The 72089-nt window shown below is 42.3% G+C and overlaps 1 protein-coding gene, 1 non-coding gene and 1 pseudogene across 2 annotated transcripts; 1 reads left to right on the top strand and 2 right to left on the bottom strand.

The window, feature by feature from the left end:
- Nucleotides 1-31279: 31279 nt before the first annotated feature.
- On the bottom strand, nt 31280-65630 carry LOC135965564 (POTE ankyrin domain family member G-like). The gene is made up of 12 exons (XM_074004576.1): nt 64787-65630; nt 64400-64525; nt 59887-60001; nt 59554-59727; nt 56611-56717; nt 55143-55280; nt 52632-52702; nt 45314-45358; nt 44123-44289; nt 37113-37233; nt 36281-36457; nt 31280-36181 (listed from the first exon to the last, which is right to left on the bottom strand). Exons 1-8 carry the CDS (start codon nt 65221-65223, stop codon nt 45321-45323), a joined length of 1206 nt encoding a protein of 401 aa, XP_073860677.1. The 5' UTR covers nt 65224-65630; the 3' UTR covers nt 31280-36181; nt 36281-36457; nt 37113-37233; nt 44123-44289; nt 45314-45320.
- Nucleotides 53811-53917, bottom strand: LOC135965791 (U6 spliceosomal RNA). Its single transcript, XR_010578904.1, has one exon. It is a non-coding gene; the product is annotated as a U6 spliceosomal RNA (small nuclear RNA).
- A 3519-nt stretch (nt 65631-69149) lies between the features above and the next one.
- Nucleotides 69150-69513, top strand: LOC135965354 (cyclin-dependent kinase 2-associated protein 2 pseudogene; annotated as a pseudogene).
- The last annotated feature ends 2576 nt before the right edge of the window (nt 69514-72089 follow it).

Genomic DNA, 72089 nt, shown 5'->3' with positions numbered 1-72089 from the left:
TAATTTTTATATGTTGGTGTTACAGGCTGTATGTGACAGGCTATCTATTTGTCGGCTGAATTTTAGAAACAAAGTGAAATATTTATTTCGTATTTCATTAGATATAGGGATGATGATTACTTCAAGGGATTGTCGCTAGACTGAAAGCATCACATCATCAATCACTTGGAAACAATATTTTGCCTATGTGTTCTGTTATGTTGACAAAAACTTTTATTGTGCAATATACCTCACAACTGAAATATGTGAAAAATATACAGAAAAAAAGACAATATTTGTTATTAAGGGATATTTAGGCCTGAGCTGCAAGATGCAAATATTTAAAACATACACTTTTTAAAAATTATATTTAAAATGTAAATTGAAGCAAGGCATTTAGAAAAAGACATAATATCTACTATAAAATCCTAGGTTAGAGAAGTTAAAATACTAAATGAGAAAATAATGCTTCTTGGGTAGCTTAAAATCAAATATGAGGCAAAAAATTACTCAGAACTTTTTGTAAAATTAAGAACATCTATACAGTTTCTTTGATATAAAATGAAATAAATGTCTGAATATAACTTTAATAGAATAGGCAAACAAGGGCAAAGGAGAGGGTGTATGCAGAATAAAGTGAACGTATTATTCTAACAATGAGAGGGACAGAATTGAATGATTGCCTTTGGAGACAAGGGATTTTAATGTCTGAGTCAATGACAAAACTTTTGTTTGCAAGTTAAAAAATGTACCTTAAACCTGGTGAAGGAAGAAAGGGTGGTGGAGGGGATGATTCTTTGTACTAAACTGGTTTTAATGACTATTGAATTAATCATAAGTTCAAATGATTTTATGGAGGCCGTTTCTTTTTTGTTTGATACTTCTGGACTGCTTTTCTCTTTGTATTTGCTCCATTTTTACCTGCTTGAACAATTTTTCCCCGCAAAGTTTAGGAAACACTGTAACCACATGCTCCAGCATGATGTGATCCCTGAAAGCATTTGCAGCTGGGAGAGGAGGCAAAGGGGCTTCTCTTTCAACAAATGCATATTAATCTCGGTGAAAACTCAGAAGTTTAAACATGGTCCTCCTTGGGTCATGTGGCTACCCCGGGACCAGTCATTGCACCAGACATAGGAGATAGTCTCAAAAGCCAGGCTGTAGTCAAGCTTCTCTGGTGGAGTTTCCACTTTAGAAATGGGTTTTGTCAGGCTTTGTGTTTTCGTGTTACAGACATGATAGCCATATATCTATCTATTCCACTTCCAGTGGAGATGAAAACCTAATGCATATGCCCATTCAATGGATTTTACATGAATCTTCATAGCAGCTTTACTTGCAACAGCCAAAACCTGAAAACAGTCCAAATGTCCATGGGCAGGTGAATATGTGACTGAAAAATTTACTGTGGTATATGTATATAATGAAATAATACTCCCTAGTAAGAATAGAACAATTGATAGATGTAGCAACATGAATAAATCTCCAAAATAGTGATGCTGAGTGATGAAAAAGTATACCCACCCTATGATTTCATGTATTTGGAAATAAAAACCCACAGGGACTGCAGGTGGATCAGTGGTTGCCTGTGGATGGGATGGGGATAGGCAAGAGAAAGTAAGTAGAAAAAACACAAGAAAACTTTGGTGGTAAAGGTAATGGATATGCTTTTTATTTGAATATGTTGTTGGTTTTATAGAGCTACAAATACCAAGAATAATCAAAATGTACAATTGAAGTATGTGCAGTTTATTGCATGTAAATAAACCTTTTAAAAATTAACTGATACAAATTGACTTACATGACCAGAAATCTGTTGAAAACTCTCATGTTTTCTTCCCCATTTTTATTCTTGTGTGCTCTTACAGACCGTGTGAACACATTTCTCATCTTACTGTTCTTTTATGTCTACATTTCTCCAGGTCAATATAACTATCACCATAATTTCTTGCTTTCTCTTTAGTTCATTAGTAATTATGAGTTATGTATTGAAATGTTAAAGATATGTTTATGCATTCAGAATCCTCTGCTCTCTGATCCACATAATAGTGAATTAAGCTGTCAACAATTACACAGAATATTGCTCCTTTGTTTGTTTGTTTTTTGATGAAGTCTCACCTGGTTACCCAGGCTGGAATGCAGTGGCACATTCTGGGCTCACTGCAACCTCCACCTCCCGGGTTCCAGCAATTTTCCTGCCACAGCCTCCTGAGCAGCTGGGATTACAGGCATCTGCCATCATCCTTAACTAATTTTTGTGTTTTTATTAGAGACAGTGTTTCACCACATTGGCCAGGCCGGTCTTGAACCCGTGACCTCAGGTGATCTGCCCACCTTGGCCTCCCAAACAGCTGGGATTACAGGCATAAGCCACCATGCCCAGCCAGAATATTGCTACTTTTTCAAATAGCTACAATTAACCCTGATCTGGACACCTTGAGTTGATCATAGCTTTGTAAAAGAGGATAGCATTGTAAAACTATAAAAGTAGACTAATAATAAATAACAGAATGCTTTCAGTATAAGAAATAACACTATCCTAAGCAAAAATAAATAAATAAATAAATAAATAAATAAATAAATAAATAAAGCTGTAGGAATTCTATTATCTGACTTCATATTATACTACAGAATTATAGTAACCAAAAGAATATGGTACTGGCATAAAAACAGACCCATAGATCAATGGAACAGAATAAAGAACCCAGTAGCAAATCTAATAGCTACAGTGGACTCATTTTTGACAAAGGTGCCAAGAACATACACTGGTGGCAAATGGTGTTGAAAAAACTGGATATTCATATGCAGAGGAGTAAAAACAGACTAGTATCTCTCATAATATATGAAAGTAAAATCAAAGTTGATTAAAACTCCAACAATAAAACTAGTACAAAAAAAATTTGAGGAAAATCTCCAGAGCATTGGTCTGGGCAAAAATATTTTGAGCAATACCCACAAGCACAGGCAACCAAAACACAAATGGACAAATGGATCACACTAAGTTAAAAAGCTTCTGCCCAGAAAATGATACAATCAACAAAATTAAGAGACAATCCACAGAATGGGAGAAAATATTTGCAAACTACTCTTCTGACAAGGGATTAATAATCAGAATATATAAAAAGTTCAAACAACTCTTTAAGAAACAATCTAATAACCTGGTTTATAACAGGGGGTTAAAGATTTGAATAGATATTTCTCAAAAAGAGACCTACAAATGGCAAACAGGTATAAGAAACGGTGCTCAGTATCACTGATCATCAGAGAAATGCAAATTAAAACTACAATGAGATATCATCTCACCACAGTTTAAATGACTTGTAAGCAAGCCACGGAAAGTCTACTTTGATTGACTTATGGCCCTAGTCACCTGGCAGTTCCTTCAGATGTGGCTTCCCAGGTTTGTGTATCCGTGTGACAATGTGCCTGTGTGTCCTTGTGTCCACGTGGCAGTGTCTGTGTGGTGGTATCTGACAGTGTGGAGGTGTGTCCATGTCACAGTGTGGCAGTGTGTCTGTGTGTGTGGCAGTGTCCATGTGGCAGTGTGTCTGTGTGTTCGTGTGAGAGTGATGGTGTGTCCCTGTGACAGTGTGGTGATGTGTCTGTGTGTCTGTGTGTCCCTGTGGTATGTGGTCGTGTGTCCTTATGGTGATGTCTCCATGTGTCTGTGTCCGTGTGACAGTCTGGTGCTGTGCCTGTGTGGTGACGTCTCCGTATGTCTGTCTGTCCGTCCATGTGACAGTGTGGCAGTGTGTCCGTGTCGTACTGTCTCCATGTGTCTGTACATGTGACAGTGTGGTGCTGTGTCTGTGTGTCCGTATGGTGACATCTCCATGTGTGTGTCTGTCCATGTGGCCATGTGGTGGTGTGCCCATGTGGTGGTGTCTTCGTGTGGCGGTGTGTCAGTGTGACAGTGTAGCGGTGTTCCTTCTCCAGCGTGCAGAGCTGGCACCCTGCCCTCTCAGCCCAGGACGCCCCAGAAGGCCCCAGCTTGGCGGGCAGGAGGTGGCTCCTGTGGAGGGAGGTGCAGGGAGCCCCGAGAGCCGAGCTTGTGGGGTCCCCTGTATTGGGTGGGAGTGAGGAGAAAGGCACCCAGGCAGCCAGGAGAAGGCTGGGCCTGCCCTAAGGAGGTGACCCGCTCTGGGCCTGCATTTCCTGGGCTGAGTACCCCAGCTCAGTCATCTTGTCCTGAGTCCTTTGTGGGCCTTGGAGATTGCTGAGTTTTGAAGAAGGGAAGGTCATCTTTGTTGCGGAAAGCCTGATGTGTTTCTCTATTGCTGTCACTTTTCATGCTCACTGCTGGTGAAACATCAAACATGGGACACCTTCTGCCAAGAAAACTCCTGGAAGTAAATGTGGGGACTGGCAGTATCCAACCAGAGGAGTCACACGCGGATTTCTGTTTGTTTGGAGATCTGAGTTTTTCCCTGTGGGTGGTGGAAGCGGAGCAGCTCTGCGGCGGGAAGGAAGGTGGGTTCTGTGCTACAGGAAGGTCCTGGCCTGGGGCGGAGGCGCCAGAGGGGATGGGCGGTCAGGGTCTGTGCAGGCCACCAGGCAGAGTGCATTCCCCCGGCTGCTCGCCCAGGAGGAGGACAGGTGCCGGCCTGGCGGGATCAGAGGGAGCCAGGCTGCGGTCCGCAAACCAGGCGTGATGGCTGGCAGAGCGGTAGGCCATGGCGGAGGGGGACTCCCGGGCACCTGCTGTGCATCCTCATGACCAGGACACACGCCGGCCTCTGGAGGCCAGGCAGAGCAAGCAAGGGGCGCCAGGCAAGGTTTGGGGTTCCCGCGGCGGGAGGTGGGTCCCTGGATCCTGGTGTCCTGCTGCTGTCCGGAACATGGGCCGCCTTCCCTCAGGTGCACCGCTCCAGGGTCGCCTATCTGCGACCTCAGCACAGCTCCTGGCTGGTGGGAGGATGCGGCGGAGGCCTCAGGGCCCAGCTGGGTCTGCAGTTTCTGCCACTGGCGGTGGCGCAGGGGCCAGCTCAAGCTGTGCCCAGGCAGGAAACTCTCCGACCTTGCCAGCTTCCGCGCCAGCTTTGGTGACTCTCTCCAGCTCAGCTTCAACACCGTTCAACAGTTCTGTGTTCTCTATTATCACAAGAATTCTTTCTGTATTTGCTATCCTTTATCAAATAAGAATTTAAAGATGCATGTGGAGTGAGATCACAGTTGAAACATTAAAAATATATAATTTCAAGTGTTGTTTAATTTTAATTTTCTAACAAGTAAAATTATGACTCTAGTGCTAATATAAGATAAACACGTATCAACAATGTTATTCAACTCAGTAAGCAATGAAGTTTCCAGTAAAAGGTTCAAATCTTTGCAAGGAACATTAAAGTAGCTTTACAGCCAATGTTAAGGTCAGATCGTTGGTTAGTTACAATACTAGATAGTATCCAACATAGTCAGAAGCTGTCATCTTTGTGAGTTATCTCTTCCGTGGCACAGAAATTATGCGTTTCTCTACTGTACAAAATATTTATCTTTTCTACTACTTCTGCACATAAAAATATTGCTAGTCACAAAAGACCAGGATTGCACTGAAAAAAAAAAAAATCTGAGTACTATCTCTCACCTGTCTTCATACTTCTTTTCTTCCTTTATGAAATATCTTTGAACTGCATTTTCTATCTGAAGGTCTCTGGAGAGAGAGAGTAAAATGAATAGAAGCATAGTAAGTGAATATTTTGATAACATTTACAGCTTTATTCATGTCGAATGAACATAAAATACACTACCAATATTTAAAGCATAATGAGATGAATTTGATGTATACATGTGCCCATTAAACAATCACCATGAAGGGGTCAGTGAGCATATCCAATACTCTTAAAGTTTCTCAGTTCCCCTTGGTAATGCACGCTCATACCTCTCAGGTGTGAAGTACTGAGCTACACACACACACACACATGCACACACACACACACACACTGGGATATCTAATTGTTTCAGAAGCATTTGTTGAAAATGTTATGTCTATGAATGCTCTAAGAACTTTATTAAAAACTAGCTGAAAGCTGATACACATGTGTATATCTATATTTGTACCACATTGTCTTAAGTACTGTAACTTGATAAGTCTTGAAACCAGGTGCTGTTAATTCTCCAACAGCACCTGGTTTCAAAGTAATTGTTTCCTTTCAAAGTAATTTGCCTTTATAGGTCCTCTACCCATCGACATACATTTCAGAATTTTAGTTTCTCAATTTCTAAAATAAGGAATACAGCTGTGATTTGATTGGAATTCTTATAGATCAATGTGGGAAGAATAAACATTTTAACAGTATTGAGATTTATGACTCATACATTCCATTGATTGAGGTATCTTATTTATTTTAACAATATTTTGTAGTTTCATAGTTTTCAAACGTTTCTTTTTTTTGCAGCTTTATCCCTAAGTACTACACGCTTTGATATTTGCAATAATATCAAAATTATGGTAATATGAATGTAAATGTTTCATTTTTTCCTCCAGTAATTGTCAGGTAGCTTTAAATCATAATTTAATTGTATGATACAACGGGGTTTTGAGAAACGTGTACACATTGTATATATACATTTCTTTCAGTTTGGCAGATTGACTCCACTATCATATCATAATTTAAAATTGCACTAATTACCACCAGCCTGCTCTCAAGGACAATACATCAAAATATGTATCATGTTTCAGTTTATTTAGCATCATGAAACTCTCACATTGCACTTACTTTTGGAAACCTGGAATAAAACAATAATGTAAATATCAGCTCACAGGCAACATATGGGTACATGTGACAATTTTCTAAATATCGACCTTTCACTATTTAATTCTCTGTTTATATTGTCGATTTTTTCCCTCCTCTTGAAACTCTCTTACACTGCTTATTAAATTTTGGTTCAATTCTCTCCCTACTTTTTCCAATAATCTACTTTCTAATATTTTACTGATGCTGTGCTCCTTTTCATTTGGACACTTCAAAAAAGCTGCATAATTTCTCCTTTGTATTAAAATGCAAATCCATATCCAAAATAAATGAGTGCAGGGACCAAACAGATGTTTGTGCACTGTGTCCATGAGCAATATTATCCACAATAATCAAAGGGAAGGAGCAGCCCATGTGAATATTGATGGATGAGTAGTTAAAAAAATGTGGTATATACAGCAACGTCATAATATTCGGCCTTAAAATATATTCTGAACATGCTATGAAATAGATGAAACTTGAAGATATGCCAAGTGAAATAAGCCGGTTCGAGAAATTCAAACATTCTATATCATGCCATTTCTGTGAGATACTTTGTGAAATTTGTAGAGACAGAAAGTAGAATGGTGATTGCTACGGGGAGGGGTAGGGAGAGGAATAGGAAGTTGGTGTTCAATGAGTACAGAGTTTTAGTTGGAGAAGACAAGTTTTGGAAGTCTATGGTGGTGACTGTTGCACAACAGTGCAAATATACTTAATGCCACAAAACCGTGCACTTAAAGTGATTAAAAACGTAAATCTTTTGTTCTGTATATCTTTCCAGAATTATAAACCTGCAATCACAGTATAGAAATAGAACATGTTATATAGCTTTAGATGATGATATTTTACACATTTGCACATATAAAATGCTAAATTTTATTAACTATAAACTGTTTTTATAAACTAAGTTTATAAACTTTATTAAATATAAATTAAACATGGAATGAAGATTTGTCCTTAAATATAATTTACAAGAAGACTTTGATATTTGTTTTTCACAAGTGAAGCATTCTTATAAACTGTCATGACCTTTTGGGGGAACCTCTGGAAAAAATGGAGAAACTCTGAAGCTACATTCTCCCTAACCTCTCTTTACAGGGAGCTCCTGCAGCTCCTACAGAAATGAGTGGCTGAGATTCTTGATTGCATAGCAGAACTTCTCATCCAAACCCTTTCCCTTTTTAGTGTCTGTGTATCAGTATAAAAGTTCTGTAAACTGTAGTTCCTTATTTTAATCCCAAAGCACAGTAACAATATATTTCATCCTAGCATTGGCAGTTTCTGTGAGCGTTTTGTTTAATTCTTAAAACTCTATCTTTGGGATTCCAAAGAGCCTAAAAAGTAAAATATTTTAAAAAGGGGAAAGAGACAAAGAGAAATAAAATAAAATCAATAGCCCATTCTGTCACTGTTATTAAACACCAGAATACCTTTCTGTTAATCTAATTAAAATTAGTGACATCATTTAGCATTTATGTCTTGAACAAAAGTTTGGAATCCTGAAAAAGAAATTTAATTTGCTAATAAATATATTTGAGTGGAATTGAAATCCTTATATATTACTTCAAATAAGAACACAAGATGAATTATGATATAGAAAATTCTATCTCTCATTGTCCAAAATCTAATAGTTAAATTGAACTTATCGAATAATATTATTTGCCAGGCATGTGGCTTACATCTGGAATCCCAATACTTTAGGAGGCAAAGGCAGGTGGATTGTTTGAGCTGAGGAGTTGCAGACCAGGTTTGGCAGTACAGTGAAACCCAATCTTGAAAAAAAAAAAAAGCCAGGTGTGGTGGCTTGCCTGTAGTCCCAGATACTCAGGAGGATGAGGTGGGAGGATCACGTGAGCCTGGGGAAGCTGGGACTGCAGTGCACCATGATTGTGTCACTGCACTCCAGCTTGGGCAACAGACTGAGACCCTATCTCAAAGAAAGAAAGAGAAAGAGAACAAAAGAACAAGAGAAAGAAAGCAAGAAAGCAGGAAGGAAGGAGGGAAGGAAAGAAGGAAGGAAGGAAGGAAGGAAGGAAGGAAGGAAGGAAGGAAGGAAGGAGAAAGAAAGGAAGGAAGGAAGGAAGGAAAAATAATGTTTTTGGTGCCAATAATTTTTGTGAAATTATACATGGAATTTTGCTTTAATAAAATAGATTTAACTAAGTTGTGACATGATTTAAGTGTACTGACCCTAGCAATCAGAGACCTCCGAATCTGCACAATGACTTGACAGTTACATTTGACAAGAATTGATTCTCCTATCATACATACAGCATAGTCAGAATTTCAGAACTCCAACTTTCCCTATGCTATTTGTGCACATTGCTTAACATCTCTAAGACTCGATATTTTTACTCTTAAAATACTGCTAATAATAGTACCTAGTTTTTATAACGTGTATCAAAAGCATTATACTTTAAGGCAGATAGTAATTTCTCAGTAAATATTTGCTAATGTGTGTTTTAGTACAAACAGGAAAATTGGATTATGATATTTATGACACTGTTGATTCTCCTTCTAGAAACATTTAATTGTTTCTAAAACTTGTTTTCAAGTAGAGCAGTATTTTGTGTTCAAATTGAAAATACTATGTGTTCATACTTTTTTTTAAAAGTATTCCTTGAATATTTTCATTAAAAAAATTCCTAAATGAGCTTGAGCAAGGAGGACAGGAGAGATCAGTAAAATAAGGCTTTGTGGCATAGGAGACATTTGGTGGAGAGCTTTCAGCTCAAATAAGATTTGGAAAAAAAAAAAAAAGAGAGAGAATTTTTATAACAAACGTAAAGGCAGGCTTTACCCTGATGAGCTTGTGAAGAAAATACAGAGTATAACGAAATCCAAAAGAGACTAATCAGTCAAAGTAGTTTTGAAGGAAATATCTCAAAGAGAGAGAACATAAAATGAGGATCAGGTATGTAATTATTTTAATAATCTACCCATGAGATAGAAAGCACTGGGTTTTTTGAATTGATCACAAAGGGAAAATAGTTTCAAGAACCATTCTTTGTTCAGCCTAAAGCAGATTTTACATTTTGAAACAATGACATATTGTGCTAAGTAGATAATATCCACATTTGTGTGTACAGGAACAATTCTGTTCTCAATGAAAACACTTTATTCACACAAGTGATGATTATCTGCATTTGATTTAGTGCTGAAAGGCCAAAGGGGGACTAATAAAATTTTAGAAATGCAAGCGGCTTAACTGGAAAATCATGATCATATTCAACTCATCATGACTGAAATAAGAAAACAAAGCAAAAAATAAATAAGAAAAAAATTGACTACATGAACATTTGCTTCTCTCCTAAGAATCAAAACGCTTAATTTGCTGTGGCTTAAAAGCATCTAGGTCCACAAGCCATGCAAAAGTCTACTGTTTCTGGGAGATAAGAAGAAGCAAAACACATCAGCTTTCAGAGAAGTTTAAGAAACCTCTCACACCCTACTCCACCCCACCTGAGACCAGGCAAAGGATCACTGCTTCTAGGGCACGGATGGAGGAAAAATACTTCTCCATCAGGAGAGGAACAAGGATTGTTTTGGGGCCCAGGATTTTGCACTAATGCAGAGTCGTGCTACTGTGGTAAAGGGTTGGAAAATCTCCATCCAGTGACCACAGACAAAGGTGCATTGTTCCTATGGAAGGAGAAAGAAAAGAGCCCTTACTGTGGGTTTGAAAACTTTCAATGATATAAATCAAAGGTTTTCTACCACTGAGGTGGGAGGAGGCAAGATATTATTTCTTCCTCAAAAACCAACACAGATAAGGGACAGTTTGACTCCCACTGGAATAAGAGTCACGAAGTGCTAAAAATATCCCTTCTCTGAGACTCCGATGATGAAACTGGCTCCAAAATAACATGAATCATCCCTCTGCTCCCAACCTCAATTTTCTGCATAGTCACACACACAAGAAATGATGTTCTACAGTTAGAGAGGAACAAGAAAGTGGAGAGAGACCCTCTCTGTGACATAGGTGGTAAGGACTACCAGAAGGTAACTGTGGAACAGGAGCATTGGCATATGCCCTGCAGAGCCTAAGGCCCCACACAAGGCACAAGGTATTGCAGCCTACTGCTGGAGAAATTGAAGTTACATGGTTCACTGAATGTTTCAGACACCACAGCAAAAACCAGCCTTTGTTCCTGCTCACACTAATAGCAGGACACAAACCAAAATGAAACAGAAACATAAAACAATCTTGACATAAGTAATTATCTCACGAGCTACTGTTTTTGTACATCTGATGATTTGCATTTTTTTTAGAAACTGGGAGACACATAAAAGCAAGTTAGAAATTTGAGTTATGAGTTATAATATTTTCAAAAGATAAAAAGTCAACAGAATCAAATTCAGAGATAATTCAGATGTTGGAACTAAATGCAAGTAATTTAAAATAATAATGATCAAAATGTTAAAGGATCTAGTTAAAAAAAAGACATGCATGGAAAAATGAGGAATTTCAGCAGAGATGGGAACAGTAAAAGGCAAAAGCTAGAAATAAGTGAAAGCTTGAGAACAGAGATGAAGAATTACATCAGCAAGCTGATTAGCAGACTGGTCATCAGAGTTAAGAAAGAAGCAGCAAATTTTATACTAGGCCAACACAAATTATTTGAATGGCAGCACAAAGGGAAGAAAGAGGAAAACAAAATAAACCAATGAACCAAGCAAATAAAATACTCCGGTGAGTCCAAGAATTCTCTGCCAATACGAAATTAACTAAAATACAATTAATTGGAATTCCAGAAGGAGATTACAAACAGAGTGTGAGAGAAGAAAAATTGGAAAAAGATGACTGAGGACCCCAAGCAACCTCAAAAAGCTCCAAGAAAGATTAATAAAAAATTTAAAGAATGCTAGAATAATCACACTAGTCTAACTGATGAAAACCAACGATTAGCATAAATCTTGAATTCAGTTACAGAAAAATAGGAACATTGTGTACAGAGATAAACAAAAACAAACATTACAGTGAACTGCTTGTCAGCAACTCTACAAGTCACAAACCAATGATACAAAATTTTTAAATAACTAAAAAAAAATCAGTCCCCAATCTTATATCCATTAACTATATAACTAAAATAACAATTAAATGAAGACATTTTCAGATTAACACTGGAAGAGTCCCTTGCTAACAGGTCTGCACTAAAATAAACGTCAAAATGATTTCTTGAGGCAAAAGGAATATGGAAGCAGATGAATGTTGAAACTACTCAAAGAAATAAAGAGTGCCAGGGAAGATATAAAGATATGTAGCCCAATTATTTTACGTTGCTCTAAAGATCATGGATTGTCTAAATTTTTTTTTTTAAAAAGAGTAACTTCACATCATGGAATTCATAATATTTGAGACTATAGTGCATGACATAAATAGTGTAAAGGAGGGAGGAAACAGAAATATACAATTTAAAGTTTTTATGCCATAGTTGATATAATATAAACTGTAGGTTACTGTAATAAGCTAGAATAGGTATTGAACTCTCTAGAGAAACAATGAACATTTTTAAAAGATTATATGCGCATTAATGTTTTCATAGAACTTCTAGCTTTTATTTGTTTTTATTTTATTTATTTATTTATTTATTTTTGAGACGCAGTCTCGACCTGGAGTGCAATGGCGTGATCTCAGCTCACTACAACCTCCGCCTCCCGGATTCCAATGATTCTCCTGCCTCAGCCCCCCGAGTAGCTGGGATTACAGGTGCATAGTGTGTGGATATTTTCTTCCATTCTGTAGGCTGTCTGTTCAATCCCATGATAGTTTCTCATGCTGTGCAGAAGAAGCTATTGAGTTTAAATAAATCCCACTTGTCAGTTTTCATTTTTCTGGCAATTGCTTTTGAGTACTTACCCACAAATTCATTGCGAAGTGCAATGTCCAGAAGAATATTTCCTAGTTTTTCTTCCAGGATTTTTGTAGTCAGAGGATGTAATCTTATGCCAATGGGTCTTATTAATCAAATGACTCCACAGTGAGAATCATTACTCTGAAAAATCAATTTTGTTATAATGATGGAAATTTAAATACTTGAAAGTAAAAACAGATGCCACCTTATTGCTAGAATTCTACAAGGCAAATTGCTATTAGAGAGGCAGAGGAAATATATATATATCTCCAAAATATAATTTGCAGTGAAATAAATAGAAGCACATTATAAATAAACTTACCTGATTTTACAAACTAACCTGTAAAGGGATTTCTACTCATTTTTCTATTGCCTGCATTGCGCTTTCTTCTAGATCCAATTTATAATTTTGTACATCACCAATTTGTCTTCACCAGTGTGTTCTTTCCATAAGCATCTTAAGATTTAATATTTCTTCTTCCAACATATTTTTATCCTCCTCAAATTTTTTACATTCCTGTTGTACTTTTTTCATAGATAGTAACTCCCATTGAATAACTTGATTTTATTTAGTCAAATAGACATATTTTGAAGATACAGCTCCCAGCTGTGTTGTAAGATCATCAAACTACATTAATAAAATAATACAGCTTGATAATGAAGGAGGCTGAGAATAATCTCATACAAAACCAGTAACAAAATTTGAAATATATTTACTTGCAATAAAATGTTATCTATAACATACATTTTTTAAATGTTAACCCTTAAATTACTCAGAAATTCAAGAACAAAGTAAAAGCCACCATGAGTAACAATCATATATTCTTTACTATCATCTTTGCCACAGAACTTCTGCACTTGATCTTTCTTTTATTTTTCTGATAATTTGTGTTTGTTCCTCCTTAAATGGCTCCAAGTTAACTCTTATTAGAAAGTTTTGAACCCCCTTCTCTCATCATCATGCCCCAAAATTTGTCAAAAAAAAGTTTCTGAGATATTATATTGAGTTATTTAGGCCAAAGTCAATAAATGGATCTTAGAATAAGACTTTGAAAATAATGTACTACTCTATGCTAGGCATGGTGGCTCATGCCTGTAATTCCAGCACTTTAGGAGGCTGTGGCAGAAAGATCACATTAGGCTGGGAATTTGAGACCAGCCAGAGCAACATAATGATACTATACTCTCAACAACAACAAAACCACATTTAAAAAACTAGCCAGGCATGGTGCCTTATGCTTGCAGCTCCAACTAATTGGGAGACCAAGGCAAAAGGATGGATTGGACTCAGAGTTCATGGCGGTGGTGAATTATGACAAAATTACTTCACTTCTGCCTGGATGAGAGACAAAGACCATATCTCAAAAAAACACAAAATACTCATATAAATAAGGATTCTAATGCCATAAGCCTTTTCCTAGGCTGTAAATGTTTTATGCTCATTTGAATTGCATTTTAAAACATAAAGTCCTCCTCAAGATGGCTTGTGGAGGTAACCAAGAAGCCCGCAGTGCCATACAAGCCCTGAGGCATGGACTGGAGCCCTAAAGCAAGTACACACCCTGCCACTGAGCCTGCTGCTCATTTCCTCTGTCTGGCTCCATTTGCAGCACAATTGTTGCACTGAGGCTTGTGCCTACCTGGCAAGGCCAAGCTGGATCAAAGAGCAATGAGCCAAATCTGCAAGGGTGTGCCAGGAGCCGGTGGACCAGCACACCAACCTCACTCACTGCCGTTCAGCATACATCATTTCTTCTATCCTAGAGGTAGGGCTTCAGTGCCATCTGCTTTCCTCAGGCCTCTGCTCCAGCAGCCATCAGGTGGCAGGCACTCAGGCTTTGGGAACCTGACCATCCCTGCTTCCTTCAGTGTGTGAGGTTGGTGACTGGTCCAACTGCTACACGCACACCCTTGCCAAGGTGGCAGGCTGTTCTTTGAACCAGCTTGGCCTTGCCTGTCATACACAGGCCCCAGCTACCCACGTACCGCTCTGAGTGAGTTGTCCCGCCTGAGGCCAAATTCTAAGTCTGGAAAGGGTCACAGAAAGCCTAGACCCCTGGATTGCAATCCTGGCTGCTTTCTTCACTTGAATATAAAGTTCTCCTTCAGACGGCCTGTGGTCTGCTTCTTGACAACAAAGAAGCCCGCAGTGCCATCTGAGCCCTGGGGAATTGACTGGAGCCCTAAAGGCAGCGCACACCCTGCTCCTGAGCCTGCTGCTCCTTTCCTCTATATGGCCCCATTTGTAACACAATTGTTGCACTGAGGTATGTGCATGCCAGGCAAGACCGAGCTGGCTCAAAGAGCAACCAGCCAACTCTGCAAGGGTGTGCCAGGAGCCCGTGGACCAGCCACCAACCTCACTCGCTGCCGGTCAAGGTACATAATTTCTTCTACCCTAGTGGCAAGGCCTCAGTGTCATCTGCTTTTCCTCGGGCCTCTGCTCCATCAGCCATCGGGTGGCAGCCACTCAGGCTGTTGGAATCTGGCCATCCCTGCTTCCTTCAGTAGGTGAGGTTGCTGGCTGGTCCACCGGTTCCAGGTGCACCATTGCAGTGGTGGCTGGTTGTTCTTTGAGCCAGCTTGGCCTCACCTGGCATGCAGAGGCCCCAGCTACTGAAATGCTCCTCTGAGTGAGCTTGTCCTGCCTTGGGCCAAATTCTAAGTCTGGTCAAGGCCACTGAAGGCCGAGTCCCCTGGGTGGTAATCCTGGCTGCTTTCTGTTTTGGAACACGAAGTCCTCAAGAAGGCCTGTGGTCTGCCTCTTTAAAACCAGAAGCCCGCAGTGCCATATGAGCCCTGAGGCATGGACTGGAGCCCCAAAGGCACTGCACACCCTGCTCCTAAGCCTGCTGCTCATTTCCTCTATATGGCTCCATTTGTAGCACAGTTATTGCACTGAGGCTTGTGCATGCGGGGCAAGGCCAAGCTGACTCTAAGAGAAACCAGCCACTTCTCCAAGGGTGTGCCAGGAGCTGGTGAACCAGCCACCAACCCCACTGACTGCCGGTCGGGTACATCAGTTCCTCTACCCTAGAGGTAGGGCCCCAGTGTATTCCGATTTTCCTCAGGCCTCAGCTCCATCAGCCATCAGGTGGCAGACAGTCCGGCTGTTGGAACCTGGCCATCCTTACTTCCTTGAGTGGGTGAGGTAGGTGGCTACTGCAACTGATCCAGGTGCACCCTTGCAGAAGTGACTGGTTGCTCTTTGAGCCAGCTTGGTTTTCCCTGGAATGCACAGACCCCAGGCACCAACATGCTGCTCTGAGTGAGCTGGTCCTGCCTGGGGCCAAATTCTAAGTCTTGCCAGGGCCACAGAAGACCTAGGCCCCTGGGTGGAAATCCTGGCTGCTCTCTGCACTTGAACATAAAGTCTTCCTCAAGATGGCCTGTCGTCTGAGCCTTGGCAGGAAAGAAGCCCAGAATGCCATCTGAGCCCTGAGGAATTGAGTGGAGCCCTAAAGGCAGGGTACACCGTGCTCCTGAGCCTGCTGCTCATTTCCTCTATATGGCTCCATTTATAAGACAATTGTCACAATGAGGCTTGTGCATGCAGGACAAGGCCAAGCTGGCTCATGGAACAACCAACCACCTCTGCAAGGGTGTGCCAGGAGCCCATGGACCAGCCACCAATCTCACTGGCAGTCAGGGTACATCATTTGTTCTACCCCAGGGGTAAGGCCTCAGTGCCATCTGCTTTTCCTCAGGTCTCTGCTCCATCAGCTGTCAGGTGGCAGTCACTCAGGCTGTTGGAATCCGGCCATCCCTGCTTCCTTGAGTGGGTGAGGTTGATGGCTGCTCCACCTGTTCCGGGTGCACCCTTGCAGAGATGGCTGGTGGCCCTTTGAGCCAGCTTGGCCTTGCCTGGCATGCACAGACTGCAGGTACCAAAGTGCTGCTCTGAGAGAGCTTGTCCTGCCTGGGGCCAAATTCTAAGTCTGGCCAGGGCCACAGAAGGCCGAGTCCCTTGGGTGGAAATCCTGGCTGCTTTCTGCACTTGAACATAAAGTCCTCCTCAAGACGTCATGTGGTCTCCCTATTTGCAACCAAGAAGCCCGCAGTGCCATCTGAGCCCTGAGGAATTGACTGGAGCCCTAAAAGCAGTGCACACCCTGCTCCTGAGCCTGCTACTCCTCTCCACTATACGGCTCCATTTGTAAGACAATTGTTGCACTGAGGCTTGTGCATGCCACACAAGGCCAAGCTGGCTCAAAGAGCAACCAGCCACCTCTGCAAGGGTGTGCCAGGAGCCAGTGGACCAGCCACAAACCTTACTCGATGCCGCTCATGGTACATCAGTTCTACCATAGAGGTAGGGCCCCAGTGCCATCTGCTTTTCCTCAGGCTTCTGCTCCATCAGCCATCAGGTGGCAGCCACTCAGGCTGTTGGAAACTGGTCTTCCCTGCTTCCTTGAGTGGGTGAGGTTGGCAGCTGCTCCACCTGCTCCAGGTGAGCTTGTCCTGCCTGAGGCCAAACTCTAAGTCTGGTCAGGGCCACAGAAGACCTAGGCCCCTGGGTGGAAATTCTTTCTGCTTTCTGCACTTGAATATAATAAAGTCCTCCTCAAGATGGCCTGTGGTCTGCCTCTTGGCAAAGAAGAAGCCCGCCGTGCCATCTGAGCACTGAGGCGTTGACTGGAGCCCTAAAGGCAGCTCATACCCTGCTCCTGAGCCTGCTGCTCTTTTCCTCAATATGGCTCCATTTGTAAGACAATTGTTGCACTGAGGCTTCTGCATGCCAGGCAAGGCCAAGCTGGCTCAAAGAGCAACCAGCTACCTCTGCAAGGGTGTGCCAGGAGCAGGTGGACCAGCCACCAACCTCACCCACTGCTGCTCGTGTACCTCATTTCTTCTACCCTAGAGGTAAGGCCTCAGTGCCATCTGCTTTTCCTCAGGCCTTTACTCCGACAGCCATCAAGTGGTAGCCAGTCCGGCTTTTGGGACCTGGCCATCCCTACTTCCTTGAGTGGGTGGGGTTGGCGGCTGGTGCAACTGCTCCTGGCACACCCTTGCAGAGGTGGCTGGTTGCTCTTTGAGCCAGGATGGCCTTGCCTTTCATGCACATGCCCCAGCTGCTCCGAGTGATCTTGTGCTGCCTGGGGCCAACTTTTAAATCTGCCCAGGGCCACAGAAGGCAGAGACCTCAGGCCTCTACTCCATCAGCACCTGCTCCAGGCGCACCCTTGCAGAGTTGGCTGGTTGCTTTTTGAGCCAGCTTGGCCTTGCCTGGCATGCACAGACCACAGACACCGATGTGCTGCTCTGAGTCAGCTTGTCTTGCCTGGGGTCAAATTCTAAGTCTGGCCAGGGCCACGGAATGCCTAGTCCCCTGGATTGCAATCCTGGCTGCTTTCTGCACTTGAACATAAAGTCCTCCTGAAGATGCCCTGTGGTCTGACTCTTGGCAACGAAGAAGCCCGCAGTGCCATCTGAGCCCTGAGGAATTGACTGGAGTCTTAAATGCAGCGCACACCCTGCTCCAGAGCTTGCTGCTCCTTTCCTCTATATGGCTCCCTTTGTAAGACAATTGTTGCACTGAGGCTTGTGCATGCCAGGCAAGGCCAAGCTGACTCAAAGAGCAACCAACCACCTCTGCAAGAGTGTGCCAGGAGAAGGTGGACCAGCCACCATCCTCACTCGCTGCCAGACATGGTAAATCCTTTCTTCTATCCTAAACGTAGGGCGACAGTGCCAACTGCTTTTCCTGAGCGCTCTGCTCCATCAGCCATCAGGCGGCAGTCACTCAGGCTCTCGGAACCTGGCCATCCCTGCTTTCTTGAGAGGGTGAAGTTGGTGGCTGAACCACCTGCTCCAGGCGCACCCTTGCAGAAGTGACTGGTTGCTCTTTGCGCCAGCCTGGACTTGCCTGGCATGCACAGGCCCCAGAAACTGACACTGCTCTGTGTAAGCTTGTCCTGCCTGGGGCTAAATTCTAAGTCTGGCCAGGGCCACAGAAGGCCTAGGCCCCTGGGTGGAAATCCTGGCTGCTTTCTGCACTTGAATTATAGTCCTCCTCAAGATGGCCTGTGGTCTACCTCTTCACAATGAAGAAGCCCGCAGTGCCATCTGAGCCCTGAGGAACTGACTGGAGCCCTAAAGGCAGCACACACCCTGCTCCTGAGCCTGCTGCTCATTTCCTCTATAGGACTCCAGTTGTAAGACAGTTGTTGCACTGAGGCTTGTGCATGCGGGGCAAGGCCAAGCTGGCTTGCAACCAGCCAACTCTGCAAGGGTGTGCCAGGAGCCGGTGGACCAGCCACCAACCTCACTCACTGATGGTCAGTGTACCTCATTTCTTCTACCCTAGAGGTAAGGCCTCAGTGCCACCTACTTTTCCTCAAGCCTCTGCTCTGTCAGCCATCAGGTGGCAGCCAGTCCGACTGTTGGGACCTGGCTATCCCTACTTCCTTGAGTGGGTGAGGTTGGTGGCTGGTGCAACTGCTCCAGGTGCAACCTTGCAGAGGTGGCTGGTTGGTCTTTGAGCCAGGATGGCCTTGCCTTGCATGCACGGGTCCCAGCTGCTCCAAGTGATCTTGTCCTTCCTAGGCCCAAATTCTAACTCTGACCAGGGCCACAGAAGGCTGAGTCCCTTGGGTTTAAATCCAAGCGCTTTCTGCGCTTGAACATAAAGTCCTCCTCAAGATGGCCTGTGGTCTCCTCATTTGCAACAAGAAGCCCGCAGTGCCATCTGAGCCCTGAGGAATTGACTGGAGCCCTAAAGGGAGTACACACCCTGCTCCTGAGCCTGCTACTCCTTTCCTCTATATGGCTCCATGTGTAAGACAATTGTTGCACTGAGGCTTGTGTATGCCAGGCAAGGCCAAGCTGACTCAAAGAGCAACCAGCCACCTGTACAAGGGTGTGCCAGGAGCCGGTGGAGCAGCCACCAACTTCACTCGCTGCCCCTCATGGTACATCAGTTCTACCCTAGAGGTAGAGCCCCAGTGCCATCTGCTTTTCCTCAGGCCTCTGCTCCTTCAGCCATCAGGTGGCAGTCACTCAGTCTGTTGGAATCTGGCCATCCCTGCTTCCTTGAGTGGGTGAGGTTGGTGGCTGTTCCTGCTGCTCTGGGCGCACCCTTGCAGAGGTGGCTGGCTGCTCTTTGAGCCAGCTTGGCCTTGCCTGGTATGCACAGAACGCAGGTACCAAAGTGCTGCTCTCAGTGAGCTTGTCCTGCCTGAGGCCAAATCCTAAGTCTGCCCAGGGCCACAGAAGGCCTAGGCCCCTGGGTGGAAATCCTTTCTGCTTTCTGCACTTGAACATAAAGTCCTCCTCAGGATGGCCTCTGGTCTGCCTCTTGGCAATGAAGAAGCCCGCAGTGCAATCTGAGCCCTGAGGAATTGACTGGAGCCCAAAAGCAGCCCACACGCGGCTCCTGAGCCTGCTGCTCTTTTCCTCAATATGCCTCCATTTGTAAGACAATTGTTGCACTGAGGCTTGTTCATGCCAGGCAAGGCCAAGCTGGCTCAAAGAGCAACCAGCCACCTCTTCAAATGTGTGCCAGGAGCCAGTGGACCAGCCACCAACCTCACTTACTGCCGCTCATGGTACATCAGTTCTACCCTAGAGGTAGGGCCCCAGTGCCATCTACTTTTCCTCAGGCCTCTGCTCCACCAGTCATCAGGTGGCAGTCACTCAGTCTGTTGGAATCTGGCCATCTCTGCTTCCTTGAGTGGGTGAGGTTGGTGGCTGCTCCACCTGCTCTGGGCGCACCCTTGCAGAGGTGGCTGGTTGCTCTTTGAGGCAGCGTGGCCATGCCTGGCATGTACAGACTCCAGGTATGGACATTCTGCTCTGAGTGAACTTGTCCTGCCTGGGTCCAAATTTTACGCCTGGCCAGGGCCACAGAAATCCTAGGAACTTGCGTGAAAATCCTGGCTTCTTTCTGCACTTGAACATAAAGTCCTCCTCAAGACGGCCTGTGATCTGCCTCTTGGCAATGAAGAAGCCCGCAGTGCCATCTGAGCCCTGAGGAATTGACTGGAGCCCTAAAGGCAGCCCACACCCTACTCCTGAGCCTCCTGCTCCTTTTCTCTGTGTGGCTCCATTTGTAAGACAATTGTTGCACTGAGGCTTGTGCATGCCAGGCAAGGCCAAGCTGGCTCAAAGAGCAACCAGCCAACTCTGCAAGGGTGTGCCAGGAGCCGGTGGATCAGCCACCAACCTCACTTGCTGCCGGTCAAGGTACTTCATTTCTTCTACCCTAGTGGCAAGGCCTCAGTGTCATCTGCTTTTCCTCGGGCCTCTGTTCCATCTGACATCAGGTGGCAGCCACTCAGTCTGTTGGAATCTGGCCATCCCTCCTTCCTTGAGTGGGTGAGGTTGGTGGCTGCTCCACCTGCTCCAGGGGCACCCTTGCAGAGGTGGCTAGTTGCTCTTTGAGACAGCTTGGCCTTGCCTGGCATGCATAGAATGTAGGTACCAAAGTGCTGCTCTGAGTGAGCTTGTCCTTCCTGAGGCCAAATTCTAAGTCTGGCCAGGGACACAGAAGGCCTAGGCCCCTGGGTGGAAATCCTGGCTGCTTTCTGCACTTGAATATAAAGTCCTCCTCAAGACGGCCTGTGGTCTACCTCTTCACAATGAAGAAGCCTGCAGTGCCATCTGAGCCCTGAGGAACTGACTGGAGCCCTAAAGGCAGCGCTCACCCTGCTCCTGAGCCTGCTGCTCATTTCCTCTATATGACTCCATTTGTAAGACAGCTGTTGCACTGAGGCTTGTGCATGCGGGGCAAGGCCAAGCTGGCTTGCAACCAGCCAACTCTGCAAGGGTGTGCCAGGAGCCAGTGGACCAGCCACCAACCTCACTCACTGTCGCTCGTGTACCTCATTTCTTCTACACTAGAGGTAAGGCCTCAGTGCCGTCTGCTTTTCCACAGGCCTCTGCTCCATCAGCAATCAGGTGGCAGCCAGTCCGGCTTTTGGGACCTGGCCATCCGTACTTCCCTGAGTGGGTGAAGTTGTACGCTGGTGCAACTGCTCCAGGTGCACCGTTGCAGAGGTGGCTGGTTGCTCTTTGAGCCACCATGGCCTTGCCTTGCATGAACATGCCCCAGCTGCTCCGAGTGATCTTGTCCTGCCTGGGGCCAAATTTTAAATCTACCCAGGACCACAGAAGGCAGGGTCCTCAGGCTTCTGCTCCATCAGCACCTGCTCCAGGCGCACCGTTGCAGAGGTGGCTGGTTGCTCTTTGAGCCAACTTGGCCTTGCCTGGCATGCACAGACCCCAGGTACCGATGTGCTGCTCTGAGTGAGCTTGTCCTGCCTGTGGCCACATTCAAAGTCTGGCCAGGGCCACAGAATGCCTAGTCCCTGGATTGCAATCCTGGCTGCTTTCTGCACTTGAATATAAAGTCCTCCTCAAGACAGCCCGTGGTCTGCCTCTTGGCAATGAAGAAGCCCGCAGTACCATCTGAGCCCTGAGAAATTGACTGGTGTTTTAAAGGCAGCACACACCCTGCTCCTGAGATTGCTGCTCATTTCCTCTATATGTCTCCATTTGTAAGACAATTATTGCACTGAGGCTTGTGCACGCCGGGCAAGGCCAAGCTGGCTCAAAGAGCAACCAGACACCTCTGCAAGAATGTGCCAGGAGCTGGTGGACCAGCGACCAATCACACTCGCTGCTGGTCAGGATATATCATTTACTCTACCATAGAGTTAGGGCCTCAGTGTCATCTGCTTTTCCTTAGGCCTCTGCCACATCAGCCATCAGGAGACAGCCACTCAGGCTGGGGGAACACGGCCATCCCTGCTTCCTTCAGTGGGTGTCATTGAAGGCTGGTCCAACTGCTACAGACGCACCATTGCAGAGATGGCTCGTTCCCCTTTGAACCAGGTTGGCTTTACCTGGCATGCACACACCCCAGCTACGGACATGCTGCTCTGAGTGACCTTGTCCTGCCTGGGGCCAAATTTTAAGTCTGGCCAGGGCCACAGAAGGCCAAGTCCCTTGGGTTTCAATCCTGGCTACTTTCTTCACTTGAACATAAAGCACAGGCCACCAACTTCACTCACTGCCGCTCATGGTACAGCAGTTCTACCCTAGAGGTAGGGCCCCAGTGCCATCTGCTTTTCCTCAGACCTCTGCTCCTTCAGCCATCAGGGGGCAGCCACTCAGGCTGTTGGAATCTGGCCATCCCTGCTTCCTTGAGCGGGTGAGGTTGGTGGCTGCTCCACCTGCTCCAGGGGCACCCTTGCAGAGGTGGCTGGTTGCTCTTTCAGCCAACTTGGCCTTGCCTGGCATGCACAGACCTCAGGTACCAAAGTGCTGCTCTGAGTGAGCTTGTCCTGCCTGAGGCCAAATTCTAACTTTGGTCAGGGCCACAGAAGGCCTAGGCCCCTGGGTGGAAATCCTTTCTGCTTTGTGCACTTGGATACAAAGTCCTCCACAAGATGGCCTGTGGTCTGCCTCTTGGCAATGAAGAAGCCCACAGTGCCATCTGAGCACTGAGGAATTGACTGGAGCCCTGAAGTCAGCGCATACCCTGCTCCTGAGCCTGTTCCTCTTTTTCTCAATATGGCTCCATTTGTAAGACAATTGTAGCACTGAGGCTTGTGCATGCCAGGCAAGGCCAAGCTGGCTCAAAGAGCAACCAGCCACCTCTGCAAGAGTGTGCCAGGAGCAGGTAGACCAGCCACCAACCTCACTCACTGCCACTCCTGTACCTCATTTCTTCTACCCTAGAGGTAAAGCCTCAGTGCCATCTGTTTTTCCTCAAGCCTCTGCTAAATCAGTCATCAGGTGGCAGTCACTCAGGCTGTTGGGATCCGGCCATCCCTACTTCCTTGAGTGGGTGAGGTTGGTGGCTGGTGCAACTACTCCAGGCGCACCCTTGCAGAGGTGGCTGGTTGCTCTTTGAGCCAGCATGGCCTTGCATTGCATGCACATGCCCCAGCTGCTCCAAGTGATCTTGTCCTGCCTGGGGCCAAATTTTAAATCTGCCCAGGGCCACAGAAGGCAGAGTCCTCAAGCCTCTGCTCCATCAGCACCTGCTCCGGGCGCACCGTTGCAGAGGTGGGTGGATGCTCTTCGAGCCAGCTTAGCCTTGCCTGGCATGCACAGACCGTAGGTACCAACGTGCTGCTCTGAGTCAGCTTGTCCTGCCTGTGGCCATATTCACAGTCTGGTCAGGGCCACAGAATTCCTAGTCCCCTGGATTGCTATCCTGGCTGCTTTCTGCACTTGAACATAAAGTCCTCCTCAAAATGGCCTGTGGACTGCCTCTTGGCAACCAAGAAGCCCACAGTGCCATCTGAGCCCTGAGGAATTCACTGGAGTCTTAAAGGCAGCAAACACCCCACTCTACAGCTTGCTGCTCATTTCCTCTAAATGGCTCCATTTGTAAGACAGTTGTTGCACTGACGCTTGTCTATATCTGGGAAGGACAATCTGGCTCAAAAGCAACCAGCCAACTCTACAAGGGTGTGCCAGGAGCCTCAGGCCTCTGCTCCATCAGCCATCAGGTGGCAGCCACTCAGTCTGTTGAAATCTGGCCTTCCCTGCTTTCTTGAGTGGGTGCGGTTGGTGGCTGCTCCACCTGCTCCAGGCGCTCCCTTGCAGAGGTGGCTGGTTGCTCTTTGAGCCAGCTTGGACTTCCCTGGCAGGCACAGGCACAAGAATCCAACACTGATCCATGTGAGCTTGTCCTGCATGGGGCCAAATTCTAAGTCTGGCCATCCCTGCTTCCTTCAGTGGGTGAGGTTGAAGGCTGGTCCAACTGCTACAGGAGCTCCATTGCAGAGGTGGCAGGTTGCCCTTTGAGCCAGCTTGGCCTTGCCTGGCATGCACAGATTCGAGGTACAGACATGTTGCTCCGAGTGAGGTTGACCTGCCTTGGGCCAAATTCTAAGTCTGGCCAGGGCCACAGAAGGCCGAGTCTCTTGGGTATAAATCCTGGCTGCTTTCTGCACTTGAACATAAAGTCCTCCTTAAGACGGCCTGTAGTCTGCCTCTTGGCAACAAAGAAGTGCCATCTGAGCCCTGAGGAATTGACTGGAACCCTAAAGGCAGTGCAAACCCCGCTCCTGAGCCTGCTGCTCATTTCCTCTATGTGGCTCCATGTGTAAGACAGTTGTTGCACTGAGGCTTGTGCATGCCAGGCAAGGCCAAGCTGGCTCAAAGGGCAACCACCCACCTCTGCAAGTGTGTGCCAGGAGCCGGTGGACGAGCCACCAATCTCACTCACTGCTGGCCAGGGTACACCATTTCTTCTACCCTAGAGGTTGGGCCCCACTGCCATCTGCTTTTCCTCAGGACTCTGCTCCATCAGCCACCGGGCAGCAGCCACTCAGGCTGTTAGAATCTGGCCATCTCTGCTTCCTTAAGTGAGTGAGGTTGTCAGCTGGTCCAACTGCTACAGGTGCGCCCTTGCAGAGATGGCTGGCTGCTCTTTGAGTCAGCTTGGCCTTGCCTGGCATGCACAGACCCCAGCTACCAACATTCTCCGAGTGAGCTTGTCCTGCCTTGGGCCAAATTCTAAGTCTGGCTAGGGCCACAGAAGACCAAGTGCCTTGGGTTCAAATCCTGGCTGCTTTCTGCACTTGAACATAAAGTGTTCCTCAAGATGGCCTGTGGTCTCCCTATTTGCAACCAAGAAGCCCGCAGTGACATCTGTGCCATGAGGAATTGACTGGAACCCTAAAGGCAGCGCACACCCTGCTCCTGAGCCTGCTACTCATTTCCTCTATAAGGCTCCATTTGTAAGACAATTGTTGCACTGAGGCTTGTGCATGCCAGGCAAGGCCAAGCTGGCTCAAAGGGCAACCAGCCACCTCTGCAAGGGTGCGCCAGGAGCCGGTGGACCAGGCACCAATCTCACTCGCTGCCGGTCAGGGTACATAACTTCTACCTGAGAAGTAAGGCCTCAGTGCCATCTGCTTTTCCTCGGGCCTCTGCTCCATCAGCCATCAGGCGGCAGCCACTCAGGCTGTTGGAATCTGGCCATCCCTGCTTCCTTCAGTAGGTGAGGTTGGTGGCTGGTCCACTGGTTCCAGGTGCACCCTTGCAGAGGTGGTTGGTTGCCCTTTGAGCCAGCTTGGCCTTGCCTGGCACGCACAGACCCCAGCTACTGACATTCTGCTCTGAGTGAGCTAGTCCTGCATGGGGCCAAATTGTTAAGTCTGGCCAGGGCCACAGAAAGCCGAGTCCCCTGGGTGGAAATCCTGGCAGTTTTCTTCACTTCAACATAAAGTCCTCCTCAAGAGGGCCTGCGGTCTCCCTATTTGCAATCAAGAAGCCTGCAGTGCCATCTGAGCCCTGAGGAATTGACTGGAGCCCTAAAGGCAGCCCACATCCTGCTTCTCAGCTTGCTACTCATTTGCTCTATATGGCTCCATTTGTAAGCCAATTGTTGCACTGAGGTTTGTGCATACCAGGCAAGGCCAAGCTGGGTCAAAGAGTAACCAGCCACCTCTGCAAGGCTGTGCCAGGAGACAGTGGATGAGCAACCAACCTCATTCACTGCTGCTCATGATACATCAGTTCTACCCTAGATGTAGGGCCCCAGTGCCATCTGCTTTTCCTCAGGCCTCTGCTCCATCAGCCATCAGGTGGCAGCCACACAGTCTGTTGGAATCTGGCCATCCCTGCTTCCTTGAGTGAGTGAGGTTGGTGGCTGCTCCACCTGATCCAGGGGCACCCTTGCAGAGGTGGCTGGTTGCTCTTTCAGCCAACTTGGCCTTGCCTGGCATGCACAGACCTCAGGTACCAAAGTGCTGCTCTGAGTGAGTTTGTCCTGCCTGAGGCCAAATTCTGAGCCTGGCCAGGGCCACAGAAGGCCTAGGCCCCTGGGCGCAAATCCTGGCTGCTTTCTGCACTTGAACATAAAGTCCTCCTCAAGACGGCCTCTGGTCTGCCTCTTGGCAATGAAGAAACCCGCAGTGCCATCTGAGCCCTGAGGAATTGACTGGAGCCTAAAGGCAGCCTACACGTGGCTCCTGAGCCTGCTGCTCTTTTCCTCAATATGACGCCATTTGTAAGACAATTGTAGCACTGAGGCTTGTGCATGCCAGGCAAGGCCAAGCTGGCTCAAAGAGCAACCAGCCACCTCTGCAAGAGTGCCTCTGGAGCAGTTGGAGCAGCCACCAACTTCACTCGCTATCGCTCATGGTACATCAGTTCTACCCAAGAGGTAGGGCCCCAGTGCCATCTACTTTTGCTCAGGCCTCTGCTCCATCAGCCATCAGGTGGCAGCCACTCAGTATGTTGGAATCTGGCCATCCGTGCTTCCTTGAGTGGGTGAGATTGGTGGCTGCTCCACCTGCTCTGAGCGCACCCTTGCAGAGTTGGCTGGCTGCTCTTTGAGCCAGCTTGGCCTTGCCTGGCATGCACAAGCCCCAGAAACAGACACTGCTGCATGTAAGCTTGTCCTGCGTGGGGCCAATTTCTAAGTCTGGCCATCCCTCCTTCCTTAAATGGGTGACGTTGAAGGCTGGTCCAACTGCTACAGGCGCACCCTTGCAGAGGTGGCTGGTTGCTCTTTGAGTCAGCTTGGCCTCTCTTGGCAATGCACAGACCCCAGCTATGGACATTCTGTTCCCAGTGAGCTTGTCCTGCCTTGGGCCAAATTCTAAGTCTGGCTAAGGCCACAGAAGACCGAGTCCCTTGGGTTCAAATCCTGGCTGCTTTCTGCACTTGAACATAAAGTCCTCCTCAAGATGGCCTGTGGTCTCCCTATTTGCAACCAAGAAGCCCGCAGTGACATCTGTGCCATGAGGAATTGACTGGAACCCTAAAGGCAGCGCACACCCTGTTCCTGAGCCTGCTGCTCATTTCCTCTATATGGCTCCATGTGTAAGACAATTGTTGCACCGAGGCTTGTGCATGCCAGGCAAGGCCAAAATTGCTGAAAGAGCAACCAGCCACCTCTGCAAGGGTGTGCCAGGAGCCGGTGGACCAGCCACCAACCTTACTCGATGCTGCTCATGGTACATCAGTTCCACCCTAGAGGTAAGGCCCCAGTGCCATCTGCTTTTCCTCATGCCTCTGTTCCACCAGACATCAGGTGGCAGTCAGTCTGTTGGAAACTGGCCATCCCTGCTTCCTTCAGTGGGTGAGGTTGGTGGCTGCTACACCTGCTCCAGGGGCACCCTTGCAGAGGTGGCTGGTTGCTCTTTGAGCCAGCTTGGCCTTGTCTTGCATGCACAGACCACAGGTACCAAAGTACTGCTCCGAGTGAGCTTGTCCTGCTTAGGGCCAAATTCTACGTCTGGCCAGGGTAACAGAAGGCCTAGGCCCCTGGGTGGAAATCCTGGCTGCTTTCTGAACTTGAGAAGAAAGTCCTCCTCAAGACAGCCTGTGGTCTCTCTCTTGGCAGCAAAGAAGCCCACAGTGCCATATTAGCCCTGAGGAATTGACTGGATCCCTAAAGGCAGCCCACACCCTGCTCCTGAGCCTGCTGCTCCTTTCCTCTATGTGGCTCCATGTGTAAGACAGTTGTTGCACTGAGGCTTGTGCATGCCAGGCAAGGCCAAGCTGGCTCAAAAAGCAACCAACCACCTCTGCAAGGGTGTGCCAGGAGCTGGTGGACCAGCCACCAACCTCACTCCCTGCCGCTCATGGTACATCAGGTCTACCCTAGAGGTAGGGCCCCAGTGCCATCTGCTTCTCCTCAGGCCTCAGCTCCATCAGCCATCAGGTGGCAGCCAGTCTGGCTGTTGAAACCATCTCTGCTTCCTTGAGTGGGTGAGGTCAGTGGCTGTTCCACCTGTTCCAGCCACACCTTTGCAGACGTGGCTGCTTGCTCCTGGAGCTAGCTTGTCCTTGCCTGGCATGCATAGACCCCAGCTACCACCATGCTACTCTGAGTGAGCTTGTCCTGCCTCGGGTCAAATTCTAAATCTGGCCAGGGGCACAGAAGGCCGAGTCCACTGGGTGGAACTCCTGGCTGCTTTCTGCACTTGAACATAAAGTCCTCCTCAAGATGGCCTGTGGTCTCCCTCTTTGCAATGAAGAAGCCCACAGTGCCATATGAGCCCTGAGGAATGGACTGGAACTCTGAAGGCAGCGCACACCCTGCACCTGATCCTGCTGCTACTTTTCTCTGTGTGGCTCCATTTGAAGCACAGTTGTTGCACTGCAGCTTGTGCATGCCAGGCAAGGCCAAGCTGGCTCAAAGAGCAACCAGCCATGTCTGCAGGGATCCGCCAGGAGCAGGTGGACCACTCGTCAACCTGACCCACTCAGGGAAGCCGGGAATGCGTGTTTGTACCATGCATTTCACTGCAAGTACCTTTCTCTGCAGTTGGTGACCTAGGTTTTTTTCTATAGGTTTTTTATGGTTTTAGGTTTTGCATTTAACTCTTTAATCCATCTTAATATAATTTTTGTATTAAGTGTAAGGGAATGGCCCAGTTTCAGTTTTCTGCATACGGCTAGCCAGTTTTCCCAACACCATTTATTGATAGGGAATCCTTTCCCCATTGCTTGTTTTTGTCAGGTTTGTTAAAGATCAGACAGTTTTAGTTGCATGGTGTCATTTCTGCGGTCTCTGTTCTGTTCCATTGGTCCATATATCTGGATTGATATGAGTACTACGCTCTTTTGGTTACTGCAGCCTTGTAGAATAGTTTGAAGTCAGGTACTGTGATGCCTCCAACTTTGTGCTTTTTGCTTAGGATTCTCTTGGCTGTGTGGGCTCTTTTCTGGTTCCATATGAAATTTAAAGCAGTTTTTCTAATTCTTGGAAGAAAGTCAGTGGTAGCGTGATGGGAATAGCACTGAATCTATAAACTACTTTAGGTGGTATGGCACTCAGGCACAGAAATGTCCTTGAGTAGGGCAATACCATTCAGGACATAGGCATGGACAAAGTCTTCATCACTAGAACACCAAAAGCAATGGCAACCAAAGCCAAAATTGACAAATGGGATCTAATTAAACTACTGTGTCTGCAGAGCAAAAGAAACAATCATCAGAGTGAACAGGCAACCCACAGGATGAGAGAAATTTATTGCAATCTCTCCATCTGACCAAGGGCTAATATACATAATCTACAAAGAACTTAACCAAATTTACAAGAGAAAAACAAAGTACCCCATCAAAAAGTGGGCAAAGATATCAACAGACACTTCCCAAAGAAGACATTTATGCAACCAACAAACATGTGAAGCAAAGCACATCACCACTGGTCGTTAGAGAAATGGAAAGCAAAATCACAATGAGATACAATCTCATGCCAGTTGGAATGGCCATCATTAAAAAATCGGGAAACAATAGATGTTGGAGAGGATGTGGAGAAAGAGGAACACTTTTACACTGTTGGTGGGAGTATAAATTAGTTCAACAATTGTGGAAGACAGTGTGCTGATTCCTCAAGGATCTATAACTAGAAATAGCATTTGACCCAGCAATCCCATTACTGGGTATATACCCTCAAAAATATAAATCATTCTAATATAAAGACACATGCACACATATGTTTATTGAGGCACTGTTGACAACAGCACAGACTGGAACCAACCCAAATGCCCATCAAGGATAGACTTGATAAAGAAAATGTGACATATATGCACCATGGTGTACTATGCAGCCACAATAATGGATGAGTTCATATCCTTTGCAGGGACATGGATGAAGCTGGAAACCATCATTCTCAGCAAACTAACACAAAAACAGAAAACCAAACATCACGCCTTCTCACTCATAAGTGGGAGTTGAACAATGGGAACACATGGACACAGGAAGGGGAACACCACACACCAGGGCCTGTCAGGGTGGGGAGCTAGGAGAGGGATAGCATTACCAGAAATTCATAATGTAGATCACGGACTGATGGATGCAGCAAGCCAGCATGGCATGTGTATACCCATAAAACAATCCTGCATGTTCTGCACATACACCACAGAACTTAAAGTATAATTTTAAAAAAAGGAAATTTGCTTTTAAGTAAACTTTTAATCATAGAACTTTAAAAAAAAAATCCTTTTGAATCTTTTACTACCACATCATAGCTTGGACAAACTGCTGATATTTTAAAAGTAACACAAACATCAAACAGAAAGAACTAGACTTAGGAACCAAACTCAGGTTTCTGTAGTTAACAGGCAGAATCTTAACACTGGGTCACCAAGACTACTCCTTCAGCCTGGCCTTGGCTAGCAAAAGATGGCCTTGTTATGTAGGTGAGCCCGCTTATGTACAAACAAAAAAAATAAAAATAAAAAATATTTTCTGATAACTGGAATTTTTTTTTCATTTTTGCAGCCACAGGGCTTTTAGCCAATTCAGATGCCTTGCTCCCCACAATTTGGAACATTCCCTTGGATTTGACCAAGTCAGGAAGAGATGGGAGAAAAGTGAAACAACAACAATAAAACCCCAAACACAAACACACACAAAGAATTGAGCAAAACAAACAAATGCACCATTTATATGATTACTGAGTGTTCTCATGGTAAGGAGAAATTAAAAGTAGCTGGTGGATAATCTTAAATTTTAGTCATTAGAAAAAATTTTAAGACAAAAGTCTAATTCAGTTACTTACCTGGAAATAAGGCTCAGGCTGGTGATCGTTCTCTGCCGTCTTAGAAGCTGGAAAAAACTGACACTCACCTTTCCTGTCAGAAGCAAGCCGAAACTCAGGAAAGGAGGTGCCTGCTCTCCATCGCCATGGAAGCAGGAAAATTTGCCTTCGTTGTTGGAAATGAGTAAAACTTCAGAAAAGGACTTGTACAGCAAAATCAACTTTAGATCTCAACCAAATTTTGGGAGATCAGGAACTCTCTGCAGGGGAGAAGCTCCCCAACCTCAGCAAATTATCCTATTGGTTTGGGCAATAAAGATAGCTCAGGTTGGTATCAATCAATAATGAGATTTATCAAAGGTCAGGACCACCTTTGTAATCTCCTTCTTTTTTTTCTTTTCTTTGAGATGGAGTCTCGCTCAGTCACCCAGGATGGAGTGCAGTGGCACGATCCCAGCTCACTGCAAGCTCCAACTCCCAGGCTCAGGCCATTCTCCTGCCTCAGCCTCCCGAGTAGCTGGGACTACAGGCACCCGCCACCGTGCCCGGCTAGTTTTTTGTATTTTTAGTAGAGACGGGTTTTCATCGTCTTAGCCAGGATGGTCTTGATCTCCTGACCTCGAGATCTGCCCACCTCGGCCTCCCAAAGTGCTGGGATTACAGGCGTGAGCCACCGCGCCCGGCCCTCTTTCTTTTTTTATCTTTATTGCTATAGTTCGTTTGGTCAGGAACTAGGAGTGCAACACTTGCTTTTTTCTGTTTTCCATTTGATTGAAATATTTTTCTCCATTCTTTTATTTTGAGCTTATGTATGGCACTGTATGCAAGATGGGTTTCTTGAAGACAGCACACTCAAATGGGTCTTGGTTCTTTATCCAGCTTGCCCCCGTGTCTTTCAATTGGAGCATTTAGCCCATTTCCATTTAAGGTTAATCATGGTATGTGTGGATTTGATCCTGTCGTCATGCTGTCAGCTGGTTATTTTGCAGACTTGTGTATGTGGTTGGTTTTTGGCATCACTGGAATGTGTACTTCAGTGCGTTTTTATACTGGATGGTGATGGTTTTTTCTTTCCATATTTAGTGCTTCCTTCAGGAGCTCTTGTAAGATAGATCTGGTGATAATGAATTCCCTTAGCATTTGTTTGTCTGAAAAGGATCTTATTTCTCCTTCACTTGTGATGCTTCATTTTGCTGGACATGAAATTCTGGGTTGAAATTTCTTTTCTTTAAGAAGTTGAATATCTTTTCTGGTTTGTCGGGTTTCAGCTGAGAGGTCTGCTAAGTCTGATGGAATTCCCTTTGTAGGTGACCTTGCCTTTCTCCCCAGCTGCCTTTAACATACTTTTTTTTCATTTTGACCTTGGAAAATCTGATGACTGTGTGTCTTGGGGATGATCTTCTCATGACATATCTTACTGAGGTTCTCTGGATTTCCTGAATTTGATTGTTGGCTGTCTGGTTAGGTTGGGGATATTCTCATGAATGATATTCTGAAGTACGTTTTCCAAGTTGGTTCCATTCTCCTCATCCCTTTCAGGTACATTAATTCGTCACAGATTTGGTCATTTATATCATCCCATATTTCTCGGATATTTTGTTCATTGCTTTTCATTCTTTTTTTTCCCCCATTCTTGTCTGCCTGTTTTATTTCAGAAAGCCAGTTTTCAAGATCTGAGATTCTTTCCTCTGCTTCGTCTGTTCTGCTGGGTGGTTTTGCACATGAGATGGAGCTGGTGAGACCTCTGCCATCCTTACTCTGTTTGCCTCTCCCAGGGCTCCAGCTTGGGCACACCTGCTTACAGGGCACTCTCGGGTGCCCACACACACTACAATAATTTTCATAATGCCATCACACACAATCACCATGTGACTGCATTATGAAAATTCTTGTAGTGTGATTTACAGCTCTATCAGGTCAGTTATGTTTTTCTCTGTACTGCCTATTTTGTCTGTCATCTCCTGCAGTGTTGTACAATGATTTTTAGCTTCCTTGTATTGGATGACAACGTACTTCTTTCACTCAGTGAACTTTATTCCTACCCATATCCTGAACTCTGCTTGTATCATTTCAGACATCTCAGCCTCAGCCCAGTTCTGAACACTTGCTGGAGAGCTGATGCGGTCATTTGGAGGGAAGGAGGCATGCTGACTTTCTGAGTTCTCAGTATTCTTGCACAGATCCTTTCTCATCTTTATGGGCTTATCCTCCTTCAGTCGTTGAGGTTGCTGACCTTTGGACAGGATATTTTTCTTTTATTATATCTGATGACCTTGAGGATTTGATTGTGGTGTAAGGCGGACTCAGCCAACTGGTTTTGCTTTTGGAGGATTTTAGGGGGCCAACATGCAGCTCCCAATTCCTGAACTGTGTGCTTTAACTCTGGGGAACGTGTATTGGGCCCCATCTTTGTTCTCTGGCTCCTCGAGGTGTGGAGTCCACTGCACTGAGGGGATCCAAGTGCGGCAGCTGCAGCAGAATGCTAGCGGATGCAGGAGTCCCTGCCTCCCTGAGAGCGTTGACAAGGGGGTGGAGGCAAGACAGCTGGGGTGTGGGCCAGGGGGCCCCTGCTGACTCTGTGTGCTGTTACACTGGAGGCAGTGCTGGTTTGGGGTGGACTGCTGGCCAGTGCACCTCTGGGTGCCTTCTCTGAGCCACCCCTCCCCCAAAGCAGCAGTGGTCGCTCAGGATATAAGAAGGTCCCTTTTTCTCTGCACAGCATTACCTCAAGGGTGAGATGTTGACAGGGATGGGGTTTTTGGCTCTGTTCCAACCACAGCTTCGTCTTCAGTGGCAGTTGGTGTGGGTTGGGGTGTGTGCTGCACTCCCATGTGCTATCTGGGCAAGTACAGAAAAACCCACCTGTGTAAACACACACAGCAAAGGGATGTGAGAAGTTTCCATATAAAGGGCTGCAGTATGGAGAGGTGATGTGCAGGCTGGTGCATGGCTGTAGGGGCCACCTTGCTGCAGCTCTCCACTAATCAGGCACGGTCCACTGGTACAGAAGCTATGGTGTGTGCACCCGAGAGTGTCCTGTAAGCAGGTGTGGCCTGGCTGGGGTCCTGGGAGAGGCAAGCTGACTAAGGGGTGCTGAGGTCAGACCAGCCTCACCTGATGTGCAAAACTGCCTAGCAGAGATCAGGTCTCAGAGAACTCTCTCAAAAGTGAACCCCAGCACAGCACAACTGCTCTACACAAACATGGCCAGACTTCTTTTTTAAGCAACTCCCCTTTTTAAAGAAGGTAACTCTTAGACCTGATCTGTGCTGGGCAATCTTGCACATGAGACAGGGCTGGTCTGACCGCAGCACTCCTTAAGTGCTGGGATAAAGTGTCTCATAAGAGCAAGCAGAGCTAGAGAGATAGCTGTCCCTGCCCTCTGGGCTGCATATCATCTGACTTGTTGCTCTACAACTTTGTCTCCTGGAGGCTCCACCCGAGAGAGATGTAAGTTAGCAGTTACTTAATGTAATCACCCCAGGATGGAGGGTCTGTGCTGTGAGCCCAAGTCAGGGTTCCCTGTCTGGTGATGAACAGTGCAGGGTGTGTTGTACCTGTGGGAAATGGACTGGTGTGTTCCTTGGGTCAACTGCAGCTTGTTGGAGGTGTCGATATGGCACTTAGGGTCTTTGCTCCCTTGATATTCTGAGGGAAGCAAGGGCAGTTCCACTGCAGAGGCAGCGGCAGAGAGGATTTCAGTTGCTCCTGGAAGCTCAGTCCAGGGAATTGCCAAGTTGCTACAGGCTTGATAGTTCCAGTGGGGGGCTGGCTGGAGACCCTGCCAGGAGGGCCTACCCATTGAGGAGATATGGAAATGGGCACCCACATAACAGTCTGGCCACTTTTCTGTGGGGCTGCTGTGGTATGCTGGGGGTCCACTCCAGTCCCCAATGGCCTCCTATTTTCCAGTGCCTGAAGGTATCAGCAGTGAAGTCTGCAAAAAGGCAAAGATGATAGCCTGCCCCTTCCTCTGGGAGCTCTGCACCTCGGAGGTATGAACCAGTTGCCAATCTGTACACACCTGTAGGATGTGGCTGGAGGCAAGTTGAGAAGTCCTGAACAGTCAGGAGGAACAGGAACAGGGACTTGCTTAAAAAAGAAGTCTGGTCACGTTTTTGTAGAGTGGCTATGCTGTGCTGGGGGTTCACTTCAGCCCCTGGTTGCCTCAGACACTCTGAAACTTGAAGACTGAAATGGCTAAGTTGTCCAAACGGCAAAGATGACAGTCTGGTCCTTCCCCTGGAGCTCTGACTCAGGGAGGTCTGAAACCTCTGTCAGCCAGAGAACAGCAGTGAAGGTGGCTGGAGACCCTGGTTGAAAGCCTGCACCCAGTGTTTACAAATGTGGTTGGAGACTGACTTAAACACGAGTCTGGCCACATTTTTGGAGGATGGCTGTGCTGCACTGAGACACCACTTCCACCCCTGGTCAGCTTGGGCTCTCCAAAGCCAATGGGCCAGAACGGCTAGGTACCCAAACAGCAAAGGTGGTGGCCCTCCCCTCTCTCTGGGAACTCTGTCCCAGGAAGGTTTCAAATCTCCGTTGGCCAAGGAACACTAGTGGGGGTAGCTAGAGGCCTCAGGTGAGAGGTCCTGTCCAGTGATGAGGAACAGGATCAGGGCCTGCTTACAGAAGCAGTCTGGCCATGATTTGGTAAAGCAGCTGTGCCGTGCCACAGGATCTCTTCTGCCCTTGATGGGTTTGTAGTCTCCGAAGCCCACACACTAGAATGACTAAGTTGTCTGAACAGGAAAGATGGGGGCCTGCCCCATCTTGTCTCTCAGAATTTATCCTGTGTGATGCAGCTTAATGTTTAGGCTGTTAATTTTGCTGTCAACATTAGAGTTGTTCAGAAAGAATCTCACTGTTATCTTTTAGGTTAGATATATGAGAATTCATTTTTTCCTGTAAATAAACCTGTTCATGTTTGTTCTCTGTAAAGAAGTCTCTTTCATCTATTTGACATTGATCACAGTCATGTAGGGCAGTAGTCAGTCTAAAACGACATGATAGGATTTCCATTTCCAGTGTTTCCTAGCTGTGTCTTACATTCTGCAGTTCAGAACTGAGCATTCTCAGCGGTCAAAATGCTAAGCTGTCCACTCTACTGAAATACTGATTTTTACTCATGCTTCCTCATTCAATTTTACAGCCTTAAGAAGTTTATCATTATTCTCAGTTGTCAAAATGCTAAGCTGTCCACTGTATTTAAATACTAATTTTTGTTAATGATCCTCCCTTAATTTTACAGCCTTTAGAAGTTTATCATTCTTTGCTTTCACACTTTCAATTTCCTCCAAAAGTTTCTTTTCCCTTAGCTGGCTCTGCTCTTTTATTTTGTCTACTTTCAGTCTCAGCATGGCAATTTCTTCCTGCAACATGCGATTTTCATGCAAGAGATCTTTTTCTTTCTTATTGGTAAGAGAAACCTAAGTAAACAAAGGGAACTTCTAATTAGCACTCAAGAGAATGACATATGATGATTTCTTCTGAAATTAAAGTATGACATTTATATTTGTATAAGGAAAGAATTCCCATAGTGGATATTTAACTGGAAAAAAGTTGGACAAAACTTCAAATCTAAAAATGTGTAAATTCCATAAAGTTGAAATACTTATTTAAAGACCATGAAAAATAAGTCACTAGAGGATTTTTAGAATTTCAGAATTGGAAAAGCCTTTCTCTGAATTATAAAAAACACAAATGCATAAAATATAAGATTAATAAGCTTGAGTATATTTTTTAAATTGGGTTTATTCTCTGATATCTAATCTATCAACCACACCATTGTAAGAACCTTAGCTATGCATATATTTGGACAGAAGCAATTTCTTAAAGTTCTTTAAGTTCCTTTTTCTGAAGAAAGTTTTATCAATATACTACTTTTCTAATATTTTTACAGTCAGTTATAAGAATTGCATTTATTCATAACTGTTTAAGCATTGTACCCTTCCACAATGTACATGTAGGCATCTAAACATTGCACTTCTGTTTTAAAAATCCTGTGTGCTTTCCAAAATACATAAAGTTGTCTTTTAAATAAATACACATATTAAAACATTTGAAAATGACTAAAGAAAATACCTCAGAATTCATTTTCTTTTCAGCCACTTCCATCTGCTCTTGTTTACCAGTCAGAATCTCTTGTGATATTCCAGCATTCTGTTCTTCCGAAACTTGCTTCTGGGTATCATTTTGTTCATCACTAGAAGAAATTTTGATTTTCATGAAATACTGGAGGTGTCCCTAAAATGATCTACAGGGCAACATGGTGCCATCAGATGTCATTCACACAATGCATATCTGCACATTAATCCAAGACAAGGCAAAGGGGTCTCACATCTCTTAACCCAGCTCTCCCCAACCATGATGGCACCAGGGACTGGTTTTGTGGAAGGTAATTTTTCTGTAGACCTGAGTTGGGGGATGGTTGCAGGATGACTCAAGCACATAACATTCATTGTGCATATTATTTCTATTATTACTTATATATAATGAAATAATTACATAGCTCACCATAATGTAGAATCAGTGGGAGCCTCAGCTTGTTTTCCTGCAACTAGATGGTCCCATCTGGGGGTGACAGTAGATGGTGACAGATCATAAAGCATTAGATTCTCATAAGGAGTGAACAACCTAGATACCCTGTGTAAGCAGCTTACAACAGGGTTTGAGTCACACTACTATGACAATCCAATGCCACCACTGATCTGACAGGAAGAGGAGCTCAGGCAGTAATGTGAGTGACAGAGAGTGGCTTTAAACAGATGTAACTTTGCTTGCTCACCTGCCACTAGCCTCCTGCTCTGTGGTCCAGGTCCTAAGAGTCCAGGGACTGGTACCGGTCCATGGCCTGGGGATTGGGAAGCCCTGTGTTAACCCATACTTTTTATATTTAGTTTTGGGAAACACTTTCCACTTATATTCTTGATTCCTCTGTATTTTATAGACAACTTAGAAATTCCTTTTGGAACAAGACAGGGTCTAATATTGTGTTTTTAACATACAACTTTGAATTAATTTTATCTGTGTATGTGACAGAGATGTGAAATAAAGTAATCATTAATCACTTTTGATTTTACTTTTATTTCATGCATGTTAAGAATAAAACTGGGAAGTCCTAGGCAGAGCAATTGGGCAAGAGAAATAAAGGACATGCAAATTGGAAAAAAGAAAGTCAAATTATCTCTTCACCAATGATATGATCTTATCCCTAGAAAACCCTAAAGACTCCTACAAAACACTCCTAGACTTGATAAATGAATTCAGTAAAGTCTCAGAGGCTACAAAATGTACAAATACCAATGAGTAGTACCACTATACACTACCTACAACCAAGTTGCGAGTCACGTCAAGAACCCAGTCCCTTTGACAATGGCTGCAAAAGAGTAAAATACCTAGGAAAATACGTAACGAAGGAGGTGAGTCAACTATAAAAGGATAACTGGAAAACACCAATGAAGAAAATCAGAGATGACACAAATAAATGAACATACATCTTATGTTCCTGGACTGAAAGCATTGATATTGTGAAAATGATCATAGTGCCCAAAGAAGTCTACAGATCCAATACAATTTCTATCCAAGTACCAATGTCATTCTTCACAGAGTTATTTTAAAAAGCTGCCATTCATGTAGAACCACAACAGAGCCTGAATAGCAGCACACACACCAAGCAAAAGGAACAAACATGTTGGCATCACATGACCTGAAAACTGTAATTATTTTTAATGAGGTAAAAATGCATAAGAATATTACTGTTATTGTACAGAGAAGACAGTGAACAAGAAAAGGAATTTAAAAAGAGAATATCACTACCATATACATATATTAACTGACAAAGAGACCAAAATCTCCTACTGGAGTTTATGTTAGGACTTGAACAAAAGCTTCTAGAAATACCAATAACAGAAACAAGGCAATTAATTTTAAGGAATAAATTATGCAAAGAAATATGTATTTTAAAAAATGTAAATAGATCTTCCTGAGAGCTATTATTAACCAATTCATCGTGACCACCATTTTAAAATGAGGTCTAAAATTCTGGAATATAAAATAGTTTCATTTTGAACATAGTTAATTGAAGGCAACTTTTAAACAGAAAATGTTCAGTTAAAGTTGAGTGTAACTTAGGAAAGAAATGACCTGTACCAATGGTAACAAGAAGCCACCCAGAGCCAGTTTGAAATCTAATCAACCAATCAATGACCACTGGTCTTGCTCACCAACCAATACAGATGTGAGCAGCTTGCTTCTGAAATACAGCCAAGCAGCAGCACCTGCTCCATCAGAATAGCCAGTGCCGGAGCAGTATTCCTCTTACTATAGGAAGCAAAATATTTCCAACTCTGTCATTTTATTTCAAATACCAAAGGTTCATAATCCCTTGAAAAGAATTTGTAAGTTCATTAAATGTGCCACCCCAATTTTTTTTTTTTAAAGCAGGTGGCCAGGTGCAGTGGCTCATGCCTGTAATCCTTTTTGAAGGGCCAAAGTGGGTGGATCACCTGAGGTAAAGAGTTCGAGACCAGCCTGCCCAACAAGGTGAAATTAGTAGTCTCTACTAAAAATACACAAATTAGCCAGGTGTGGTGGCATGGCGCTGTAATCCCAGCTCCTCAGGAGACTAAGGCAGGAGAAATACATGAACCCAGGAGGCGGAGGGTGCAGTGAACTGAGACCCCACCACTGCACTCCAGCCTGGGTGATAGAGTGAGACTCTATCTCAAAAATCAAATCAAATAAAATACTAGTAAAGTTTGCAATTCCTCTGACTCAGTTTACCATAATTACAATTATGATTACAAATAAAAGAATAAATAATGAATAACCACAATATTGGGCTTTTCTCCCTAAATAAAAAAATTAATATAAAGAATGTAGCTTATTATAAAAAGCCAAAACAATTATTAAAATGCATATAATTACCAGACAAAACTAATAGAATGACCCATGTCAAAATTTTAAAGTGAGAATCAATCAAACAACATACCCAGGATAAACTCCATTCACTCATTTAATAAGGATTTATTAGGTAGCTACATCCAATACGCTAGGCCTTTTTCTAGGCAGTGAGGATATAGTAGTGAAAAATAAAATCCTTATTCATGAGAGTGAGATAAACACACAATAACAACAGACAGAGAAGACAAAATATACAGTACGTTAGAGGAGAAAAACTAAAGCAGGAAAATGAAACGTTTATGTGTTTGATGGGGAGGGTGGTAGGAAAGTTGGGATGGTCAGAAAAGTCTCTGCTGAGAAAGGGGATTTCTTTCTTTCTAATACAAAAAACCTTTTATTTGTATATCAAAGACTCTAAGAAATGATGTTATAAGGTTAAGAGTGTTGATGTCAAGATACAAATGGATTTGAAGTTAGAGATGATAAATCACTTTGTTTCATTGAACCTTCCCATGGTTACATTAGAGAGCCTCCCTGGTACACTCCCAGTTGAATCTTAAGCATGATGCATCTGGGTAGTACATGGTTCTTCCTCAGAAAGTGGTTGTTCCATAATGTGTTTCTTTTTACCCTTTTTCTACTTCTTAGCAGAAAGGAGGTTTTAAATAAAGAACTGAAGGAATGGAAAGAGTAAGCTAGGATGATATCCGGGGAAAAAGCATTCCGGACACAGGGAACTGCCAAGTACAGAGGTGTGCTTGGAGTCTTTAAGCACTAGGGGTAGAGAAGGGATGGCAAGAAGTTCAGTGTGGCTAAAGCAGAGCAAGGGAGATAATTAGGAGGAAATTTGACACATACTCAGAGTGAAATGGGAGGCAATCAGAAGGGCTGGGGCACAGGACTGACACAATTTGACTTATATTTTAAGTACATCCACTGAGTTAAGAATTGATGAAAAGGGAAGTTTTTAAAAGCCAGGACTATCAATTACCAGTCTATGACACTCATGTAGACTGCAGATGAGGGTGGCTCAGATGTAGAAGATATGACTGGCTTCTGGACATATTCTTCAGGTAGACCTGACAAGATTTACTGAGAGAATAGATGTAAGGTGTCAGAGATGGAGAGAGAGATGAGTCAAGAATGACAACGAGATTTTTGGCAGAGCAACTGGAAGAGTTGCCCTTAACCAAAGTAGGAAAGAATACATGAGGCATAGATTTCAGGAAGGCCATTAGTAGCCCAATTTTGGGTCTGACAAGTGTGTGATACCCAATAGTTAACCAAATAGAGATATCAAGTAGGCAGGCTCATATGGAAATCTGGAATTAGGGAGAGAGATCTGAGCCAGAGACATACATTTGGAAATCACTAGCATATACACGGTAGAAAAAGTCACGAGGGGCTGGGTGCAGTGGCTCATACCTGCAACCCCAACACTTTGTGAGGCCAAGGCAGAGAGATCACCTGAGGTCAGGAGTTTAAGACCAGGCTGGCCAACATAGGGAAATGCTGTCTCTACTAAAAATACAAAAATTAGCTGAGCATGGTGGCACCAACCTGTAATGCCAGCTACTCAGGAGGCTGAGGCAGGAGAATCACTTGAACCCAGGAGGTGGAGGTTGCAGTGAGCCGAGATCACACCACTGAACTCCAGCCTGGGTGACAGAGTGAAACTCTGTCTCAAAAAAAGAAAAAGTCATGAGAGAGAAGATTGAGGACTGAGCCCTCGGAAAAAACAATGTCCAAATGGAGAAAGATGAGGAGGAGCAAGCAAAAGAGGCCATGATGAATGGATTAGAAAGGCAGGAGGAAAAGCCTGAGGGACTGAGGTCCTGAAAGCCAAGTTGAAGACGCTGTTAGAGAGGAGATGTCCTCCATTGGCTCAAATTCTGCTAACAGATTAAATAAAATGAAGTGTACGAAAAATGTCTAGATTTATTACAGAAAAAAATTAGTGATAATCTTGAGGAAAAACAACGTTGGAGGAGTACTGAAACTGAAGACTTACTGGTGTGAGATCAAGAGTGAATGAAAAGAAAATTGAGTTCATGAGTGTAGACATGTTCTTTTAAGGACATCATACTTAGAAGTCATGGCTGAGAATGTTGTTATTTTCTTCCACAGTCATGGAAAATAATAGACAATTAATTTCTAATTTTATATAACAGGTGTAGTCTTCAAATTTTACATAACAATTATATATTTTAAAAGTTATAAAATTATACACATGTGGCATTAAAAATGCCAGACTGAGGTGTTAAATTCTTAAAACTATAGAACTAAAAGTCACCTTAAACAATTCTAGATTCCATAAGCTGAATATCACTTTGTTCATGCTTATACATAAAGACCAAGAAACACTAAACGTTTCAAGGAGAGTATTTCTGGCTTGATAAAAATCAGCCAATTCTAGAACAGTTGATACTCATCAAATATACAAAGTAATTGATCACAGTAAACTACTGAGTTCTATTAACAGGAATAAAGTGGCAGAAATGCAGAAAATAGTCTTATGTTATAAATGAAATTTTAAAAATTATATGAAGTCACTGTGGAAAAATGTGGTGTGGTGAATACTGAAATATATCCTTTTCTAAAAGGAAGGATAATGTCACACATGCCGGACACTTTTATGAATAAGAGTTACTGCATTAGTAGCACCTTCCTTTTAGCACAAGGTCAGCACATTAGCACCTGTGGGCCAAATCCCACTGCCTGTTTTTGTAAGTCAAGTATCTTGGAACCCAGCCACCCTTATTCACTCTACAGTTCACAGAGTCAATTAGCTGGGTGTGATGTTGCACACCTGTGGTCCCAGCTAGCAGAGAGGCTGAGGTGGGAGGATCACTAGAGCCCAGAAAGTGGAGGCTGCAGTGAGCCATGATCACAAAACCGCACTCCAGCCTGGGCAACAGAGACCCTGTCTCAAAAATATATATACAGTCTGCAAAGCCTAAAATATTTACTAACTGACTCTTTGCAGAAAAATCTGACCAAATTCTGGTTTAGTAGATGAAAGATCCTTTGATACATTTTAATAAAAGTTTTACCCAATATACTGAAATGTTTATATTAAATATAGATCCCCATACAATCCCTTGGCAATATTCAGATTGAAGATCCAATATTTCAGCACTCAGGCACTGACAACAAAAATTTAATAACTAGCAATCAAGGTACAGTGTCAATGGAGCATGCAGCTTCCATTTGCAACACAGCAGATATTACAAGAATTCTAACAAAATTATCTTAAGATGTGTTATCAAAGTAAAGGTTTTAAATACATTTTAATTGTGAAATAATCCGTATACTCTAGATCTAACCTCATTTGTAAAAAATGGTTCCATACTACATTATTTTCTGGGAATGAAAATTGAGCTATTTCCTATTGGTAAGGATTTACTTTTAATAATGATAAATTCCTACTGATAAGGATCCATCTTTTGATATAATGATGCTGTAATAAATGTTCTTATATGTAAGTATATACGTAACTAATCTATACAAGTATCCTTAACATACATATATATCCTTACTATGTTATATATGTGTGTGTGAATATGCTACTCATTTAATGTTCGAAATGCATTTACCAACAGTGTACGACATGTCTTTTTCAATGAGACCATTTCCTTTGCAGCAACACAGATGGAGCTGGCGGCCACTATTCTAAGCAAACTAATGCAGAAACAGAAAATCAAATGCCACATATTCTTACTCATTTAGTGGAAACTAAACAATGAGAACTCATGGACACAAAGAGGAGAATAACAGGCAAAAGGGTCTACTTGAGGGTGCAGCATGGCTGGAGGGAGACGACCAAAAAACTACCTTTTGGGTATTTTGCTTATTATGTGGCTGATGAAATAATCTGTAGCCCAAACTTCCATGATACAGTTTACCTATATAACAAACTGCACATGTACCTCTGAAGCTAAAATAAAAGTTCACTAAAACGTAAAGAAATTCCTTTCCCCTCACATTTGCCAATACTCGTTATTTTTCAAATAAATTAATGACTGGAAAAAATGGTAACTCATTTTTTGCTGATTTTCATTTTTCTGATTACCAGGCAAGGCTGAATATCCTAGGAAAAATATAAAATTTTTAATCATGAATATTAGCCCAAATTAGGATTAGTTTGACAGCATATGGCTGTCTCCTATTAAATGTTGTCATAGGCTTACCTGTGATACTCTTCATTCTCAGTGTCAGGAAATTGCTGACTTTCAGGTGTTCTGCTCTTGCTTTGTGGAATTAATCCATCATCACCATTGCCAGCAGCGGCATCATTAGTCAGGTTTTCTGGTAATCCCATATTATTACTTCCGTGCTTCTTCATGTCTTCTTCAGCCTTGAGTGGAAGTTTGATATTAAGGATATTCACTTTATTGAATAAAAAGAACCTTTTTGATTGATTTTATCAATTGACTCAGTTTGTCATTATTGTAGTCATTAAAAATATTTCACACTTAAGTTTGATCATATATACAGAACAATTACCATCTAATTTTAAGATGTAATTATCATATCATTGTAAAGTTTACTTCATTTCTGCTTGACTGAATAAAACAGAATTTTTCAAAATTCAAAAAGGGCCCTCCTTCATTTTGTGCTTTTATTCCCAATGACTCTTCAGAATCTTATATATGTATTTATCCCATTTGACTCGTGGAAACACACAAATAAAAAGACAAAGATGCAAAATGTGTCTTCTTCTGTCTTTACCACCTAGATCTCACATTAAGCAGTCAGATTTAGAGGATGAGACACTGTGGGGCTTCAGGAATAGAAAGGAAGATTGCCCTTTTCTGCACTGAGATATTCTTCTCCCCCACTGCCTTTGATCATTTTTTTTTTCATTTGGTCCCTGGGATATCAAAAACATGATGGTTCTCACTGAAACATGGGAACCAAAGTTCGCCACAACACAAGGAGCAGAGTGAAACTGCTGAGGTACAAGCGTGGATGCCCAGAAAATACGATGTTCCCCAAATTTCACATTCGATAGCCGTACAATTTTCTAGCTGGAAGATACACCGAATAAGAAATTATCTTCTTTAGCCACATTAACTATTGATAATCAGACTAAAACCAAGAAAGATAAAATGATTGATTCAAAGCTCCTAAAGTCGCATGACCTAGCACTTTACGGCACCATTCAGGATTATTCCATAATAATGAAAGAATATCTCTGGGATTTGTATCTCTTTAAAACTCAATCTACAGAATTCTTTCTGAGTTAAATATTAAATTTTTCACTGATGATTTATGCTACTTACATGATAGGATCATGTGTGCCTATACTTACAACACTTTATTAAACAACATAATGTAAAAATCTAATTCAACAGAAACATTTGAATATAATGGTATACCTCTCTATCACAATCCTTGTTTATTTCTGGTTCTTGAGACATTTCCTGCAAATGCAAAAATAGAAGGTTAATTTGCTTGTTGTATTTCTGTGATGTTTCCTCTTTTGGAATGCATGTTTTAAAAATAATTTTATTTTAAGTAATCAAGTATAGACAATGAAAAATTAGAAAATAATTAAAATTAAAATTTAACTGTTAAAATAAATAATTAATTAAAATTAAAAATTAACTTTTTAATCTACGTTCAGCTACTGCCACATCACTGGCTTCTGACTAACATGAGAAAAATAATTCACCTTAGCCAACGGGAGAAGATAAACATGAACCAGCAAACTTAAGTTTGTCACCATTTGTTTGGACTCCACTTAATTTATTACGTGTTAAATCTGCCAAAAATGCATCAGCGGATGATTTGTAGTGTTGCAAAGTCTTCCTCACTTGAAAAGAGTTTACCTCACCAAACCCTAACCAGTGAGCCTCTACAGATTACTAACTGAATTGTAGGCATGCTTTCAGTTATTAGGAGCTGAAATCAACACCAAACAGAAAGAAATGTAAATTCTTAAATTTTAATTGAAATTATATGTCATAATATGATAGTGTTATGTATCTAGTTTATCTGCTTAAGTCCATTTCTAATATATTCTAATGTGTACTAATGACAGTGGATAAAAATTTTAATAATCTGTACTCATTTTCTGCAACTGCAGTAAGTTCAAATGTTATTGTGTTTCTTCACTAACACCAAAGGTCCCATTCTGCAAGATACGATTCTTGTAATAGGCATTTGGGTTGCTTTTATGATCTGGTTCCCTCCCTGAAGAGAAACGCTGAGGTCAATGAGAGATCACAAGGCAGAATATATCTTTCACCTTGCTATCAGTGACTGCAATATAAAACTGCAGATTTTCAATCACTGGCCATGATTACTCTTCAACCACGAATCCAGCTCAGGGACCATCAGTGTTACATTGTTCATAATTCTATTGCTTAATAATATAATCCAATAATTGATGTTACTTTCTTTATCATGTCAGGGTGTTGTAAGAATAAAAGAACAAAGTTCTGGAATTTCTTTTGCCTCTATTCCAAAAGGAAAGATTACCTATAAGCTAATCAAAAAGGCAGATAAGAATATTTTAAATAAGAATATTGTAAAGTAAGAGTATTTTAAAGTTTATAGTGGTTATGTTTTTTAAGTTAAGTTTCAAATGCTAACTTAGAATCTATTGATTCTTCTGTTAATGAGGTTGCTGAATTTATTAAATTTTATGAATCTATTAAAAAGTTCTTAGAAAAAAGAATCTATTCATCCTCAAAACCTAGTCTGAAAGATAATTTCATTTGGACTACCTAATATTATTAAAGCAAAGAAAACAACATTAAATCAAACATTTAAATGTAAAATTTTCCATGCCTCTGGCTGGCTATTTTCACTGCCTTTAAGCCTTTGTGATTCTTCCTCTGATGTCAGCTTTAAGTCTTGTTCTGTTGAGAAATCCATATATTCAGTTAAAATGAACCACTTAGAACAGTTAAAAACTATTGCCTTTATAAAAATAGATTTAAGACAACATTTTATTTTATCTCATAAATTGAGTGTTTAGTGTTTCATGAAATAGTTACTTAGGAAATCACTCTCTAAGACTTCAACAAACCACTTGGGGAGACGCCTGATGAGATTCACTCACAAATTCATCCACCCAACATAAATGAACAAAACCACCAGAAACACAATTTTAAAATACAGTAGAAACATATAAGGTAACACAGAATGTTGTTCTCCACTTCCTAATCATGAAGCAGTAAATGTAATGAAAAGGAAATTTAGTTTTAAAGAGAAACAAGTTTTCCTGCACTTAGCTACTCTGACTCTAAGGATAGTAACAGGCAGGGCCCAGGTAAGGTCGTGTTGACCCTGTCTGAGAAGCCAGAGCCCACAGGTATGGGTCCAGACATCCCAGAGCAAGGTTAAGAAAACAAATTCCTTTACCGTCTCCCCTTCCCCTCAGCATTTACTCATAGCTATTTGTACAAATGTATATATTTTGCAAGTTCTTCTTTTCCTTCAATGTAGTTGCAAAGTCACAAGCTATGCTGAGGTTGCAAAACTGTCACTATATGATTAACTGCCTTTGTTCTGCTTCTGTAAGCTTGCCTTTATAAGCCAGGCTCTGTCTTTGTTCAGGACTCAGCATTTGGATGCAAATCCACTGAACCGGTGTGCACCTAAATAAAATCCTCCTGTTTCACCCACTGGGTCTCTCCTGCCTCCTGTTTTCTGCAACAATAGTACCTTATAAATGATTTCCAAAACTACTACTGACACCTTTATTAGTGCACAATGTCTTCCTAATATCTAAAATGTTTCCCTCTACTATTCTGACATTTTCTTTTCTTTTCTTTTTTTTCTTCTTCTTCTTCTTCTTCTTCTTTTTTTTTTTTTTTTTTTTTTTTGAGCCAGGGTCTTTCTCTGTCACCAGGCTGGAGTGCAGTGGCACAATCTCAGCTCACTGCAACCTCTGACTCCCTGGTTCAAGCGATTCTCCTGTCTCAGTCTCCCAAGAAGCTGGGATTACAGGCATGCACCATTATGCCCAGCTAATTTTCATATTTGTAGTAGAGATGGTGTTTCATGATTGGCCAGGATGTTCCTGATCTTTTGACCTTGTGATCCACCTCCTCCAGCCCCCCAAAATGCTGGGATTACAGTTGTGAGACACAACAACTGGCCTTATTTTCATCTTTTAAAACAATGATATGTGAAGTCTTCCTTGATTCTGCATGTCTTTCCCCAGATAAAAAGGTACCTCCTTCTTGAGGCTGCCTTCTGACTTCACTGATTTTTCTACCGAATCTTTACCACCTGAACTGTACATTATTCCCCCACATGTCTGTCCCCTCTGCTCCAAGACTGCAGAGAACAGTCTTGCACATCATCTTTGTAAAAACAGTCTTTATTTTACTCAGAAATTTCTTATTGAGTCCTGCTACATACGTGCTAGGTATTAGGGTTTAAAAACAATGAAAATAAAGCATATCAGGGATGGCTTTTCTAGAACACATGCCCAAGCACAGACTGAAATATTGAGGCTAGGCAGATTAAAAGCGGTAGAGGGAAGGAAAGGGTAACAGCATTCCACACAGCAGCAAGAGCAGGAGTGAGTCCTGAAAGAGTGAACGAGTGAGTAGGACATTACCAGCAGCTCAGTAATGCCAGAGAAAGGGCGCACAGGGAAAAGGGCTAAAGATGGAGAGTGGGGCGGAAGTCAGATTATGAAACCTGATGTGTAATTTTAAGATGCTTGGACATTAATGTTCAAGAGTGATCCCTGGTCCTATCTGCATTTCGAAAAATATCATTTTAATGCCAAAACCAATATTCCTAGTGAGCCAATAGTCATTAAGACAAGGTGACAGATAGCTCTTGTGGACACAGCTGAGATGTTACTATGTAGCAAATTCTCAATAATTCTCATGAGCACTTGGAAAGTCAATTCTATAATAAGTCAAAGAAATTATAATCAATCACTTAATATTTGGTTTGGGAAGGTGCTTTCTAAAGTTATAGTGCATACGAATATAATTCATAGTTGTGAATTCAGAGATGTGACAATAAAGCAATGAAACTACACTGTGTTTGAGTCAGTAATCTTCAGATTTCTATCTCATCTTCCTACCCGGTCTGTAAATTCTAAGTATAATCTTGGTACTCACTCTCAAGTTTACGTTAAATACTAGCCTATAAAAAAACACTCTTTCTCTTACTTCTTTTTGTTATTTATATGTTGCTGTTTTTAAAGGAAGAACACAAAAATGTCCCACTGAAGGGATTCTGTTTGGTTGCAGGCTACAAGAAGGGAAAAACAGAAAGCATATTTTGCAGAAAATAGTATTTTAGAAATCAGAACTATGACATGAAGTCAAGCAGGGCACTCTAGGACTGAATTTGCTGTGCTTCTTTAATACACTCCTTGCTCTCTTTCTTTTCTGGCAGCCGTGACTCACACAGGTCATGGAGACTATCATTCCCTAAGAGGAACACAATTCTGATATTCATCTTTATCTATTAAGTTCACCAATCCCAATTCTGTGTTCTGTGGATGCCGACTTTTGGTCACTGATGGTGATACACATGGGCATTTTCATCAACTTTCAGATTCTTTGATCTTTGATAAGTCTTGTTACTGAGAGTCAAAGTAGTAGGATGTGAGTTATAAATGCTGGTTATCCAATTACCTACTCAAAATATCCTACATGAATATTCCATTAAACATGCATAGGAAAAAAATGGTCATTTCTGCTGACCTGCAGCTCTTTGCTCTTCTGTATTCACCAGAAAATTTCCTACTCCTTCCTCATGTCCAGGTTAAATACTAGTGTACAACCTGGAAACCTGTAAATCATCTGACATTTCTCTCAGTCCCCCAAGCCTTTCTCATTCAATTATCACTAAATCATATGGACTATACCTCTCTTCTGCCTCTGCTTTATATTCCCACTGCCACTGGGAACATAAACTTTACAAAATGGCTTCTATTTAAAAGAAAACCGTCAACTACTAATGTTAGTTCTTACATGAAAAAATTAAGCAAAACAAATAAAAAGGCATAACACCATAAAAACAAAGACCAACATATTAAAATGAGTAACTGAGATTCCTAACTTTATTCCACCATGGATGGGTGAAAACCTTATAATACATTGATACTAGTCCAAGGATGTGTGACGGAAACTATAGCTGACTATTGCAAAAGCTTCCTTTGTCTCCTGGTTTCTTTCCATGGTAACCTTCCACCAATCCCAGGAAACTATAGGCCACAGTCCAAATTAAATCTGCCTTATGGCTTGTAAATAAAGTTTTATAGGAGCTCAGTCATGCCTGTTTGCTTACATAGAATCATGGTGGCTTTCACTCTACAACAGCAGACAACAGCAGGGGTAAGTAGTTATAACAGAGACCACATAGTGTAAAATATTTCCCGCCTGGTCCTTTACAGGAAAAGCTTGCTAACCCATTTTACACCATAACCAGAATGCCTTAATACTCAAATTTAATCTTGTGACTCCCCTGCTCCCATATCTCCAATGAGCCCCTGCAGCAAACCTTGTCGACTCCCTACCAATAGCCATTCCTTATTCTTTCTTGCAGAAGAAACACAAGTCTATTGGGATGTTTATTATCCGAATCTCCCTCCTCAGCCTCAGAAAGAGAAACGTTAATTCTAAGCTAATCACATATTTGCATTCCCAGTGCCTGGTTTGGGAATGAGCAGGTAGTGTAACACAGCCAATGAAATGTTACAGGAAGCCCCTTGTGTGTTTCTAAGTTTTCTCCCTGTTTAGAAAACACAGGTGAAGAAAAGAAGCCCTTGAGATGTTGTGTTGTGAGAACAAGATGTTTGGAGGTGTTGCAAATTACCCAACCATGAAAGGAGACATGAATAAAACACTGTCCACAGCACAGAAAGAGGGACAAGAGGGATCCCTAGGATATCACTGAACAAACAAAACAACTCTGGTTCCTACTGTTTTCACCACTGCTCATCAGTATTTGCAGTCCAAAGCATTCTACCTGGTAAACTTCCCATGGCCCACAGGATAAAACCTACTCATTTCTGTAGTATTAAAAAGTCTGTCATAAACTTGCCTTAGCTAAGTATTCACCTCATTCCCAACCTCTGGTATCTCACACTTTTGGTGCTAGCAAAAGTGAACTGCTCAGAAACCCTGCAAAGTTCACTCAAGCATCTTGTCTTTTGCACTTGCTGCCCTTCCTGCCAAACAGGCAATCTCCTTAGATGTTCCTTCTGGCCAACACACAATCTTGTTGCATGTTCCTTCTGTCAAACATTATTCTTCTGCTTCTTTACCTAGAAAAATTCTTCTCACTCTGCATGCTTCCCTTGAATCATACCTACTTTTTTTTTTTTTTACCAAAACTTTCATTCCTCATCACATATGTCTGGCACATAATCAATATATAATTAATTATAAGCTTCCAGTGGGCATCTAGCACACAGTAAGAACTGAATAAAGTAGTGAAATAAAAAAATGATGACAATGATAATAACAAGCTCCTGTCTGTATTTTTAATTGTGTTCTGTTGCATTAGAAAAATGGTTAGTATCTAAAAGACATTTGATAGTTATTTGTTAAGTGAAGTGAAAACATAAATGGAAATATTTTCTTTGTAAATTCTATTGAAAAAGCACAGAAATGAAATAGAGACAGCTCTATTATGAGCACCTTAAGAATCAAAACTACATCTGCTCCATCTTTATCTCCTGCAACTTATAAAACCAAACTTATAAAATTTCTTTGATAAACTGATGGCTAAATTAAAGGTGTCCTCATACCGTTTGGGTTATACAATATATTAGGTGTCCACAACCAGGTAGCATACTAGCATTTTTGTTATTGTGAAACATTTTTCTAATTTTATTATAATCTCCTGAGCCAAGAGTTGAGAAATTTGTATATTTATTATGACAATCTTTTGGCAAATGGTAGTAGAGCATTTGTTCTAACAAAATTGCTGTTATCATGACAACTAACCAACAGGTAGAAGAGCACATCTTGTTCCAACAAAGTAAATGTGTCTCTTTCCAACTTCAAATGAGGAGGAATGAAGTCAGTAATAGTGAGACCTTGTTGGGACAAGCATATGTAACATAACTTTGCTTCAGCATTCTTTTGAGATCAAAAATTCCTTACTTTTACTTTTTTATCTATGGTAGGACCACCCAGAGCAGGGGTCCTCAACTCCCATGCTACAGACTGGTAGCAGTCCATGGATTATTATGAACCACACCACACAGGAAGAGGTGAGCAGTAAGCAAACCAGGGAAGCTTCACCTGTACTTACAGCCAACCAATAATAATGGCTCATATTATTGCCTGAACTCTGCCCCTTCCTAGATCAGTGACAGCACTAGCTACTCATTGGAGCATGAACCCTGTTGTGAACTGCCCACCCGAGGGATCTAGGTTGTGTGCTTCCTATGAGAATCTAATGCCTGATGATCTGTCACTGTCTCATGTTGCCGCCAGATGAGACCATCTAGTTGCAGAAAAACAACCTCAGATCTTCCACAGATTCTACATGATGGTAAGTTGTATAATTATTTCATTATATATTACAATGTAATAATAATATAAATAAAGTAGCACAATAAATGTAACATGACTGAATAATCCTGAAACTATCCCCACCTTCCCCCAGCCCATAGAAAGACTGTCTTCCACAAAACTGGTCCCTGGTACCAAAAAGATCAGGGACAACTGACCTAAAGTAATTCACTATCACAAGGGTTACCTGGATTGCTGTTTTCAGAAGAGATTTTTAGCATCTGTTTTTCTTCGTAGTCAGAAAGTAATTGGCAAATTCTATGTATAAAAATGTAATAAACCAAATTACTATTTTAATACTGATGTAAAACACTTACCAAATGTAAAATTCTTAGAGTATTTCAAACAATATCATAATATCAGAACTTAACAGTATTATCCCATCCACTTATGAGTACATTCTACAAACTTCTCTTGAAGCTTCTAAGTAAAGAAGACAAAAATGTAGGGTGAAGTGCTCATAAATCGAGAGCAGTGTGACCCAGTAAATTAGCTTGCATTAGCATGACATAATAGAAAGCGTTCCAACTCTGCTTAAGTCCTAGCTCCATAATGAGCAGCTGCTATTTGTTCTTGGATGACTTGCTTATCTTCTTCAACAAAGTGAGGACTTTGCTACCTTCTTTCACTAGGTTGTTACAAAGATTTAACAAGATAACATTTTTTAAATGCTCAGAGAAATAGTAAAGCAAAGTAATAATCTGTTCCTAAACATTGTAACTAAAATTATCTTGGAATCCCAAATAAAACCCAATGCATATTTTGTTCATAGGTTCTAATATGCAAATGTTATAGTTTTCAGCAAATGTTATTAAGTCTTAATTTTGCTTCTTAGTTTTCCTGCTCCTTAGGGCTTATAATTCTGGGCATCTCAACTACGTCTTAGTTTGTAACTAAATTTACTCATAAATATCTCATTAAAGTAGATAATGTGAGTGTCCACTATTACGGAGTTGACCAATCACACCAATGGCAGAAAAACCAATGGATGTTAAGACCTGGCTTGGACCAGTGATCCTTCTGAACCGACTCCAACTCTGAGCCAGCAGATGTTTCTTAGGATAATGGTTTATATTGATGTTCAATTCCACCTGACATGGAGACCAAAACTCTACCTATATGTTTTTTAGTTTCCATGAAGAAGTTGTAAGTTGACATTCTCTAATTTTTGACATACACACTAACAACATATTTTGCACCAAACACATTATTCAGCTCTGAATCACCTCATAGACCATCTTACATGACTATTTTTTTAGTACAAATCACAATTTCAATATTTTGGTGGCACCCATTTTTTGCTTTGATTCACACTGTTTCCTTAGAGCTAGTCAGCAAATAGTCAAATGACCTTCCAGTGACTGACCAAACTATGGAATGCTTCAAAAATTTGTGCTGCTTCCTTATGCAGAAGCCATGCTAATTTTCTCTGTATTGTTCCCATTTTAGGATATGTGCTGCGGAAGCAAGCACAAAGCCCTATTTTTACACATGATTAGTGATGAGTCATGCACAGGGCTTGGTTCTGTTAAGTCCAACTAACCTACTTGAGATTCTGAGAATTCTCTTCAATGGCTCCCTGTGAGGTAGAATTTGAAGATATTTTAAAATCTTGAGTTACAGATGAAAGTAGCTTGGACGATTTTCATTATCATGTAAAACAGATCACTCAAGGGCCGACCACAACTGGGAGCCACTGCTTGGAGAAGGTTCATATGGGACTTTCTACTGCCTAAGGTTCTATAGAGAATATAAAGGTGCCTCACAGTACAGATCTGATAGCAAAGAAGAAGAAACAAACACTGATCTCTTTCTGTCACATTATTTGAACCCCTCTGACCCTTTAGAACAAGCCCAATTAATATCTGCCAGAGAAAAGACCAACAACGGCCTCAAAGGATTTTGTACCATGAAGGTCTCAGCTAATTCTTGGCTAAGATGTGGTTTCCACATTAGGTTCTGAATACGGGGGCAAGTGTCATTTTGCTCACTTTGTCTGCAGATCAAGTCAGGATGCCCAGCTGCCAGAGCAGGGTGCTGGTGCTTTGGGAACAATGGCTGAGCATAGAAGCATAGATATGGGAACTTAAAGACTTGAGGGATCTGAATCAGTAAGGGCATCTTGGTGTCAAAGGTCAACCATTACCAGGCAACAGGACCAGTTTGAGTGGCAACAACGCAGCAACAGAAACAAGGGAAACATCAGAATGACTGGAATGTCCTTTTTATTCTCCTCCTTCTGACTTGATAAAAGGGACTGTCTTCCTTGGATTTAGTGAATCCCTTCAGTTATTGAAAAATTCAAGGAGTATGTAGGAAATAGTCTCCAGAAGACAGTACAAGGTTTTCTGTTAAGCTGGACATTTCAAGACTCAAATAACTAAACAGAAAAATGAAAGATATGACACTGTTTTTTAATCCCATCCATAGGTGTTATACTTGGATGAAATGAACAATGTTGGGATCTCTAAGTATCAAGGTCTTAAAAGTCCTGAGATAAAGAATCCTGTATCCATTGGTGCTTCTAAATCGTCTTGCTTTTTTTTTGATTTCTGGATGATGCAGGGGACTAACTGACTGCCATTCTAAAACTAGCTGAACCGCACTATGACATCTCACCTGATATGTAAGATGCTATTGTTATAATTATTTTAAACCTCAATTTAGCATTAACTCGCCTTTTAATGTAAACACTTACACATTATGATGACTAGAAACAGCATAGTCTCTGGCTGTCTGTCCAGATAGATCTTTAGAAGAGACATCAATATTTTGCTCGAGTAGAAGGCTGACTATACTTGCTGATCCACAACGTACAGCAAGTATGAGAGCATTTCTAAAATGACAGAGAAAATTTCTCCCTTAGGAACTGTAATAAACTTATTTTAAAAGCTAATTTGATATACTTTATCAACTTAACATCTTACCTGTCCATACAGAATTAAAGATTTACATGCACTAAAACACACAAGCACTTGGGTGCTTAAGTGTTCATCTTTGTAAAATACCAACAAGGTTTAAAAGAAGGGACAACAAGGAAACCTCTTATCTCGGTGAGGTATTGGAAAGTAGAAGACATTAATTTAAAGTCTTTCAATGGGCAAAAAACAATGCTAGGGCCACTTATCTGAAGTGGACAAAGTTATAAGTGAAAATTTCCTTACAGCTTCCCTAGATTGATATGCTGTAATAGAAAATCAGCTAGAGGGTAAGATAAGTAAGACCTCTCTGCTTGCTGAAAGCAGTAATATTAATAATAATGGTAAGAATAGTCATAGGAGTTTCAGTTAATGATGCCAATAAGCATGTGCTAGGCACTGAATTAAATGCCATATATATCTTCCTTACTTATGCACAATCAATTTGAAGGATATATTCTCCTACTTTTCATATATGACAACACATTTGGTGGTAAATAAGATTCCCAAGGTCACACACTTACCAAGTAAGAAAGCTAGGGATTAAACCCAGTCTTGTGTGAATTCAAAGCCTAGCTCTTTTCTCTTTATCACCCACCTATGGCTTGCCTTCATTAAAGGAAAAGTGTATCCACTTAAAACTATCTTCACTCCCTCTCTCCATACCAATTAAAAATAAAACCATCAAAATACACTGGAAATAAAAAAGGAAAAGCTGTTGGACCCACAGTATGTGGGAATAGCAATTAATTGTCAAGTAGGGATAAGCTAACATTAATATTCTTCAAACAAGGCAACTTAAAGCAGACTCATTGAATAGAAAAAAGGATTTTCAACTCCTATTTATGTTTCATGCAGCATATTTAGCAGAAAAGCATATAAGACACAGAGGTTAAAAACTACTAGAAAAGGTTAAGAAGTTCAATACTGGGTCATAAAGTAAACTAAAAGCTAAAGTTCACATTTCATAAAATTAACATGAAATCCCTTTAACTAACATAATCTCATCTAACCAAAAACATCATACAACAAATAACATCAGTCAATACAATAAGAGAAGATGAATCCTACTAAAACTGTTCTTCATGTTGCCCAGTCCAAATAATTGTTTTTCTACTTAACTGATTTGTGTTGATACTCATCACTATGTCCCAATAAGTATAATTTAATCTTACTAATTTATTATTTATGACTTGAGTGACTGCTATCAATCTCGAACAACACACAGATTAAAAGAAATAACTATACCTTCCACATCTGTCACGTGCACTTAAATTAGCTTTTTTCTTGATTAAAAATTTCACCACTTGCTGTTTTTGTCCATGTACACCAAGCAAAAGTGGTGTGAGGCCATGCTGTAAAACAATATAAAACAAAAACAATATGTAATTCAAAAAATTACCTATTTCTCAGCTGAACTGGAAACTTTATATAAGATCCCGTGGACTTACACTCATAGAAAGTAAATCAAATGTAGCTGCTTCCATCTTACTCTTCTGTGCTTTCTCACATGCTGCTGCTTCCCTTGGAAACACCCCTTCGCTGCCTGACCACATCAACTCTGATCATCTCAAAAACTCACTTTCAACATTTACTGCTTCTAAGACTCTTTGCTTCTAACCCAGCATTTGGCATGGCACTTTTGGATGATGATTTTTTTTCCATTTAAACAAAGAGCTTCTTGAGGGCAGGGGACGTATCTTTTATCTCTATATTATCCAACCCTAAGACAAAATTCTTGTGTATAAAGCAAGAATTTGAATGTAAAATATTTCTTAAGTTTCACATGTTTTACCAAAAGTTCAAGCTCCAATGTGCAATAAAAATTGCTATTAATACTCCTACTGCCCATTTGAAGAATTTTTCCATTCATTCATTTAAAATCTATTTGTATTTACTTTTTCCAGATTGTTAACTAAATCATCAGTTCATAGGATTACTGAAACTAACAGAATTCCCGTCTGTATTCTTAATAACTCCATGGTTTTTAGTGTTTAAACCTGCCATCTTGATTATGTCAAAGCTCTGCAAACATAAGAGACATAATGGATAGTCCACAATACAGCTTCAATTGATTAAAAAAAAGGTTTAGAATTTGCTACAATTCTAATTGAGAAAACTCTGCACTTAACAATGACTTACTGACCTAAGCACTTGAATAACTGAACAAAGAGACACAAAATCCTGAGAGGGCCATTCTCTACTTAATGAAAGACTACTCACTGCAAATTTCTAAAGACCTTCTGATTGGCAGGGAATAACTGAAGGTATAAAGGAAAAGGTATTATTCCGTAAGCTGATAGTGCCAATAATATTCATTTTAATGTCTCATCCACATATAAAAGTCAGACTTGGCCAGGAATGGTGGCTCACACCTGTAATCCTAGCATTTTGGGAGGCTGAGGTGGGTGATTCACTTGAGCCCAGGAGTTCAAGGTCAGCTTGAAAAACATGGCATTAACCTCATCTCTACTAAAAAACCAAAAAAAAAACAAAAAACAAAAACAAAAAAAAAACACTGAGATTGGAGAACCACCTGAACTTGGGGAGGTCAAGGCTGTGGTAAGCTGTGATCACACCACTGCACTACAGCCTGGGGAACAGATTGAGACCCCATCTCAAAAACAAACCAAAAAAAAAGTTAGATTAATGTTATTGGAAAGGAAAGATTGAAAGGAATTAGCACATATGCAACTCCAACTCTTCTGGAAATATCTTAAGTTTCTGAGACATAAGAATTTACATATTACACTTATGTACTCATGGTTCTTAAGCAGAAGTGTATCCAGATTTTGAGAAATTTGTTGTTGTTGTTGTTGTTGTTAGAGACAGGGTCTCATTATGTTGACCAGGCTAGACTCGAACTCCTGAGCTCAAGCAATCCTCCCACCTCAGACTCCCCAGCAGCTGGGACTACAGCCCTGCAACACCATGCCTGGCTTCAAGGAAACATTTTTAAATGTACATATTAGACTTACTCTATCAAAACCTTCAGGGGAAAGCCTAGACTTGTGGATTATTTAAAAATTTTCCTGAGGTAACTGGAATGCACAACTCTAGCTGGAATCTAGTACAATAGATGATTACTTCAGTCTCAGCGCTCATCCACATAACCAATTCCCTTTATCATTTGAGGATTTGGCCAAAAAGAGGAAAGAGTAGGAGAGAGACTCATTTGCTGAAAACATCACATAATTTTCCCCGGTAAGAGTAGAACAAGGTCTAGTAAACTCAAAATCCAACCTGATCTTGCTCCTTATAAGCCCCTTATCACCCACCTTCCCATCAAGATATTCTAGAGTTGAAAGCAGAGTTGAGACTCCAATTGGCCATTTTTACCAGAATAGGACACTAAGTCAGTTAATTACTTGTCGTTCCCTCTGCTCAAGTGTTTCCCACTACATTACCACCTATTCACTGCCTATCTGGATCCTCAGAGGCTTCCTGAAATTGATCTCTAAGCAGTTTACAACCCACTAACTCCCTCTCCCAAACTGAAAACTGTCATTCTCTAAAATTGAAAAGAACCTTGTCTCACCATACAAAGGAAACAAATGAATGATCAACAGCAACACACACACACAGAAAACCTCTTCATGGTCTTTCCCTCCGTTACCCAATTTCCAAATTGGCCTTGATATTTCTGATTGCTGTCTTTTTCCCTTTCTGCTTCTGCCTCATGTGCAATCAGAAATATCTTAAGACTTGTCACTGAGAAAAAGACTTGTCACTGAGAAATCCATCACCTCATATCTATTACTGTTTTTTTTTTTGTTTTTTTGTTTTTTTTTGGAACTTGCCAAAGGGGCAGGATTACTATTCACTGAACTCTGTTTGAGTTTTCTTGGAGTTTTAATGTAAAACCTATTTTCAGGGCAAATTTTGTCATTTTACATTTATTAGGGGAAAAAAAAACCTGGCATGAAAAAAAAACAAAGTATTACCTTATACAAATTCAGTGTTTTTAAAAAAAACATAAACCACAAGAGCATTTAAAAAAAAACTGTACCCTCGAATGCTTCTTTAAAAGTAACAATATTTAAAATAAAGTCTTAGATAATTAACTCATTTCAAACTATTTTCATTCAGGTTATGCTTGAGCTTCCAAATATGGAAAACTGGCCCTTACCCAGGTCAACGTTAAAATGAATGCATTTCAGTATTTTGACGATGAAATTGGTAGACCCATACCTTGTTTTTTGATTCAATATCAGCACCGTATAAGAGCAGTGCTTTCGCCATTAATTTATCTTCATTGTAGATAGCATAGTGTAGAGCAGTATTTCCATACTCATCTGGAATATTTGGATCAGTGCCATGTTCCAGCAACATTAATGCACATTCATCTTCTTGGCATTGTACAGCCTGTCAGTATTAGACCAAAAATAAATTATAAGTCCTGAGAATTAAAAGTAACATTCCACAGCTTTCACCAACTAGTTCCATTTCAATGAGAAAACTCATTTTTATGCTATGTATTGAAATCAAAGCCATCTCATGCTGATATAGTTGACTACTGCATACCTTGATCAGAGCTGTCCTCTTTTTGTTGTCAAGGACATCAAGTTGACATTGTCTGTCCAGCAGGAGTTTTACTATTTCTGAATTCCCATTGGCAGAGGCCAGATGTAGAGCAGTCCTATGAGAGTGAGAAGACTTTTTAGGAAATTGTAGTGCACTATCTACAGCTACATCAATGATTCATGCAATAGCAAACACAGAATAGCCTGCTATTACTCTGCCTTCAAAACAAACTTAATTTCCCTTTGAAGAAAGCACACTACTTATTACCTCATGACTCACTGTATGAATGAAAGAGCAGCCTATTTGAATAGGAAGAGCAGAGCCCTTGAATGGCATTCAACGTGGGCTGGAATCCTACTTGAAGCTCTGATGCTTCCCAGCTGTTGCTTACCTATTTTGGCTCTCAATTTCCTCATCAATAAAATGGGAATGAAAAGAGTCGATTTCTCAGAGGAAACCACAGTAATGCTTAAATAAGACTCTACACGAAAGATATAGAATAGTTCCTAACACAAATAACAGCTCAGTAATTGTAAGATATTATAATTTTTACTAATACCACTAAAGACAACATTTGAATTCAATGAGATGATACAATTATACCTACACTTTCAGGTATGTTTTAAAGATTACAGGTAACGATGTATTTTAGTGATTCTAAGATGATCATTGTCTCTATGTTTCACCATTTCTCACACTGAAATACCACTTATAATTCATGATTTACTATAACTATAATTGGCAGCATTTAAATAATTCTCTTATTGAGACATACAATAATGGGGCATCATACAAACCCTGGTGCCTTACATTAAGTAGAATATGTTACAATATAACACATCTGGGGCGGTTCCAGTCAGATGACTAGCATTTAGATAAATTTTAGTTCTTAAAAGAAGTATGGAATAAGAGGGCTGAGGTGAAAACACAAACAAATTTCTAAAATAATCTATTTCTTACTTTGGTTTTCAAAAACTTTAAGCCAAAGAAAGCTTGAAATTCAAATGAATGGCATGGGCTCATTTTTATCAATACTTAGATTTATACAATGTATGTACATTAGATATTTCCAATCATTCATATTAGGATTTAAGACTGTTATAATTCTTATCCTTTTAAAATGAATTTATGAAACTATTTGTGGAGCTTTTTTTCAACGTTTACTTTCAGGGGTACAGGTGCAGGATGTGCAGGTTTGTTACATAGGTAAAAACGTGTCAAGGGGGTTGGTTGTACAAATTATTTCACTACCCAGGTGTTAAGCCCAGTACCCATTAGTTCTATTTCCTGCTTCTTTCCCTCCTCCCACCATTCACCCTCTGATAGGCCCCAGTGTGTGTCGCTTTCCTCTAGATGTCCGTGCGTTCTCATCATTTAGCTCCCACCTATAAGTGAGACCGTGCGGTACTTGGTTTTCTGTTCCTGTATTAGTTTGCTAAGGATAATGGCCTTCAACACCATCCATGTCCCTGCAAAGGACATGCTCTTGTTCTTTCTTTTATGACTGCATAGTATTCCATGCTGTTTGCGTGCCACATTTTAGTTCTTAAAAGTACTAAAACAGTCTTTACCCAAGACTTATACATTTTCAGAAGGGTAGTTGAGGGTTATCTTTTACTATTGTCTACCTTCAGAAATGCTTTTGTTTGAAAGGAAGGAAGAAAAGTTTCAATTGAGATTACCTCCTAATGCCCCAATTTTAAATCTCTCAACTTGCTCAGGCCCAGCAGGTAAATATGAAGTTTTCAAAGACGGAAGGATCCTGAGAGATGGTAGAATATGCCTTCCACATAATAGGTGTCTGGCTTATGTTTGATGACTAAACGGATTGAAAGATGCATAAACACAGCTTGGGAGTTCAATATTTTTAAAGAATGCTCCTGTTGAGTAGAGCAATACATTTACAATAGTAATGGTCATTTATATTTGCTATTTTAGTTTTCATAAATATATAACTAAAATAAAATAATTAATTCATACCTTTTACACATGTTTATATATATAATGAAAAAATAATTTTATAATAAAATGTATATACAATAAAATCTACAGGAACAGGTAAACAGAAACCCTTTACGTCTCAAGAGGGGAAAAGTTCACAGAAGATAGCTATCCACAGGAATAAAAATAAATAACAAAATGTGAGAAATTATTTGTATCTATGCAAGTAGCACATTCCTTCTCTTCCCAAGGATTATTTCATTACTAGTGAAATTTAACTAAAACTTTTCAGATATTCATTGCAGAAATCACAGATAAGAGAAAGGGAAGAACTTCAATTACAAATCCCCAGAAATAAGTTTGATTATGTTTTCTACATGTTTTCAGGTAACACAAGAGCAGATTCTGTTTGTGTAGGTGTATAACAAACTGATTTTTTCCTCACTTGATATAGCAAAGCACATCTTTGCACAACATATCTCTGTATCTACTGACACCTTCAATGGTTACATGTTATTCCATCCTATGGATGCACTGAAATTTTTTCATAAAATCTTTATGTGAGCTCTTCTCAATACACTGCTATTTTAAGCAATACTAAGAAAAACATATGTGTTTATTTCATATAGATATTTCAGTATAATAGAGTTGATAGGTAAAAGGCATACACATTTTTAACATGTGGTTCTTATCATCGAAGTGTGTTAGAAAAGTTGCAGCAGCTTAAACTTTCAGTAACTACATAAATACCACTGTTCTTCACCCTCACAAACTTGGTGGATAGAAGACAGTATTTCATTCCTTTATTTATTTATTTTTATTATTAATTTATTTATTTATTTTTGAGATGAAGTCTCATTCCATGATCCAGGCGGGAGTGTAGTGGTGCAATCTCAGTTCACTGCAACCTCCACCTCCCTGGTTCAAGCAATTCTCCTGCCTCAGCCTCCTGAGTAGCTGGGATTGCAGGTGCATGCCACCATGCCTGGCTAATTTTTTGTATTTTTTAGTAGAGACGGGGTTTCACCATGCTGGCCAGGCTAGTCTCAAATTCTTGACCTCGTTATCCACCTGCCTTGGCCTCCCAAAGTGCTGGGATTACAGGCGTGAGCCACCGCGGCCGGCCTTTCATTCCTCTTCTAACTTCAATAGAAAACAGTATTTCATTCCTCTTCTAACTTAAATTCCTTCTCTTGCCAGGAACACTACGTTTTCCTATGTGCACAGGTCACTGGTAGATATGCAAAAAAGTACCTTGCCCAATCTTAAATTGAGCTTATTTTATTATATCTGCATATATATGCTTGGTTCAGTGGCTCAGGCTTGTAATCTCAGCACTTTGGGAGGCTGAGGCAGGTGGATCACAAGGATAGGAGTTCAAGACCAACCTGGCCAAGATGGTGACATTCTGCCTCTATTGAAAATACAAAAAATTAGCCGGGTGTGGTGGCGGGCACCTGTAATCCTAGCTACTCAATAGGCTGAGGCAGAGAATTGCTCGAACCCGGGAGGCGGAGGTTGTAGTGAGCTGATATTGCGCCACTGAACTCCAGCCTGGGCAACAGAGTGAGATTCTGTCCCAGAAAAATAAATAAATAAATAAATAGTTGCATATATAAATAGGCTTTTGTGTTTTCTTCTGGTATTTTTCTCCTTTTGTATATTTAAAAATTTTAATCTATACTCCAGGAACTTACTTTTGTGACATAAAAATCTAGCTAGTTTTCTCCAAACAGCATGCATTTCATTTATTAATGATTAATCTTGCTTTATCAATATGAAACATCGCCATTATCAAGTGCTAAATTCTTACATATATTTGGGTATTTCTGGATTTCCTATTCTGTTCTATTCATTGATATTTTTTCAGTTGTTAGTAAACAATTTGTGGAAATAGCACATTCACATTTTGATATCTGGAAAAGCAAGTCTTTTTCCATTCTGTTACAAAAAATTAACTTATTACAGCAATAAAATACAGGATGTGCAGTATAAAAATGCTAAAACTTTGCTATTTTTATTTGGCTTACGTAAAAGTGATAAACACAGAAAAAGCTCACATCTTAAGAAAAACGAATCTTCCTATTCAAGGACACAAACCATCTTCTCATTTCAGTTTCCTTGTAAGGTTCCTCAGTAAAGGACATATTTACATAGGGTACATTGATATAAAATCCATATTGGATTTTATTTGAAAAATATTTAGCCCAGAAGTTGATATATTATGGGACTTAGTTCTCAATATACACCTTTCTATAATGTATAGAACATTGTTTTAAAATGTGTACATTAAAAATAATCTACTGCATCGACTTGATTTTGCGAGTTAAGTCACTTTCATACAGTCTATTAGTGTTCTATAAGGGAAATTATAATCGGAGAGGAAATCAGCTAGTTTTGTTTCTGTGTTGTTGTTCATAAAGGGCCTGTGCCCTGACCTCTCTGAGGTTTCCACACCCAGGGTGGTGTGGGGCCTGCGGAGGAACAGAAAGCCAGGACCCCAATCCCTCCAGGAGGATATGCCCCCATCATCCCCCCACGTCCCGCCTCCTCCCAGCCCAGGCCCGGTTACCTCTTTTGTTTGTCCGTCTTGTTCACGTCAGTGTCCCTGAGCATGACGATGAGATCCTTTCTGGGGACTTTACCCCACCAGGCAGCTCTGTGGAGCTTGTCCAGATCTTCTCCACGGACGTGGTACCTGGGCTCCATGAAGGCGCTGTCGTCGTAGTCTTCCCAAGCTTCCACGTTGCTCTCCCCGCGCCCCTTGCAGCTGGGGACGTGGTACCTGGGCTCCATGAAGGCGCTGTCATCGTAGTCTTCCCAAGCTTCCACGTTGCTCTCCCCGCGCCCCTTGCAGCTGGGGACGTGGTACCTGGGCTCCATGAAGGCGCTGTCGTGGTAGTCTTCCCAAGCTTCCACGTTGCTCTCCCCGCGCCCCTTGCAGCTGGGGACGTGGTACCTGGGCTCCATGAAGGCGCTGTCGTCGTAGTCTTCCCAAGCTTCCACCTTGCTCTCCCCGCGCCCCTTGCAGCGGGGGAAGCAGTGGCAGCACCACTTGGCCATCTTGCTCCTAAGTGTCTTCATAGCAGAGGCATGGTGGTCCCCAGAAGTGCCCACGTTGCTCTTGCCACTCCTCCTGCAGCAGGGGAAGCAGTGGCAGCACCACTTGGCCATCTTGCTTCTCAGTGTCTTCATAGCGGAGTCGTCCTGGTCTCCAGAAGCACCCACGTTGCTCTTGCCGCTCGCCCTGCAGCAGGGGAAGCAGTGGTGGCACCACTTGCCCATCTTGCTCCTGAGACCAAATGGCTTCTTCACAGCGGAGGCAGCGGGTATTGAAGAAACCTCAGCCACCATCTGCTTTGAACAGCCAGGGGAGGCCGGTAGTCGCGAGCACATCGCGTCTACCAACCAGTTTCACCAACTAGCAGGAAATTCTGGGTTTCCGATCTGTTTGAAGAGAAAGGTCAATCCCAGCCAAAACCTGCCAACCCCAGCAGGGGAGCCCAGCCCACCCCACCCGGGAAAACCCACACCCAGCCGGGGAAAGCCCACGCCCACCCGGGGTGATCCCACGCCCCCCACCCCAAGAAGGGCCAACCCCCGCCCCGCCCAAAGGAAACACCCAACCCAGCCAAGGGAATGCCAAGCCCAGCAGCGAAAAGGTCAAGCCCAGCAAAAGAACGCGATGGAGGAAACGTCAATCCAAGCGAGAAACACCGGGCAAAGTGAGCCAAGCGAGGAACGCCAAGCCAAGCCAGGAACGCAGAGCCAGGCCTAGCAGTTACAGGCAAGCCAAGCCGTTACGCGGGTGCGCGTGCGGTGTGCGCGCCTCACGCGGCGTCATTGCACGTGGCACAGACAGTGGCCAATGTGTGCAACCTGCGCACAAGTCTTGGTGCCACGAATATCAGTGACAGCCTTGCGTTCCCGGCAAACTTCGTGGGAATTGGCCGAGCCTTCAGGCTATGGAGGAGAAGCCTCTGGTTGGAAAAAGCCTCTTGAAGCAGGACAGGGGCTAGAGCGCCTGGAACTGGAGGATGCTGACAGGCTCCTCTGAGGAAAGCCCGCAAGACACTCGTGGCGGTGCTGTTGCCGGTGGCCACGGCTGCCGCTCAGAGCTCGGGCTTCTTTCTTATTTGTTTTGGTTTTATTTTGCTACTATTTTCTACTTTCTTGATGTGATAGCTGAAATTTTATTTGAGAAATTTCTACTTTTCCGTCATACACATTTAGTGAAACACATTTTCCTGCCAGCACTGGCTTTACCTGTGTTGAATCAAGTGTGATATGTCGTATTTTTATTCAGTTTAATATATTTAATAGTTTCCCTTGAGACGTTTCCCTTAGGAGTGTGCTTGCTGTTTAGCGCTATTCACAATAGCAAAGACATGGAATCAATCCAAATGTCCATCAATGATAGACTGGATGAAGAAAATGCGGTACACATACAACATGGAATACTATGCAGCCATAAAAAAAGAATGAGATCATGTCCTTTGCAGGGACATGGATGGAACAGGAAGCCATTATCCTCAGGAAACTAATGCAGAAACAGAAAGCGAAACACCTAATGTTCTCCCTTATAGTAGGACCTGAACAATGAGAGCACATGGACACAGGGTAGGAAACAACACACAATGGGGCCCCTGGATGGGGGCGGGAGAGGGAGAGAATCAGGAAAAATAGTTAATGCATGCTGGGTTTAATGCCAAGGCAATGGGTTGATATGTATAGCAAACCACCATGGCACAAATTTACCTGTGTAACAAACCTGCACATCCTGCACATGTACCCCAGAACTTAAAATAAAATAAATAAAAATGTAAAAAAGAAAAAAACCAACAAAACTAAAATGTGTGCTGTTTATCTTTCAAGTATTTAAGATTTTGCTGTTATCTTACTTTTTTATTTTGAATTGGATGCCATTTTGGCTGGAGGATACATTCTACATGATTTCAGTTCTTTTAAAACTCTAATGTTTGTTAAAATGCAGGACACAGACCATCTTGGTTTATGTTCTGTGGGTACCTAAATGTTCTGCTGTATTCTGATGCTAGGGGGTGGAGGAGCAGGGGTTTTTGTTGTTTCATTTTGTTTTGTTTTTTTGAGGCAGAGTGTCACTCATTTTGCCCAGGGTGGAATGCAATGGCCTGATCTCGGCTCACTGTAACCTTCGCCTCCCGGGTTCAAGCGATTCTCCTGCCTCAACCTCCCCAGTAGCTGGGATTACAAGCACCCGCCACCACACCCGGCTAATTCTAGTATTTTTAGTAGAGGCAGGGTTTTGCCATATTGGCCAGGCTGGTCTCCAACTCCTGACCTCAGGTGATGCACCCGCCTTGGCCTCCCAAAGTGGTGGGATTACAGGCCTGAGCCTCCGCACCCAGCCAAGGGTGGAGTACTTTATAAATGCCAGTGAGTGGCAGCTGCCAACATCAGTAGCTGCTGACACTGCTAGCGACTGGGGCGGACAGCGGCCAGAGCCGGAACCCAGGCTTCCTGCCACCTGTGCGTGCGGCGCACACCTGGAAGCTGTCCTCCCACAGCCTACACCGGGGGGCACAGCAAAGCTGGGACTCATGTTTGAAGGAAGGAAAAAAATCGAACGCATAACCCAGCACTGTTCTTTCCAGATCCATCCCGCTGGCCCTCTTGTTTCCCACGTTTTTGAAAACTGGCCACTCTGACCTCAGATCCCTAAATCGCAGCCACTGAGACCTGGCTCTCAGAAGCCAAAGCCCTGGCACTTTCCAGGCTGAGCAGGAGGAGGTGAAGGCAGACTGGAGGCTAGTCCAAGACAGCTGAGGGCTGACCATAGGGGGTCGTGCAGAGGCCATCACTGGGGCCGCTACACGTGACATGGGATTTGGGCCATTGGGTAGAAGGTGGGGAGATGGGGCACTGCCAGCGGAGCCAGGGAGGAAAGAGAACACTCTCCAAATTGTCTTCCAGGGTTTCCATGAGCATTTTATTAACTCAGAATCTGTCAGGAATAATACTAGGGAGTTACCTTTCCCTGAAGATGGCTCTTGTCAGAGTAGTGAGATAGGTGTGGGGGGGGGGGGTAGGGGGGAGGAAGAGGAATGTGAGGCTCAGTTTACACATATTAAGATCAGCAATGGTGTGCCGCTGGCAGGAGCAGAGCGAGCCTGGAGATTTGGGTGGCTGCAGTTGGTAAGTGGTTGCAATCCAGAGAGTGGGACTGAGATCCTGTCTTGTCATGTTAGCATCCCGTTTCCTGAGCGCGGCTCTGACATCCTGCAGGTGGTCATTTCACTCATGGAGGCTTTGTCTCTCTTCCATCACCCCAGACTCAGCTTCACACTCCAGGGCTGCACACCACCAGCCACCGTCATGTTATCCCCTTCCCAGGTCAATGTGTCCCTCACCTGGAGCCCAATCTGCTGGACAGCCTTGGACCATCCATTTTCGGGGTGGTGGGCAACCTGGTGGCCATCATGCTGCTGTGCAAGTCACGCGAGGAGCAGAAGGAGACCGCCTTCTACACACTGGTATGCGGCTGGCCACCAGCGACCTGTTGTTCACTTTGCTGGTGGGCCAGGTGACCATCGCCATGTACATGAAGGGCGGGTGACCTGGGGCCAGCCCCTGTGCCAGTACAGCATCTTCATCCTGCTCTTCTTCAGCCAGCCCGGCCTCAGCATCATCTGCACCCTGATATCTATACAGGTAATTTGTGTTCGACATTCTCAGAGGAGTTTCATAAGCTTTATGTTTTATCTGGGTTATAAACAGAGTCCTCAAATGCGTAAAAAAGAAATCATACCAGGATTGAATTTCAGCAGGAATAAGTTTATTTTACCTATTCAAAATTAAAATACTTTTGTTTTGTTTGATAATGTTTTTGTTAAAGATACATTTTTGAAAAAAATTTAGGTAAATATTTAATAATGTCCCCTTTTCTATCCCAAGTAATTTCATAGTTTATTTAAATTTTTTTAACAAAAATGTAGCATAGATTTTTTAAAAAAATAATGCATATTTTAACTCAATAAATCCAAAATACTGTGGCAACATGTAATCAATGTAAAAATTACTAGAGATAGTTTGCATTCTTTTTTCTTATGAAATCTTTGAAATCCATTGTGTATTTTACATTTTAGTACGTCTCAACTCAAATGTGAAATTTTCATAGAGAATATCTGAACTGTATTTAGATTAATAAAAACGGCAGTTAAAAATTTTAACATAGATTTAGTACGGGGTGTGCAGCCAGCTTGCAAATCAGATCTCGGCTGAGCGGCCAGGCAGCCAACCCCCGAGGAGCGGCCTGCTGGCTCCGCAGTGCCCAGAAGTTGAGGATGTTCTACAGATCCATCATGCCTGCCCCCAGCAGCACCCCCGGCTCCAGCACCCCTGGGCCGGGCACCCCGGTCCCTACAGGAAGCGTCCTGTCGCCATCTGGTTCAGTGCCAGGAGCTGCTGTCCCTTTCAGACCGCTGTTTAACGACTTTGGACCGCCTTCCATGGGCTGCGTGCAGGCCATGAAACCACCTGGCGCCCAGGGCTGCCAGAGCACCCACACGGAACTGCTGTCGGTCACAGGGGAGATGGGCAAAGGGATCCGGACCACCTTCGCTGGCAGCAAGAGCACCACGGAGCGCCTGAAGAGAGGGATCATCCATCCCTAGTCAGAGTGCCTGGCGGAGACAGAGCGGAACCCACACACTTAACAGGAAACTCCTAAGCCTCTGTGTCTGGACTTTTCCCGGCCACTCCAGAGCACCTGCTTCTCCCTGGCCCTCATCCCTAGTTGCACTAACCATCCTGGGCTTCCTGGGTCCTGTGTCCCTTGATGGTGCCCTCAGGAACCAAGGGGTGGCTCTCACTGCAGGTGGCAGCACTAACGATCCTCCCTTCCCCCCACCCCACTCCGCCAAAGCAACAAGAGTTAGCAGCGAGGTCCCCGTGAGTCCCACCCATGACCTGCCCACAGTGTTGCCCACTGGAACTTTCTGTGGGCCCCACCACTCAGCCCTTCCCAGCACTTCTCCCACGTGCCCCCAGCCTCCTTCTCCCTCAGCACGGGCTCAGGCCTCAGGCCTGACACTTCCCTGCCTTGTGTCTTTTGCTAAATATGACCTTTCTACATTAATAAAAGATGATTTGGAGTTGTGCTCTCTAAAAAAAGTTTAATATAAAAGAGAAATAAAAGAAAATTTAGCAAAGGAATATATCGATGAATATTTAAATATTTAGATGACATTACTACCAGACATAATGAGATAATCAGATATTTCATTTACTTATGATTAATATGTTTGTATTTATTTTTTTATTTTATTTACGTATTTATTTTTAGTATACTTTAAGTTCTAGGGTACATGTGCACAACGTGCAGGTTTGTTACATATGTATACATGTGCCCTGTTAGTTTGCTGCACCCATTAACTCCTCATTTACATTAGGTATTTCTCTAATGCTATCCCTCCTCACGCCCCCCACCCCATGACAGGCCCCTGTGTGTGATGTTCCCCGCCCTGTGTCCAAGTGTTCTCATTGTTTAATTCCCACCTGTGAGTGAGAACATGCAGTGTTTGGTTTTCTGACCTTGTGATAGTTTAAACAAACTAGCAAGTTCAGAAGTCACTTTATAAGAGAAATAATGAAAAATAAAGTATTACTGACATTGGTAACAGAATAAAAGTTAGAGTTAGACAAAGTATTAACAAATAAGCTTATTTATTTATAAGAGAAGGGAAAATATTAAAAAGGATTAAATGATGTCTTGTCAACATGAAGAAAAACTGTATTATATATAATTCATTTGTTAACTTATTATTGTGTTTCCTTGGATAATTTTCACTTGGTTTTGTCAGTTTTACTACTTGCTTCATTAATTCAAAAACTACATCTTCATAGACCATTTCAGCTTTTGCTGTGTGGGCAGAATTATAAAACCCAGTTTCAAAATTTCAACTGAACGTTGTCAGCATTTTTCTTTGGGCTTTTTATTAAAAACAAAACAAAACAAAAAAACCCCCAAGTAATTGTGTGTGTGTGTATTTTACCATTATCATGAATGTAATAACAATAAAATCAAACAGAAGCAAATGGATAAGCAATATGTTGGACTAGCATCTCAAGTATGAAAATGGCATTGCCTACAGTGATATGATTTTTTCAAAATGGTCAACTTTTTAAAGTATAATCTTATTTCAACCTAAAATCTTACTATCGGAAAGTGTAGTGTACATTAAAATGTTCTGAAATGCCTTTATTCACATATACTAAATGGTCGTACTCATTCAGTTATCTACAAATTGGTTTTTCACTTCTGTAATTGTCTTATAGAATGTTCAGAAGTTATGCAGAATGTGAGATAATTTTCTATTGAATATGATCATTTTATCATTGCAAGACATCAAACATCCCTGTTGCAAGACATTAAACACCCCTGTTTCCTACCAAATAAATGTACAATAGTGATAAATGTAAAGATGTTTTTCAAAAAAGACACATTTTCGAGTTATAAAACAAGGATTTTAAAACTTGAATTGTTACAGTGAATATGTCTTAATATAGGCTACGGTCACTTTAGATAAAAAAATTACCTCACATCTATTTTCAGTATTACTTAAAGGTATTTATGTAGTGGCAAAGAATTTTTTTTTTTTTTTTGCCTAGAGGCAGATATTTTTCCACATGGCTATTTATGGTATGAAACTGTATTTAAATGCATGTATACATATAAAAGCTGCCACTGTGGCTGTAAACTATTAAAAGTTATCAAGATTAAAAAATAAATAAAAAATAATTGTTTTTCTATGAAATGTCTTTATTCAAGTCCAAATTTAGAGTTTTAAATGCTTGAAATGAATAAAAGTGAGTGTTTCACATATTTCAGTCGGAATGGCCTTTGTCCTAGTTTTATTAGTGAAGCAGCAGACTGCATTTTTTTCGCTCTCACACACCTTCAAAAGCTGGACAGAAAAATTTGATAAAACTTCTAGGACATTATGTGATGAAACACATTAAACACTGAAGGAGAAATACAACCTCACTGTTTATAAAAGACATATAAGAAGGAACCCTGCATACATATATCTATCAGTTTTGGTTTTCAAAAAGTATTTGCCTTAAAATGAGCTTCATTAGAATATGTGTTCTCCCACAAAGCCAAGGAAAGTACGTTAGACACAGGATCTGGAAGTCTACATGTGTGATGTAACTTCATTGAATACGTTTCACAAATAAGGCAGAAATGTATCCGTGTGACCCAAAATATTCTCTAAATTTTC

The sequence above is a fragment of the Macaca fascicularis genome, chromosome 10 (genome assembly GCF_037993035.2).
Source record: "Macaca fascicularis isolate 582-1 chromosome 10, T2T-MFA8v1.1".
Classification (NCBI taxonomy): domain Eukaryota; kingdom Metazoa; phylum Chordata; class Mammalia; order Primates; family Cercopithecidae; genus Macaca; species Macaca fascicularis.
This window is presented reverse-complemented; position numbering and strand designations above follow the sequence as displayed.

Bases quoted from the DNA above. Each gene is read 5' to 3' on its own strand.
- LOC135965564 (XM_074004576.1), bottom strand. From the start codon at position 65,223: ATGTGCTCGCGACTACCGGCCTCCCCTGGCTGTTCAAAGCAGATGGTG. The intron at 56,718-59,553 runs GTATGGGTCTAC...ATTGTTTTACAG, and splicing joins ATATTGAATCAAAAAACAAG to CATGGCCTCACACCACTTTT. The intron at 55,281-56,610 runs GTATAGTTATTT...CTGTCATTTTAG, and splicing joins GCACGTGACAGATGTGGAAG to AAATGCTCTCATACTTGCTG.